This window comes from Nelumbo lutea, chromosome 3 (assembly GCF_056320005.1).
Source record: "Nelumbo lutea isolate HS-2025 chromosome 3, American lotus-T2T, whole genome shotgun sequence".
NCBI classification, from domain to species: domain Eukaryota; kingdom Viridiplantae; phylum Streptophyta; class Magnoliopsida; order Proteales; family Nelumbonaceae; genus Nelumbo; species Nelumbo lutea.
The window spans coordinates 108634072-108706160 of record NC_142686.1 but is presented as its reverse complement, the minus strand read 5'-3'; the positions used below and the strand labels follow the sequence as shown (position 1 = coordinate 108706160).

Here is a 72089-nt window from a genome sequence, read left to right as displayed (position 1 = left end):
CGAGTTCGCTGCGTCCAACAATGAAGCAGAATATGAAGCGTTGATAGTCGGGCTCGCCTTAGTAAACGAAGTACGAGCTAAACACCTCATCATCTACAACGACTCCCAGCTCATGGTCAACCAGGTCACCGACGATTATGAAGCCCGAGAGCTGACCATGGTCGTCTATCTAACCAAAGTCAGAGAAGCTCTACGTGATTTCCAGTCCTACTTCATCAGGCATATCCCGAGGTCCGACAATGCTGAGGCCAATGCCCTATCCCGATTAGCCAGCACAAGCGACAACGCCATGAGAACCGTGTATATAGAGAACTTGCCTCGGCCTAGACTTCGAGCCAAATCCACCCATCATGTCGTGAACTCCCCACACCAGGTCAGGACCCCTGACTTGGGGAGTGGGGGGCAATTGATGGATGGTGATTTGACCCGACCTCATAATAAGGGGACACATGGACATGACTCGACATAGGTGCCAACTCGGCATGGATAGCTCGCTACAAAGTAATACTCCACTACCCCGAACTAAGGGTTCGAGCTAAAATCGTCCCAAGTTAAGGGCACTTTGGTACCAGGTTTTGGCACCAGTACATAATTCAGTTCGAGGTATACAAGCCTTAGCTCGAGAACATCAATTTGAGGTAGAAACCAGCTCGGGTATACCGATCTGCCTTCAATATAACCCCGAAAGTCACTCCAACGGTTCACCATATTCTGCGGGATCACGCCTCGTAACAACTAAGCATTATCTCCCCGTCCGATTCGGGCAGAAGTGATTAACCTTATCAATTGATAACGTTATCTCCAAATAACATGGAAACGGATTCTATCATGGCGTTGATCTCGGAACTACTCTATGAAGCCTGCGGGGACTCCATTATATTAAGGCCCCCTCCCAGGGCCCAAGGTATGTGCAATTACTACTTACTTGCTCTTTTGCTCTTTAATTACTCTCAGCTCACACATACTGACTTAAGCATCGGAGCGACCTCACCGGGTAAGCACCCCCGGGTTCTCTGATTCTTTCTATGCAGATTCTCCATGTCCGCCGTCTACTGGAAGCCAAATCACCCCTACCTAGGAACAACCAGATTGCACAGCATCATCAACCATGGGAAAATTTGGTTTTGGGCAAAAGTGGATCTCTTGGGTCATGAACTCTGTGACAACAGTATCCTATCAGATCCTGGTGATTGGTTCCCCATAAAAAAAATTGTACCCTTAGAGGGGCCTAAGTCAAGGGGATCCCCTCTCACCTTATCTTTTCCTTCTATGCTCTGATGTTTTATCTGCTCTTTTAAACCAGAAAGGGGATAGGAATTTGTTATGCTTTGAAAAAGAAAATTTAAGTTCCTTTCTTGTTCTCTCCAAAATTCACAGGTGAATGGCAAAGAGATATCATCACTGACAGCAGAAATTGGAAAGCTTTTCCAATCCGATGGTGAAAGTTGGTGAGCTATCAAGCCCCCAGAACAAGGTTTTCTTAAAACGAACTGTGATGCAGGTTTTGTTTCAGAAAATAAAGCTTCCTATGGTATCTTTTTGCGTGATTACTGTGGAGTGTTCTGGGGTGCTGGTTTTGGGTCTCTGAAAGATTCATCACCTTTAGTAGCTGAAGCCAAAATTGTGGGAAGGAATCTCTTTTGCAGATCAGTTGGGTTTATCAAATACAACCTTCTAATCAGATTGTGCAAACCTAATCAGTTTTTTTTTTTTTTTTTGTGTGTGTGACAGTGATGCTGATGTATGTCCAGATACATTGTTCTGCTGCTGTGATATCAAAGAGGTAGCAGTTAGAAGGAACTACAGCTTCCAATGGTGCCCAATAAGCTCGAATAGTACTGCTAATGCCGCAGCTAAGATTGGCTTTTCGTCGTCTTTTAAGTCCTGTTGGGCCTTGCCCCGTTGTTTATCAGACTGTATTCTTAGAGATGTTTTGCTCCTTTAGGTTTTTATGTTTTTCTTTTTTTTTTCTTTAGTTTGTTCTTCTGTCTTCTTAGGTTGGTTTCTTCTCTGTTTCTGTAGCTTTTTTTGTTTCCTGTTTTTCTTCTTTAATGAAATCTCTCTTTACCAAAAAAAAGAAAAATGTCCAAGACAATGGTGGTCAGAACTATAGCAATAGTGAAAGAGAGAGGACATAGCTGAGAGTTGAGACTTGATAGAGGGAAAAAAATAATAGTGATCAGTCGTTGAATTAAAGAGAGATATTGGCATTATATACTGAATAATTGAACATGTCAGAAAAGTTTCAACATGCAAGCAACCATTCATCGAACTCGAACGGTGTTTGTTTAAACATTATGACTACACGTTTGTGCATCTGAACTCGTTAGGCCCATAAGTCCATAACAAGCCACATGTCAACATGTGAATGTGATTTCACTTATGTCAATTAATACAAACTTACAACTTGGCTTCTGCTTTCGTATTTTTGTTTTGATTATTATGTCCTTTTCAATTTTATTTTCAAAGAAGAAGACGCACCGCCCGGAAAGGCTTAAATAAGAAGTCAATTATTTGGTGACAGATACTCAGATGCTATGTTTGGTTTGAAAGAAAAGGTCGGAAAAGGAAAGGAAAATAATCAAACATGGCCATAAGGATTGTACTGGCAAGTCGAAGCAATATGTTTTTAATTCATACATACATTATAAATTTATATAAAAATACAATTATTAAACTTATAAATTATAAACTTTATATATTATATTTAATATCTATATGTACATAATTATGTATAGATTGATTTTAATCAGCCTTCTCTGATTGTTGGTCCAGAGTCCATTGACAACCGTAAAAATATAATAGTACCCAAATCAGCATCTTAGAAAAAATTTGTGCTCTCAAAAAAGACGAAAAAATAAAAACGTAAAACACAGATATAATTAATTTAGGTGGTATATGACACAATTCAATGAAAATTCTTAAACCCTAAATAGTGCACATCTATATATGTGAGAATTTTTAGTTAATAACACTGGAGGCTTAACATGGACTGAAAAAATCAATTTGGATATAACTAGATGCAAATTTGATTTATTAATATTTGAATTTGAATATAATGTTATTCAGATATGAATCCACTTAAGATTGCAATGGATATGAAAGAATTAAAAAAAAAATCGAAATATCATATACTATATTAATAAAATAAACTAAAGATGAATTGATATTGAATATTATGAATAAAATGAGTTGAAAAAAAATTGTATGAAACTTGATCCAATGACTCTTAAGTAAAAAACCAATATTCCAACCAAATTTTCCAATCTTGCAATATAAACTTTAACCATATAGAAGCATTCACAATCTATGATGCTGAAAATGTATGATACAGGAAGGGTTTTGATCAATCAAATCCCCTTCCTAAATGAATTTTTTGTTCATGATACCGGTTCATTAGTTATAAGTCAATATCATAATCAATCTCGAATTAACTGAATGCCATAGTTATATAGCACTGTGGAATTAATAATAATGCTTCCCGCCAGTTTTAATATATATATTAAAGGAAGGCTTTCAGTCCAAAGCCCCCTCCCAGTTAGACATGTGTCATCCCATTTTTACAGGAATTAGAATTTCAATTCAACTACCCACTTTTTCATTTTTATAGAAAATAGAATTCAAATTCTACTACCCACATTTTCTGGAAATAGTAGTTCAATTCATTCATGGGTAAGCACACGTTGCTTTCTTTGTGAATCAATAATTACCTTAATTCAATTTATTTAACTGAATCAATTAATTCATTTACATGAGTAACAAATTGTTAAGAGAAATACAAAATTATTCAATTATAAATAAAAGTGATTAAATGATTCAAAACATTTATTTAGACAAAACATTATTATATAATTAATAAATTGAGAAAAGTACTATAATATGATTAAAAAAATTATAATTGATTATTCACTTTAGAATGGATAGTTAAATAATAAAATGATTAAGTAATTTACTAATTAAGAATTAAATTAACAAGGAAAATATTGAATATTTTATTTATTCAAATAAAAAATTGATCAAGCAATTAATATTGACCAATTCAATAAGGAAATAATTTATCAATTAATAAAATGTTTAAAAATAAAAAATTGATGAAAGGAAAATGATTAAATAATTGAATATGATTAATTAAAAAAATGATTAAATAACAAAAGTCAAATCCAACACTCCATGCATCCCATGTGTAATACATTCTTTAAATGTTAGCAATATTAATTAACAGTATTTAATATAGCAGTTTATACTTTAAAACTTTACCTCATAAATAGTATTTATTATTGGTATCTATTAAAAGTATAAATGGACACATGTTTGTAATTTTTATTTCCAGTGTTTCAAAAATGTTATAATAATCAATAGTAATTACCAATAACAGTAATATTTATTGAGAAAAATTATCAAAATTGTATTAATTAACATTATTTATTATGAACTTAATAGTACTAAATATATGATATTAATTTTTCCGTACTTACTACGGGGTCATTCACCCACATCCATTCAATCTCTTAGCTACTATACTACATTGATGGGGTATTATTATCATTGATTCCACTACAGAGCCACCACGTTCAGCTAAAAAGCCCATTACCTAGTGCAGCCTATTATGCAATCAAAAAAAGCAGGAAATTTAAGATGGAGGATATAATAATAGCTGGAAACAGAAACCGTCCAAGATCAGAAACCATACCTTTCCCACGATCTTATGCATCTCGCCCAGAACCGAAGCCAGCAAAGAAGACTTCCCCGATCCAACGGTCCCAACGATGGCGCAAAGCTCTCCTTTCTTGATCTCGAAATTCAAATCTTTCAGAACAGCTACCTTGCTCTCATCATCCCATCCAAACACACCTCCCTTCACCTCCACTGCCGTCCGGCCATCGCAACCCTCGGCTCTCTCCACCATTCCCTCCTCCAATTCCCTACTCAACATATACGCGTCAAGCCTCCCGAGCGACACCATGGCCTGCGATATCGAAATCATCGACTGAGGGAAGTTCCTGATCGGCTCCTGTAGGATCTTGATTATCGTCGTCACTGTGAACACCTTTGCCGCGTCCAGAGGGATCCGCAGAAGAAGCGCGGTTGCGAATGTAAGCGTCGACACCATCACCGGCGTGCTCCACATGACAACAATGTTGCCGGAGAGTGAGTACATGAACTTAGCCAACGAGCCATACTCTGCCTCACGGAATGACAGGATCCTCTTCATGAAGTGATTCTCCCACGCCTGGAATTTGATCACTCGCATGTAGCTGAGCATCTCGTTGGTTGCTTTCAGCCTCAGATCGCGGTTCCTCATGACGTTGAATTGGAACCGGTTGTTCCGTCGAGTCCCCAAAACCACGAACACGAAAATACCGAGCAAGGCGAGAAACGCAGAGAGCGTAGAAACCCCAATGTAGCCGTAGAGGAGGGCGAAAGCGGCCGTAACTTGGAGGGGCATCAGCCATACAGAGTGAAGTTGAAGCATCATGTCGGAGAGCTGCTGAGCATCGACCGCCATGTAATTCACAATTTGCCCCACTCCGTGCGACTGCCGGGCCGAGCAGGTCATCCGGAGGCCTTTCTTGTACAGAGAGGTGATCAGGGTGGATCTAATAAGCATCCCGGTTTTCTGAGACTGGAAGTTGAATTGATGGTTGCTGAGGACTTCGATGGTTTTCGCCAAGAGGAGCGTCGCTATGAGGTAATAGCCTTCGTAGGGGGAGCTGTGCTTTCCGGCCGTGAAATCGACAAATCCTTGGATCAGAGTTGGTCCGACGTACATTACGCAAAGCTTTACAATCGCAAGGAAGGCAGTGAACGAGAGGTCCTTCCAGAAGCAACGGAGCAAGGTAGTTCGAACTGGGTGCTTCGATTTCTCTGTTGGCTTGGGCCAGTTCGATTGGAAGAGCTCCAACATCCGCTCCGCCCTATGCTCAGGCGAAAGTGTTGGGACTTTGTCCATCTTGAGAGGGGACATGTAGCCTTTGCGCAACAGGGGATTCATCCAAAGCCACACGGTCTTAGAGAACCATGAAGCAGTGGCGTAGCCTGACACGTTCGTCAAATTGCTCAAGAGAGGTTCCTTCAGTCTTGATTCAGATTCTCCGGTTACTATTATCCCAGTCGATCCTCTAATGGCTACAAGCAGAAGAATTGTGGATATGGGTAGAGTAATCAAGGAAAATATATCGTCCATTCTCAATTCGGGGTCCTGGGTTCCCATGAAAGAGCTAAGTCTTATGATGGCCGAAACAGAGAACAAGCAAACGACGACGAAGTTCACGAACCAGTAGATACGAAGGGTCATCGGATGAGTGACGGCTTGGAATCTCCTCTCGTGGGCAATTAAAATCGTAATCGCAATATAGGTAATGGCTTGCATTAACCGAAACAGAGCTTCGGTCATCTCCCATGTCGATTGGATGCCTCCAGTAAAGGATAAGATGCATAGGACTGTGTAGCAAATGCCCACAAGAGCTGTTAGAGTGAGAGAAAGGTTGAACCAGAAAGTTACTCTGAGATCAGTTCTGTCGTTTCTGATGAGTGGTTTGGCAATGGAAGCGTCGGCATGGTCCTGAGAACTAAACCTTGAACAAAGTTTCTGGACGGCGAAGGCGAAGAGGAGGAGCAAGAAGAGGAGATCGACAGAGGAGAGCAAAGCTCGTTGAGGACATGGAGAGAAAAATATGAATCCCAACCACTGAAATATGACTGGGATGGTGGAGGAATCAGGTGGGGATTGAACAACCGAGCTCGAACATGAGAGAGATGTGATCCAAGAACCAGAGGACATGTTTGCCAGCAAGCTTTCACTCAGATTGAAGAAAAACCCCCCTCTGCACTTTCTTCTCATTAACCTTGATTCTCCATTACGCTGTACAAAAAGAAAACAAGCACTTAGACACTTTTTCCAAAAAAAACACTGAACGACACTGATTTCCAATCTGACATTAATGCATCGGTTCCGGAGAAATTCAGAGATTTATTAGGCCACCGTTTTATCACCTTCATGAACCAGAATCAGTAGAAGATAAACTAAAGAAAGTAATAAGAGTGGAAAAAAAGTTCTTCACAGTATCATTTCAACAAATAATGACAAAAACGACAAAGTACAGAGAGAACTGATCACCACCAAATGTTACGTCAAGAAGTAATCTTTCTTTAACAGTGGAGCTCTGAAGCACAGGGAAAACGAGGTCTGAAAGTTGTTTCCTTAAAAGATTATTTTCCTTTTTTAGCTTGAAATTTGAATCAGTGAGATGAAGAAAAGAACTCCAAGGATGGGAAAAGTGAAAAGGAGAACAGCAAATGGTAGCTACTCTAAACCAATACACTGACGATGAATTGTTGATGCTTTCGGGCATCAAATGACCTTCATCAACTACAGAAAAAGGCAATGAATTTGTGTTATAAACGTCGGAATGCAGCTCGGATTCTGAAAACGAAGGAGCAAGAGCATCCACAGAGCCAATGATTTCTGTAAGAAAACAGAAAAGAAACCAGTGGAACAAGAGAATCCACAAAGACATGATTTCAGTCAGAAAAGAGAAAAGAAATCAGTGTTCTGTTTAATATTTAATAAGAAATAATATTAGCAAAGAAATTTATAAAAAAAACAAGGGCACATGAGTAGTGCTCATAAACCAAGACAGTCAGACAAACTCGAGAGCAATTACATCATAGAATATCAGGTCGTCCTGGTAGAGTGAAGAAACAGAAACTCAGGTCTCAGCAGATCCTGTTTTTGTCAAGATTAAAGGGAAAAAAAAATGAGAGAAAAATAAGCACGTGAATTAAACAAAATATTAAAGACAAACGAGGAGAGAGAGCCAAAACAATCCGAAATTTCTGGATTAAGAACGAAATTTTATAAGAGATTATGTAAGGTCTTTCTGCATCTGAGCTGAAACAAAATTTAGTGAAGAACAAAAATTAGGCAATTTCCAGGGTAAAACAGTAGAAAGATACAGAAGAAACAGAAAAAAAAAAAACTTGCAAATACAAATGAAACAGAGTAAAAGGCACTTAACAAAGCTGAAAAATCGATCTAAACCAGAAATCTATCAGTTCAGGACAACATTCGTTTTACCTCGATTGAGCGCGCGAACAAAAAAAATAAAATAAAAGTTAATGTATAAAGTAATAAAACCGAAATCAGAGCTTGATTGCAGAGCAGGAAAAAATATGAAACTCTGCAATGCTTTTGAAGTTTTTATACCTTGAATAAACTTGGCTGAAAACCAACGAGCTTTAACTAGTTGAAGACGTGGAGAAAGGGTAGCCGCCATTAAATGCAGATACAGAGGAGAGAGAGAGAGAGAGCAACAAGCATTAAAGTTTCTCCCGATTGACCAAGTATGAATAAATAGATAAATGACAATAAAAAATAAATGGTTTCAACATAAATAAATGAATGAGCAGAAATAGCTTGTCCTGGTGCACATGAATGGGCGGTTTCCAGACCTACAACTATCCCCGCCTTCCCAATTTACCGTTCGAAAAAAAAAAAAAAAAAAAAAAAGAAAAATTCCAACTATTTTCAGCCAAAAAAATTCCACACTGGTTCGGTGATTCCATACATCTCATCTCCACTCGGCCACGCGTGGGTCATATTAATGACCACCGTTCCAAACTTTAGATCGATATTGTTTGGTTCTTGTCGAGTCGTATCTGGTCCCAATACTTCCAACGACCATTGCAGCCGTCCGTTTCACTTACCCAACGCCGTTGGGTAAGTCCGGATCTCCATGTTCCAGCATCCTTTCAACATGATCTGATACCCCATATTTCATATATATGGACGGTCTCACATGGATTCTAATCTCATGGTGAAATACTGAGATGTGCAGTGTCAGATTCTGTTAAAAAGGTTTGGGATTGGTAGGAGATGTTTTCAATGAAGACTGCAACGGTTGTTGGGTCAGGTCATTGGGATCCGGTGTTGGACCAATCTGAATTCCCAATACAGGACCTTCAATCTTCATGATGGAGCTTGGATCTCCTACCCACAGGATACTACAGCTGTAATGTCTTTGGGTAGGTGTGGGTAGGTATGGGTACGTGATCCGGATTGGATGGATGTTCCTAGTGGAATGGGATCTGCTACTCACACTTGGAGCCTCAGATGCACATCCACCGTGCATTGGGAATATTTCTCGTCAATAAAAACTTTTAAGTATGGGAGATGTTCTTAATGCATGGTAGAATGTGCGTGTGAGGCGCCCTGAGTGAGGAGTAGATCCAGTTTCGTTCCTAGTGAGAGATTGTGATGGCTGTTTGTTGGGACCTTATGTGTGGGAACAAAACTCTCCCCTAGTATATTTTTGGCATCAATGCTGCACATACAACAAGAAAGCGGTGTTGTATGTGTGGGTTGAATAAGAAAATGGTGTCTTTTTTCTGTTTGGAAACGTTAATGCTAGGTAGGACGTTTAATGGGACAACAACAACACCTTCTGTTTGGTACTTAATGAAGGGTGATTTGGCCCGACCTAACAAAAAGGGGACTCGTGGACACGAACTGACTAAGAGATGACAACTCAGCCTGACATGCCTAATTCGCAACAATTGAGATCGGGTATTCAATCACCTCAGCACAGTTTTACCTCGGCTCAGGGTTACCCCGGCGCATAGTCACCTCGGCACTCAATCCAATTCGAAACTAAAACACTGAAGTGTAGACCGTCACGTAACAATCCCGAAAGTCTCTCCAACAAACTTCGAACCTCACGGGATCATGCTGCGTAACGGCAAGCTTATCTTATCCCCGCCCGGATTTGGCGGAATTGATAATCTTTATTAATTGATAACGTTACTCCCCAATTAAAGCGGAAACAGATCCCATCAGGACAAAGATCCCAGAACCGATCCGCAAAACCCACGAGGGCTCAACTATATAAAGGTGCCAATCCCAATGACACAAAGTACACGTGATTTTTCTACTCTCTAGCTCTCTAGCTCTCAAAGCTTTTCGACTCGCATCATAGTTACTGACTTACGCATCGGAGTGACCTCGCCGGGTTAGCCACCCTGTGTTCTCTGATTCGTTGTCTTGCAGATTCACCTATCTCGCCGCCCGACTGGAAGCCAGATCATCCTCCAATAGGGACTAGTCAGATCGTGCCTCATCACTCTATATATGTTTTCATCACTAGTACCCATTATAGGGGGTTCATGTCAGTGCCACATCATGTCCTCATTGGTAGCAATGAGCTCTAAATTGCAAAAACGTCAAATTCGGTGTTTCGTAAAGCATGCCTTTTTGATTTCTAAGGCATGATTTGGAACACCATTTTCTATGAAAAAACAATTACAAACATATTACTGCGAGCACCGATTTTTTCAACGTGGCGCTGATGTGTCATAGTTTTCTGGAACAATGGCATGGATACGAAACACCGCCCTACTGTTAAAAGGATCTAATTCAAGAGTATTATTATGTCTTAAGTTCTGTCTCCCATCTCCTACTTAACGGGACCCAATCTAGTAGGCACAATCAATGTAAAATTCCATTGTTGTCAGTATATTCACCGAAAATTAGTGGAAAGTTTTTACCTTTCTCTGTCCAACGGTTACTCGCGTCTCCGGCGGTTACATCGATAAGACCCGTTCTCTTCCTCGTTCGCTTCATCTCCCCTCCTCTTCTTAGACCAGCCAAAATCTGCGGCCAGAGTCATAGACAACAGAGGATCCACTATTCCTCTCAGTCAAGTGAAGAAGCAGAGAAGAGTTGGTCACCATCCCTACCAGGGTTGGCCCTCTGAAATGGGTGGTTTGAAACATTCGAACGGTTTTGACCATTTATTATTATTTTTATTTCTTGTCAGAGACGAGCGTTCATTTTGAACAATTGGACCGTTCGACCCAGTAACCAGACCCCTAATTGGTTTAGTCATTAGGTCGGTTTTAAAACCATGATAATGATAATGATAATACTTGGTAAAGCTGAACTCTATGCATAAGAGATCTAAAAGGTTTTGATGCGGCTTTAGATTTTAAATAGCCAAAGCTTGTTTTTTGTTATAAATGTAGTTGAACTGTACAAATATTTGAATGCAATAACTAGGGGTGGCCACGAGCCAAGCTTTTCATGAGCTACTCGAGCTCGACTTGGCTCAATTTCTACCGAACTTCAAGCCGAGCTCGAATATATATATATATATATATATATATATATATAGTAAAATTATTGAAAATAAAATATATAATAAAAATATTGCAATTCTTAAATTTTCAAATATCAAATAAAAAATATTTTTATAAAACATTTTTTCTAAAATTAAGCTCGAACTACGCCAATCCAAGCTCGAGGTTATGAAATTTTGACTCGAGTCGAGCTTGAACTCAAGGTTCTAGCTCGAACAGAGCTCGAGCCTTGTACTATTCGGCTCGGCTCAGCTCGAATCCACCCCTAGCAATAACATCTAAAAAGAATGTTTTCCATATTTCTCCTACAAATTTATTAGTTTTCTATTTTATAGATGAAGAGAAAAAAGAAGGAAAGAAAATGGTGTTGTGTGGGAGAAGAGGTAAGGTTTTAAGGGGGCATTCCCATTTTGGATATTGAGAGAGGGGAAAGTTGGTCAATGGGATTTTGGTTCCCATTGATCAAGAAACACATGTTCTTTTTTCAAATTTATGTGGGGACTAGGAAAAGTTTATTTTCCTTGGTACCACTTACCCGAGTAAGTGATACCCATCTCTTAGGTGGGTAAATAACTTTCCCACCTAGGGGAAAAGTTGCCAATACTTGAATGGGGAAAAAATATCCATTTTAATAATGGTTTTTTTATGGCTAAAATGGTTATTGCCTTATTTACATGAGAAATAAAAGAATATGGGTAAATACACTTACACGAATAAGTGCTTCCTAGGAAAAACATACCCCAATAATTATATTTACCCGAATAAGTAACTTACTGAAAAGCGAATTTCCTTCCTAATGATTTCTATTGGTCATTGGACCATCTTACCTATCTCAATCTATTGTATTAAAGGGGGAGAGTAACAAGGGCAAGGGTGAAAGCCAGGCCAAGGGAGGGTCTATATCTTCTAGAATAACTTCCTTACAACTCCCAATTAAAGGGGATACTTCAATGCTGGAAGTAGAAAACAGATCACCAATTGTTTTGAATTTTAACAAAGAGTTTGCTTAAATTAGGGAGGGGTCAAAAGTATTTATGGTAGCAAAAGTGATCAAAAAGAAATAAAATCTTGATTTCAAAACTTTTTTTTTTGAAGAATTTTCACTTTGTTTTATCTCATAATTTTTTATTTGTTTTCTAGTTTTATGTTCTAAAACCCTAAGATACAGTACCCTCTTGCATTCTAATAAATCCCTTCATTTGTCAGTATCATTGTTCTCTTATTTACCAAAAAAAGCATCTTTGTTCTCAACTAGTGCGTTTTCTCCTATGAAACATATTTTTTACTAATGATGGACTGCCCTCTTTAAAAAATGGGATGTTTCAATAGATAAGATATTTTATTTATTTTGGTTTTGTTTAAAGTGGGGAAAAAATTAATTGCTATCCTCACCCTTATTTCTTTTAGGAAAAATTTCCGATTAGTACATTGTACTTTGGCCCTAGTGCCATTTTAGTCCCCAAACTTTAAAATATGACAATTCAGTACTCGAACTTTCAAAACGTAACAATCTAGTACCTATCATTAACTAAATGTTAATTAGCCGTTAAATGGCATTTGAAAAAGACACAAATGTCCTTCAAGTGTCATCTAATTTTCTTTATCAATCATCCAAACATTGACATAAAATTAACAACCTCAAATCCTTGCCTCTTCTATTTAAGAAAGTTGGGGTCACCAGAATGCCCACTCAAAGGTGACCCAACTTTCTTGAATGGAAGAGGCAAGGATTTGAGATTATTAATTTTTTGTCTATGTTTGGATGGTTGATAAAGAAAATTAGATGACACTCGAAAGGATATTTGTGTCTTTTTTAAATATCAATTAACGACTGGTTAACAGCTAGTTAATGATATACTTGATTGTCACGTTTAAATTTGAGTACATTTTAAAGTTTAAGAGCAAAGTAGCACTAGGCCCAAAATACAAAGTACTAATGAGGAATATTCCCTTTCTTTTACTTCCTAAAAGGGATATCAATATATATTGTACACACTGGCTATCCACATCGACAGCTGTGCAGGCTTCTTAATCCTTAATACATTAATGGGGAGAACCTTGTAGGAGAAGTAAGGTTCAAAGTATCAATACTCTATTTTTTTTTTTTCAAATGGGGAGAACCTTGTATTGCATCAGCACTTAGAAATGGACGAAACTCAATTTTTTTTTCAAATTTTGTTTTTTTGTGAAGATTTTAATATGCTTTTTATTATTAAAAAAAATTAAGGGTCCGAAACACCTGGAAACCGTATCGTTTTCAAAATATATGATATGATACACCTGTATCGATACTTTGAACCATGAGAACCACCCATCGTTCCATCCCCAGGAATAGAGCGGGCCGGGGTATCAGACTGTCAGTAGGTGCAGCAGGAGGAAACATATTAATAGACATGTCATAAGCAATATATTTCCTATATAATACTGATAAAATCCGAATTGATAAGCATGGTTTTTAAAACAGGACTAACAGGGAATCGTTCTGGGGATTGATTTTTGGGTTGAATGGTTTAATTGTCTGGTTTGAATATACAATTTGTTCTGATTTCAAAAATAAAAAATAAAAAATAGCCAAAACTATTATTTGGGTCAACGAATCACTAATCAAATAAATAGTTTTTGGAAAAAAAACAATTTTAAGATAAAACGGAATCGATCACCTAACCAATTCTCAAGTTTTTCAGTCCGGTATTGAAAACCATGATAAGAAACTCGTTACTTTGACTTATTTTCTTTTCAATTATATCTCAGCCTGCACTCAAATTTCCATACTATGCCTGATTAAGATGACACGGGAGGCTCTATCATATGAAGAAAATAGTGAAGCTGTGATGGTCCCGTTCAACGAATCTCATCACTAATTCATTGAATTAAACCTCCTTATTGGAGCCATGATAAGGTTAATGTATATATTGCATAGGAGTTGTTATCAGAGGTCATATATAGTTAATTGGTTATTTTGTTGTGGGAAGAGTAAATTCTATACATCCAAGTCATTGAGAGCCTGGATTACAGAGCATTCTTCACATCAATCTCACAGCATGATTCAGTCGAAGATCAAGAATATTTCCCGTTCATGCATGTTGTTTTATCATAGGGAGGCATTCCTAATACATAATTGAAAGTGTTGTTAAAGTTGGTGTGAAGAGCAAATCCTGATTCCTCCATCGGCAATAAAATCAAATGCTTGGGTGTTAGGAGAAGGAGAGGATCCTATCTGCTGGTAACAAATGATGTTAGGCACACCATAGGTTTGTGTCACATTTCATCACATGGTTTTAAAATATAACTCGGAAAAGGAATCATTCTAGCCATCAGTTTCTGGGTTGATGATTTGACTGTTGTGTTTGAACGGATGATTCGTTTTAATAAAAAAAATTAAAACAATTAAAAATAAAAAACAACGGATTGATGGTTCAACCACCTAAATCAACGGATCATTAAGTGATTTAACGATTTTTTATTAGAGACCAGATTTAAGGTAAAACTGAATCGATTGTCTAAACAGTTCCCGGGCCGAATGGTCCTACCATCCAAATCAAGGATTGTTGAAAAACCATGTTCCATCACATTTAAGAGCTTGTAAAAGTAAATATAAAAAGAATAGGGATTTAGGACGGTGTGAGGACTAAATCCGGATTATTCACGTAAATAAATGCATCTGGCTCCGCTCCAGTGTGGAACAAACCTACGATGGGCTTAGCATTGTTTTCCTATTGGCAGATCCAGACTTCTTCAGATAGTGAAGGGCCTGAAGGCGATGCTAAATGTATTGTGAAGCCGGCATGGGTGAAAGAGTTTAAACCACCTTGCCAATTTGCAGATGCTAATCCGATCGCAAATAGCCCATGCAATGTTTTACTTCAATCTCGATTAATGGTGTGGTCCAATATGGCATTACATTACTAGTTTATTTGCAAAATTTGGGGTTGTCAGAGGGTCAGGTTAGGTGGTAAACCCGCACTGACCCAAACCTATTGGGTTAGGGTCTTATCTATTTCAATCGGGTTTGGATTGGATTCAGAGTGGGGTGAATCCGCCCTGAACCCGATCCATTGACATTCCAACTTTAAAATATTAGTTTATATAATATCAATTGAGTATAGTTGTATTATATATATGCGGTTTTGTTTTTGGTATATAAGGACAAATGAAGCAACACAGAAAACAAGAGAAAGACAGGGTGGGGTGGGTTTGGTCTGGTCGGTTTAGCATCCATATACCTCATTTGGATTGGGGAGGGATGAAGCTTTGGTTGAACTGATTTGGTGAAAGAGCTTCAACATGCAAAGGCCATCTTTTTTGGCTAATTTTTTTACCAAACATTGCTTATAGGATGTTCAAGTGGGGCCCACCTGCAAAATCTGAAGTTGCGGGAAATCCCTCCAAACAGGTTCACTTAATTTGATCCGCTCTCAATCTCTCACTAAATCTTATCACTTATGTTTACAGTTTCAGTTAACTTTGGGTTCTCTCTCATTGAATCTTATACTTGGAGTATTTTGGCCACTAATAAATTCTACTAATAGGATCTATATCCAATATTTTTAACAATATAAAACTCATGTCTTTTAAAAATGACCAAAAACAAAATTGTTCTTATGTCCAAGTGGAGAGTAAGCAATTCAACTATCTAGGTCTAAATGGATCATTCCATGATGTCTTAGACTCTTAGTTAAATAGTAAAGTTTTTAAATAGAAATAAATGCAAAAAAAAAGTAGAAAAGTGGATACATATTTGATATTTGATATTAATCATATTAAAAAAATAAGACCAATAATTATTTTTGTTGGTGTTGGAAATGAAACACAACTGACCAAAAAATGAAATTGTTTTCCTTATATGGTGATAGGAAAATAATTAAAATTTCAGGTCAAATATGTCAACATTTGATGTCATAAATGAATAATAAAAATTAAAATTTAAAAGCATAAGAAAAGAAAAGATACATAAATTTTGCAAAAAAAAAAAGGGCAATATCTCTAATATTGTATATTTATCATATCAAACAAAAATAAATGTGATAAATATTTTTTTATACATTGAAATATAAAAAATTGTAGAAAAACTAAATACATCTACACTATACTACTATTAAAAGTATGAATGAGCTCACAAAAAGTTTGACTGAAATACCCATATTTTTTAAATTAGTCCCTCTAATTATGAGGGTAATAATGTAATTTAAATTATTACTTCTCACCTCTTTCAGTTCTCTCTCATTAAGTCTTATATTTAAGGTACTAACTCCCTTTCTCTCTAATTAAACTCTTATTTAAGGTATTTTTGTAACCAACAAATTCTAATGATTATATCTATATCCAATACTTATAACAACATAAAATATGTATTCTTAAACAGGCTTAAAAGTGAAATTATTCTTCTGTCCAAGCGGGTAAGCAATGCATCTAACATGGTCAAATTAAGTCACCCCAACATGTCATAATTAAAGTAAAACTTAAAAAAGATAAAATGCGAAAAAAATAAAAAATACATAAAATTTATAAATAACATTTGAATACATCTATAATATCATATATTTATCATATTGAATAAAAATAATTGTGATAAATAAGATTTATATTTATACATAAAAATATAAAAAAAAAGTGTAAAAAAATGTGGACACATGCTCCTATATACCATCATCCTCACTGTCTAAAATTGTCAACTATAAAACACATACACATTTACTAGTAGTATAAAAAATAAAAACCTTGATGTCATTGAACCCGCACTTTACCTTAACTTGACACTGATTTATGGGTATTCGGTTTTTTTTTTCGAATGAAAGTTTGCGGTTGTATTTGTATTTGATATAATTCCTAACACAACAACATCCATGGTATCAAAATCAACAAAATGGTCAGATTTAATTAACACAATATTTTTATATGTTTCCAACCACCAAACATAGTTTGTTGCATGGTTTTCAAAGTCGGACTGGACCGGGTGGTCGGATCGGAAAAATCGGGAACTGGTCAAATGATCGGTTCTGTTTTACCCTAAAATTGTTATTTCGCCAGAAGCTGTTAATAAATCATCTCAACCGTTCGAACTGTCCAACGGTTTTAGACTTTTTTATTTATTTTTAATTTTTAATTTTTTTGTTAGAACGGATTGTCCATTTGATTCAAACAGTCGGATCATTCGACCTAAGAACCAGACCCCTAACCAGTTCAGTTTTAAAAACTTTAGTTTAGTGATGTAATTAGGAATGACAATGGAGCGGGTTTGGGGCGGGGCACCCCTCCCTGTCTCTGCCCTGAAGTCACGATACCTTGTCCCGTACCCACCCCGTCCCCAGTGGCGGGGCGGGTTCGGGGTGGGGCATCCATTCCCCATTAGGGACAGGGAATCCCCAATTTTTTTCCGCTCCAAGGCAATTACTTAAAAATTATCTATTTTATAGACAATTAATACATAGGATATAGGAATTTGGGGGTATTTTAGAATTGAATTATAATACTTTAGGGGTAATTCAAAAATAAAAATATGGGATCCTAGAATTTTAAAAATTTAGGGAAAACTTAGAGATATTTTAAATATCAATATTAAACCTAGAGATATTTTACTAATTTACCTTCGGGTTCGAGGCAGGTTCGGAGAATTATAAACAAAATCCATCCCCGCCCTATACTCGGTTCAAGGAAAAATTATTTTCCCCATCCCCGCCCTATCCTTGTTTAGGGTTGAGGAAAACCCACCATATTCAAGATAGGGCAGGGCAGGGCCCGATTTCTTCGTGTCAAATTAGTAGTTGTATGTAAGGTTCAAAGTATCAATATATATCAATATATATCAACCAATACGTACTATGCTGGTGACTTTCTAATACGCCCCTACAGGGGGGTGTATAGGAGTTCTGACCGGTTTAGGGGCTGGAGGAGACTTAAACTGATCCCCTAAACCGGTTTTGAAAAAAAAAATGATAACATTATTGATATCGCCCGATACAAATGCCCCAACAAAGACATGCATGGGGGAGTGAAGCTCATTAATTGCACAATGCCTTATATTCCTTCTTTTATACATAGAAAAAAGCAAAGTAGGAAATGAACCAGCTTTACAAGCTTTTTTGAGAATCAATCTAAAATATGTCAGAAAAATGCCATTTAATGATACGTCATGATATAGTATAATTATATAGATAATTATATATATATATATATATATATATATATATATGCCTTGTAAATAATTTATTTATATATGTATTGTTATAACATCTGGACATATAAATTTTGCCTCAAATTGGAACTGATAAGATTGTCTATAAAGATTTATAAAAATTAATTGTGCTAAATTGGTATTCGAGAAAATAGGTTGGAGAAAACTTTGGCTGTCCAAAACAGCTAAAAAAACCTTTACAATGACCAAGTTGTGGAGATGGTCACTTGACACATACAAGGTGGGGATCAAATCTGCAAAACTGCAGGCTCTCCGTAGTATGGTTGGTGGGTCTTATGTCCACATGCTCTGCCCTATGTAATACCCTCACCCCTTCTAAAAAAAGAAAAAAGAAAAAAAAAATAGAAGAGAAAAATAAAATCGACAATCCAGTCTAAGGTCCGATTATGATGTGAAAAGACTTGATACTGGAAAAAACATGATTTTCAAAATCAGACTAGACCGGATGGTTGGATCAGAAAAATCGGGATGATCAGTTTCGTATTGCCCTAGAACCGTTATTTCCCCAAAAATCATTGATTTGGTTAGTAAACCATTAGTTTGGGCGGTCAAACTGTTCGAATTGTTCAACGGTTTGACCAGTTTTTATTTTTTTTTATTTTTAATTTTTTGTCAAAACAGGCTGTCTGTCCAGTTCGAACAGTCGAACAGTTCAACTCAGGAACCGGACCCCTGACCGGTTCGATTTAAAAAGCTTGAGAAAAACTTAAGCCTAATTTGGTTTACGGGAACAAGAATAGTGGTCTAGAATCGGAATTGAAATGGGTTATTTCAACTCCAACTGTTTTGTTGGGGGAATTAGAATCTCATTCTCATTCCTGATGGAATGGTCATTCCCTCCCCCTCCCTTGAGAATGAAATCCCATTCCCATTCCTTTCTGAACCAAACAAACTATTACAATAGAATATTCCGATTCCAATTTTGAAGAATTCCATTCCAATAAATTCCTCCAAGGCAAGAGAAAACTCGAAGGATTGCTTAAACTCGAAAGATTGCTTTCAGTCTTTCACTAGGGAGTCTGGATCTGCTCCTCACACTGTCCTCACAATACATCCTGGCCTCACATCGGGAACATCTCCCGTATTTGAATATATTATTCATGGAAAAATATTCTCAATATAGGATAAAATGTGACAGTGAGGTCATTGTAAGGCACACTCTGTGAGGAGCAGATCCCAATTTTCACCTGGGCACTAATTAAGGTAGACACTGGTACCAACCACTATACATGTGGCCCAAAAAAATACATGTGGTAGCTACGTGGATAAGTATGGTTGTGTTTGGTACTATTGATATTTATATCGCGAACATTTTGGGTTGATCAATAGAAATTGATGAAAAATATTTATTATCACATTACAAATGAGTAGGGGTGTTCAAATTCGGTTGTTAAATTGAAAACCAAATCGAATAAGCCAATTCGATTTGGTTAGTTTAGTTTGAGAAAAAAATCCAATTGAATTGAACCGAAAACCAAACTAACCAAAATAAATATATTATATATATTTATATTTTAATTATAAATATTAATATTAATATTAACATTATTATTTGTATTAATAATATATAATATGTAGTATTATTATAAATGTAGATATATTTTAATAATAATTACTAATATAAGTATAAAATACATTTACATTTTAACTAACCAAATCAAAACCGAATCAAATCGATTTAAATTTGGTTTGATTTCAAGTTTAATTTGATTTGGTTCGGTTCATGAGAAAGACCTAACTGAAATATTGGTTCGGTTCTAATTCCAAACTGAATGAACACCCCTACATATGAGAGTCACTTCAATTAGGAAAAAAAAAATCGGCATTTTAGGTTGAAACAACAGCATTTTGTATTGATCAACCTAAAACGCTTTCAGTAGAAACAGCAATGATATCGAACACAACCTATAATTGATGATGTTTTTGGATGCTACTTTTTTCCATATATTAATTTTTCCTAAGATATGTTTGGTTTGAAGGAAAAGGAAGGAAAAGCTAGGGAAACAATACAATGTTTGTAAAGATTTTCCTTCCTTTCCTTCCTTTCCTTACATTTTCCTTCAAACCAAACGCATTATAAAAGAACCTGTTATGTGATGTACGACAAGAAAACTTTAGCTATCCAAGTTCAACAGCCTATGCTGTCTACTACTTTCGAGACCAGGCTTAGTCCAAACCAAATAACCATGAGCTATGCGTTCAACATTGTTATTGTTACATGGACTTAATATGTAAGATTTTGGTATTTAAAATCAGAAGGGTAAATTGCTGAAACCTCCCATAGAGTTAGGTTATTGCGATCATCTGCCCTGGACTTTATGACAGTTGCAACTACACCCCCTTTTGTTAGAATGCTATAAAAAGAGGCATGAAATTGTCTAGAATACCCATGCAGACTATGCAGTGACTATTGAGGCTGGTTTCTATTAAAACAAAAAAAAAAAAGAAAATTGCAGCTTTAACTTTGAATGATTGACATGAAGAAAACATTGGAAAATAAATCAATTTCATAAAGGAGATTAGAATGGTTTGGGGTAGTCATTCATATCATCATATGTACAGAAAACTTGGAAAATAAACACTTTGGTCAAAGTATCTGCATGGGTATTTTTCCGACATTCTATGCCTATTTTTAGATGATTCTAACAGAGGGGGTCTACTTGCAAATATGTCTGAAAGTTCAGGGGAGGCTATTGCAATTATCAAACTTAAGGGGAGGCTTCAGCAACAACTAGAAACTCAGGAGAGGTTTCAGCAATTTACCCAAAATGCGGATGTTGTTATTGTTTAAACAACTAAGGGGGTGTTTGACAAAACCAACCATGTTTTGAATCTGATTAATCCAGAAATTCTTGTATACAAAGTTGTTTTGATTAAATAATTAGATGTATGATTTAATTTAATTATCAAAGATTTAGCCAGATGTTGATCTAGGTGATGAAATAGGAGGAAGAAAGATTAGATATTATGGAATTACGAATATATATTGACATGATATGAAGACAACTAGATATTAGGCGGGAAGTACAACCTGTTACAGTAGTAAGGAAGGAGGTCCAGGATAAAGAAATGGAGGTTGAAGCAAGGTTCAAAATTTTGATATGATATGCCTGATATGTATCGCATTGTATCGATATACCTGGTTCAGGGGGTAGAACAGACTTAAACCAACTCCTCTGAAACAGATAATAGGGAAAGAGGATACCTTGTAGATCAAGGTTTTATAGCAGTTCTAAGGAAAGAAAAGAGTCCTAAATCCAAATAGGAACAAGAATCAACTAAACCTCTAGCACCACTGTATAAACCGTCCAGGCCAAATAAAGGCTAGCTTCCATTATATTCTACTTGAAATTATATGTATTTTATGTCTCCTCTAGCTTTTCATTAATAATTTTCTCCTTTCTTGCATAACTAAGTAAATAAATAACCAGATGTCTATTAATTTTTTTCCTTACCAATGAAAAAATCTATTGAAATCAGCTTTCTCTGAGCCACTCCTGTTGCTATTATTTTTAATTCTAAAGTCTCTTATTGGGTTTGCCTTAGGTTCTCATTTGAAGCAATTGGTTAAAATGTATGATAGTTTGCTAATAAATCAATCTTTTGCCTGAAGAAGAATGGATATAGGCATATAGCATAAGCAAAATCAATAAGTAGAAGAAGAAGAAGGCATTTTATTTTTCTTTTTTCATACCTGATAAAAATCAAGATTGTTGGTGAGTGAGGTTGAAACCTTGTATGTCTTGGCGCTGGTTGTTCCAAATTCTCTGGTCTCAGCCGCAGCAGGTCCTTCTTGGATTTATTCTGGGATCTGAACTGGCGCTGGTGGCATCTTGTTGCCTTACCAGTTGATTGGGAAAGGGAAGAAGGCATCGACAAGTTTGAAAAAGAGAAAAGAAAAAAAAAAAAAAAGGAAGAAACGGTTAAAGTTGTACTTGTCTTTGATCATATTTGATTGAATCGGGGGTTTATTTGAATCCAATCAGATAAATAATCTAACACTATATTAAAATTTGAATTAGATTATTTAACGACGATTAGACATTTGAATATGATATCAACGGATCCGATTTGAACCTCTTTTTATGGTTTTGTAATATTAGCAAATGTGTACGAGTATTGTACGTGAAAATTTTAGATTAGAATAATCAGTAAATATGCATGCTTTTTGCATATAGCAATTTTTTTTTATGAAAGTCAGTGGCGGAGTTAGGATTTTTTTTTGGAGGGGGAGGGGGAGTTAAACAAGAAAATGAGATAAAAAGTAGTAGGTTTGGGGAAAAATGGACCGAGTAGGTATGAATCTATTACATATCATTTAAAGAAAAAATAAATAATTTTTTTTTCTTTTTTTATTTTGAGAGTTACAGGAGCATTATAGACAGTGACAAGTTACATTTCAGTTCAAGATTGGGGTGTGGGGGCCAGGAGAATTAGACCGGTTAACCATTTGGTTTACAATCCAATTCGAACTTATAAGCTTTTGACTCTAATTGAATTCAATCTTAAGTCACTAGTTCGAACTCAAACCCGAACCTCATGATTTATTACTAGCCGAACTTAAATAACTAAATATTCGACTCAGTTATGCTCGAATCCACCCGTACGTATAATATAAATAATACAAATCAACACAAAGTGTTAGATTTTACACTACGTATTTGTATTTATACTCCTTCCAAACTGAGCCTGAACACTATCATAATCTACGTGTGAGGTTGGAAAATTACTAATGACAGCACAGTCAATCAAATGTTAAAGGCCAAAATTTTCTCCGGAGCTAGTGCCTAGCAAAAATCATGAAACTCCAATCAATCCAGAATCTTACACATATGCCAAAAAGGAACCAAGTTGTACTCTCATTTTCAAACGAGGAATTTTAGGTGAAAATACCTAATCAAGTAACTTTTAAATTAAAAATTTAAGATAGAATAGCTGATGTTATATTTAACGGAGAAGTAGGGACAAACCTAATGCAGATTTTTTATTTTCACTACAGAGTTGTAAACATTTAAAAGCTCAAAACCCACACTCTATACATTCACACCCGCCGTGAATTAGCATTAATCAAGATTCAAAAAATCGATACAACATGTGCCGTATTGAGCGTATTATATCATATCTTTTGGTCTCGATACACCTATTTACAAGTGTTTCGGGATCCTGGTTTATTTCAATAAAAAACCATTAAAAACACCTTTAAAAATCATATTTTGAAAAAAAAAACCATTAAAAACGTCTTTAAAGGTCCAACGATAATTGGGTTCTATAAGTATATGTTTGATTTGAAGGAAAAAGGTAGGTAAACCTTTACAAGGTTTGTATTAACTGTAAATGTTTTCTTACTTTTCTCTACTTTTTCTTTCAAACCAAACATACCACATAGAAAACCTCGCACCTTCCCATTCCCTACTCACCTTGAATAATAATCCATAGATAAAATAGTAGGCTATATTATAAAGAGAAAAAAAAGGGGAGGTGAGGATCCTCTCACCAAAGGCCTCATAGGTAGACCTCTCCATTCTCATTTTTCAATTATCACATGAGTGGGATTCCCATTTGAAAGTGCAAAAATGACCCCTTCTTCCATAAGGTTGCATCGGATCTCTTGCCCATAAGAACTCTGTCCACGTCTACCCACAACACACTATCCTCGTGTATTTGGAATATCTCTCGATGCATAATACTATGTAGAAGGATGAGATGTTCCCCATGTGTGGTTGTGATATTGTGTGGGTAGATGTGGGCAAAGTTCTTGTGGGCAGGAGATATAGACTTGCAGTCTCCTATGACTTCAATGGGCATCAACCAATGTCTTTGAAGCATCCTCATGCAGGTAAAAATCCCTTACCCCCTATCATTTCCTTAGGCTATGTTTGTTTAAGCTATACCATGTAGCTTATAGCCTAGCTTTAGCCTGCTACAACCTATAGCGTGTGGCATATACATCATTGCTCAGTGGCTCTTTCCTTCACACTTCTCTTCACAGTTCGCTCTACTACATCCATTTATGGTATAAATATACACTCTATCCAAATGCTTGCAAAATCGAACCGGGATGTAAAATTTACCCTAATTCAATTTTACACCTCAAACAAACGCAGCCTTAAGTTTTTATTTTTAAAAAAGGTTAGGATTGTAACGATACTTATCTACGTTTCTATTATTTATGAAAATAGTTGGATTTCTGGAACTTGGTCTAACATGACTGTCTTATTAAGTATTGTTTACTTGATTAAGGATTACTTCACATTCATGAAAATAGTGCACTTGCTATTTTCTAATTGCTACCACCTAGTTAAAGGTGACATCCCATTGGTTGTTTTATGCAATATTAATTCCTTTGTAGTTCAAGTGATTTCTCATTCTTCCCAAGAACAACATGGTGGTAGTTGCACATTGAATTTTTTTTTCCAAGTAAGCTATCTCCTTTTATTTATTTATTTTGATCAGTTATTCCCTTATATCTTTAGCCATAACAAGCTTTTCTTTGGTATATATTGACACATGTTTGTAACCAGCTATTCACTTTAATGAGGTTATTACTTACACCCATAGAAAACGAGCAATAGAGAAGCTTTTCAATTAAACTTCATTACTGATTTTTTCAGATACATCAAGTGAACAAGCTTTTCAATTCTCAAGTGATTACTAATTGCTTTCTTCCATATTTATTGATCCTCTTATTGCCTAAGCTTATATTTGGTCTGCTAATGTAGATATCTCAATACTGATTTTCACAAATTCTTTTGCACTTTCGGTGATTTTTCATTGGTCATATTAAATTAGAAATTTCTCTTTGCTTCAACTCAGTTAATGGTGATTTCTAATTGGTCTATTAATTTGTAACCTCCATCTCAGCTTTCAATTATATTCATCTCTGCTAGTCATATATATATATATACCGATTATAATACTGTTATCTATTTATTTTAACCCGGTTTTAATAATTACTGATTATTACAGTAATTTAAAAAATATATAATTAGTGATTATAATTAATAATTTATGGTATTATAAATATTGCTAATAAATACATATTTACTTTAATTTTACTTTAAATTAAAATTATAAATACTGTTATTAATAAATTTAGTAATTATTGTTATATTAAAAATAAGTAAAAATTTTATTAAAAGTATTGTGGTTGATTATTTAATAAAATATTATAATCACTGACTATTACTGATAAATACTGTTACTTTAATTTAATTTTTATAATTATTAATTTAATGAATATTGTTAATAAATCCTATTCATAAATTTAATTATTATTGTTATTTTAGAAATAAATAAATAATATTATTAAAACTATCATTACTGATTATTTAATAAAATATTATAATTACTTACTATTATTGATAAATGTTGTTAAAAAATAAATATTTAATAAATAATGTTAACAAAAATCAGCAAAAATAATGTTTGTCTTTTTGCTTATTGAATTTCTTTGGTTTAAATTTTTGGGTTTTGTGCTTTAAAGGTTGTTACATAATCTTAGTTAAAAATGCTATTTGCATTTAGCTTAATGAATTACTTCAAGGTTCTAAATATCAACACAGGTTGGTACGCCCTGCATCGGTGTTTTTTTATGTTTTACGTATTTTTTTTGAATCAATTCAGAGGGGCCGATTTAAGTTCGGGCTACCCTCCTGAACCAGTGGCTAACCCGATGCAACCCCTATAGGGGCGTATCAGGAAGCCATCGACACAATACATTAAAACCGATACAAGTTGATATGTGTCGATACTTTGAACCTTGAATTGCTTTGGTTTACATTTATAGCTTTTGTGCTTTAAAGATTGTTACATATTGTAAGTTAAAAATATTGCTATTTGATTTTTTTTTTTTTTGAAATTTGATAACTGTTATACCTAAAATTGTCAAATAATGTAACAATAACAATTGTCAAATAATTATAAAAATTATCAAATGTAAATTAAAAGAAATTACCATTAGTAGAAATAAATTATCAATATTTATAAAAAATTACTAAAAATAAATCAAAAGAAATTATCACAAATTAATAGACTTTAGGATGATAATTACTTGAAATTATCAAATAATATAATCCTAAATACATTAAAATAATTTGCCAAAAAGTATCATATATTAGTAGAAATGTCTAAAAATAGCCACTAAGTTCCATAAAATCGATAAATTACTATAATTTACCAATAAACTATCATATAATAAACATAATATATTAGTATATATTTACCAAAAAATTAGTATATAATAGAAATTACCCAAAATTAGTAGAAATTATATAATAGAACTAATTTCCACTAATTGACCAATAAACTATCATATAATAAGTATAAAAAAATAAGTATATGTTGACCAAGAATTCTCATAAATTATTATAATAGAAATTACCAGAAATTAGTAGAACTTGGCCAAAAATAACCACTAATTTCCATAAAATAGTAAATTTACCAAGAATTATCATAAATTATTATATAAAAGAAATTACCAGAAATTAGTAGAACTTAGGGCAAAAGAACCACTAATTTCCATAAAATATGATAAAATAGATGAAATTAGTATAACTTTGTAAAAATAACCATTAAATTCCAAAAATTAGTAGAACTTAGGATGATAATTACTTCAAATTATCAAATAATATGAACCTAAATAAATTACAATAATTTGTCAAAAATTGCATTTCGTTTTCCTGTGCATCACATGGTTCCCGCTAGTATTATCTTATAAGGGAAGAGTTTCATTCAATCAGTTTTATTTATTTATTTATTTATCACCCCAAACTTTAAGTCAAAGTGACCTTCAAATTTTATTAACCATTATCAAAATGAAAAAATAAGATTACAGCAGAGAACTTAGTCCGCCTTGCACATTTCCCAAAATACATCTTCTCCCTTACATAAAACTATAAAATGGGCCCACCAAGGAGACCATTTCATTAGCCAACACCAGGAGGAGGAATACGCAATTGATCCTCCTTTAACAGATATAAGAGTCTAGTAGGAAATTGATTTCTTCCATTATAAACCTTTCTTACTCCACACCTAACTTTGCAAAAGTAAAAAAAAAAAAAAAAAAATCCAGCACACATATTTCCTTCTGTCAGGGTATGTAAAATCTTAGTTTGCATATAGCCAATAATAATCCAATTTTTTGCATGATAAACATTATACACCAAGGCTGCTGTGAAGGGCTCAACATGAATATGGAACTCTCTGCATCAATTTTTGGGAATCCCTAATTATGATATAGATGTAAGCATTTAATACATCAATTAAAGCAATAAATTCAGCTTGGATAGAAGAAACAATACCATAATAATTAATGAACGCAATAACAGCAATACCATTGGAGTCTCTTAGAATGCCCCACCCCAACCACTTGGGTTGGATTCAATCAATATCTAGTCGTAGGAATGGCAATGAGATAGGGATTATATTCTCCGCCCCAATTTAGAGATAACTCCCTGTCCCTAACCTAAAAAATGCCTTCCATCCCTGGTCCCCGGAAGAGAAGGGTTTTTCATGGAAACCCAAATCCCTGAAACTTTTTAATTTATAGAATTTTTGGAATAAAATTACCCTATATTTTATTGTTTGAGATAGGGTATAAAAGTTATTTTATTATAGCTTTAATGCCAGCTTTTGTGGTTACTAAAATGCTAATATTTGTCTATTTATTCTATATCTAATTATAAGCGTTGAAAATGTAACTTCAAGTATTACTTTCCACATTATTTAATAACCATAGCCTCATGTTGAAGCTTTCAAGTGTCATGAATGTCCTTATTCTTGTTCTTGTGCTTTTAGCCCCCTTTCTTTTGATTTCCATTTTAACCCTTACAATTAATCTTTAGTTTCATTTTATAGATTTTTTTCTCTTTTAAATTTACTTGAAAACATTTAAACACAAGAAAAGCGACAAATAGATTTTCAGAAAAGAAAAAAAAGTTGATTTTATATAAGAATCTTTTTATACACAAAGGAAATTACATTTTATACACCAATCTAAAACCACATTCAGGCATGCGGACAAAAAGAAAAGAAAATCACGTTCAGGTATGAAATGGGAAAATTTTCCAAATTAAACGATACTTAAGGTACCAAACAACGATTTTTTTTTTTTTGTTTTAATGCTTAATACCAAAAAAGGTTTGTTTGTATACAAGAAAAGATTGCCTAACCAAAGTAGGATCCTCAAAACTTCTAGTGTCCTTCCCATTTAATCTTTTTTCCCAATTTCTCAAACCTGTTCCATTTCAAATTCATCATCACATAAGTGAAATGTAATGTCCCTTCTATGCAAAAAGGGAAAATCTATGATGCGGGAAAGATATGGTATGGAAAGAGTTTTGATCAATTAAAATCCACCCATGAATTTTGATAAATAACACCTAATTTACTATCACGTTTATGATTCCAGTTGATTGGTCAATGTTTTTCAGATATTATATCTTTTCCATGTCATAGACAAACCCATGCAAAAATGGTGTGTGGTAGGTTAGTGGTGAAGATGCCTATAATGAGACACAAGGGGAAGGACTTGAATAATCCTATCTTAACCCTTTTCACTATATATATTATTTCTTATAAAATATATAAGATATATTTATTAGGGTTTGATTCTTTTTAAAAAAAAAAAAAGAGTGTTTGATTATGATAGAAGAAAAACATATAATCAATCAATTGGTATCATAAAAGTGGTAACAAGTTAAATGCTTTTTATTAAAACTTACAGGGTTTTCTTCTGATAAAATTCACAGAAAAAGTGGGTTTGATTGATCAAAGATCTTGTGCCCTAGGCTGCATTTGGAAACGATGCAAATACATAGTGTAAAATGGTTCATATAAATTGCAAAATTGGGTTACTTTTGCATTGACAAATTTACTTTCTTACCAAACAGATTTTTAGCTGTAATGGATGCATACATGAATTCTAATAAAGTATATGCTTTTTTTTAATCAAAGCTCACTTAAATGCAAATTTACTGCTTTTTTATTCATGTACTTTTACATCTTATTATCAATATAAATATGCATTAGTCTGTCATTTGTCAATCTATAAATATAATGTTACCAAGCACAGGCAAAAGTGAACCAGAGTACAAATTTACCCTTAACCGGGATTTATACTCCATTTGCATCGTTTTCAAATGCAGTCCTAAGGACAAAACCTAAATCCGTCCTTATTGGATTTTGATAAATGATATTAGAGGATCAGAATCCGCCACATATTCAAAAATTCTCACAGAATTGTCATCTCCGATGAAAACCACAAATAATGTTGCAAATTAACTCCAATTAGTTCGGACAAAATGTGGCCGACGAGATCGAAGGATTAGGCATTTCCATCCTAAGAAGTAAGAAGTGGTGGTGATAACAAATATTTGATTTGGCCATACAAATCACTTTCTTTCTCACAGAGTCGTATACTCAGCTCATTACCCGTCCACCAAAGTTGACAACACTACAAAATGTTGACTGATTTTTTCCTTTTGTTGGGAAATGACGCTAAGAATTAATCTCTTGATATTTCTTGAGCACGTTAGATTCAGTAAAAAACAATGTTGAATGTTGACAATTCAAGCATGTGGTAAAAATACGATATCGGAGAAATTTAGTTCTGTGGTCAAGTCTTTGGAATTGTTCATCTGTTTGGTTTCAAGTTTCAACATTAATAGAGAGAGAGAAGTTCTCTTTGGGTTTCAAGTTTTAAAATTGGACAGGTTTAGAAAAATAAAATAAAAAATAAGAGAGAGAAGAAGAAGGAAGAGGATGCAGCCAAGAGTTTTCCATGAAAAGCCTCTTAATTTTATTAAAATAAATACGGATGGTGCATGGAAGTTCTCTTTGGGTTGCTGCTGAACAAGTTCAAAATATTGTTACGTATCGGAGCCTTCCCGATATGCCCTTACAAAGGGTGTTTTGGGTTGGCGAGTGGTTCAGGGGATGGATTGGCCTTAGACCGGTTCCTCTGAATCAGATTCAAAAATAAAAATAAAAAACAAAAAAAAAACAGTACCGGTACAGGCTGATATGCCCTACCGGCATATCACCCTGTATCAATTTTTTTAACTTGCTACTGAAATTGTGATGCAGAGTTATGAAGGGAATTTTATTGTGGGAAGAGCTTTGTTAGTCAAATGTTTTTCTACGGAAGGAGCAAAATTCTCGGTGATGTTGGAAGGTTTGAAGTTTGCAAAGACCCCGTCTTTGGACTATTTTTTATCATGGAGTGTGATGCCTTGATAGTCTTCCAGCTTTTTTTTCTTTTAAGAAAATAAAAATTCATTATTCCCTGGAGCAAGGCTTTATATACAAACAAAACAAAGGTGTCGTTTGACAAGTCTTTTTAGGTAGATTTTCTAACAGCCCAGATGACCTAAAGATATAATAAACTTTTGAGTTTTATTTTTAAAGTTTTAGACTGTTTGTAAGTATCCTACTCTACCATGGTCTATCAATTTGTTAAATGAAAGATTTTAGGCACAGGAAGACGGGAAACTCTGTTTGAAGCTTCCAGATTTTTGGCCATTTTAGACTTTTATGAACTTTTTAGGGCATAGATATTTCCAATTTTCTATCTTTTATTGCCAAACGATGAAAGAACAAACTTTAATTTTCCAAACTTTGAAAAGTATGAATGACCACACTAAAAGACTTGCAAAATACCCCCATAGTTTGGGTAAAAAAAAAAAAAGAAAATATCGTTGGCATGTCTTCTTGACTTTTATGGATAACAAATAACTTATGTCAGAATTCTTATCCTATACCATCTTCCATTTTAGTTGATCATGTAATAGTTTAATCCACGGGGTAGCTCAATTGGCTCTATGACAAATTCATTTTGTGACTTGGTATAATCGGGGAGGGTTTTGTAAATTTTAGACTCTATCTGATTCTTTAAATTTTTCAACCTGTAGAGGTGTAAAACGAGCTGTGCTGTATTGGCATGGTAGGGCTCGTGCAAAGTGCGGGCTGTCCTAGGCCGTGCCTCCCTCCCTTAAGATATTTTGGGGGGTCGGCCCGGTACAGTCCATCGCTCGAGCCCATGTGGGCCTATGTCAGGCTGGGCCATAGATCAGACCAAAGTTATTTATTTAAAATTTTGAAAAAAAATTAAAATTTTAATTTTATATGAATTTTGATGCATATAATTGTTTATATGTACAATAATTAAATAAAATTATATAATAAAATTGAAAAAAAATATTTTGTTAATATATTTATGTTATTATATAATTATAATTATATAATATATTATATATTATATATAAATATATATATATATAATATGGGCTGTGTCGGGCCGGGCTGGGTCGTGCCAGCCCACGGGCCATGGGCGGCCAACACAACAGTGCGGGTCGTGTCAGCCTGGCCTGCTGACCTGAAACCCCAAGCTCGCCATGGCCCATTGGCTCATACAATCGTGTCAGGCCACAGCACAACCCATGGACCATTGGGTCAGGCGGGCTCAAAATCGTGCTAGGTCTTGGATGGTATTGCTCAATTTACACGTCTACCAACCTGTACCCATCCCAAGACCCGTAGCAGGTTGGATTTTGAGAATTCAAACCCTCCCTACACATGAAAATGCAAAACCTGCCCCACATTCAAGAGTAAGAGTGGATTGGGTTTATAACCCACATCTTGTTTCCTATTATTTATTGTTATATATAAGCAATAAATAAGTAAAATAACACAAGCAAGTAAAAAAATTCCCAATTATTTGAATAAGTCACAAAAACACAGACTATCAATTATCATTAGCATAAAATTTATAATATTATTAAATTCAACACTTTATACATAAAATTTATATGCTTTCCAACAATATGTAGGTCAAGGAGGGTCGGGTTTAGCCTAATACCCTACCCTACCCATACCCATATGAGTTATAGAATCCCAAAGCCCATCCTTCAAGAAAAACAAACACCCCATTAGAAGGTGGGTACCCACCAGGTAGGGTAGAAATTGCCATCCCTATGTACCCTCCTAAATCAGGTTTTTATTCCTATATGAGTTGAATTGTTAAATTGATTTCGCCTCGGGCTTAAAAAATGTCCAATCTCATTTCTTATTTCTCATTTACCATTTCCAATGTTCAAATTATCGATACACCTTATTGTTTTGGTACTAAAAACAGTGCATTTTTATATTTTTTTAGTTTTTTTCAAAAACCGGTTTTAGATAGTTTTTTATTTTTTATTTTTAAACAGAAGATCCCCCAAAACACCTGTGTTCATGATCCAAAAGATACGACACGATAAACTATACGTGGTGTATCATATTGAAATTTTGATCATTGCCCATTTCTCATACATGTGGTTATTTATTTTTTATTAAATGATTAAACTATAAAAAATCACAATAAAGATCCTCTTAGGTTTTAATTTCTTTAGAAAATAACATTTTCCTTCATTAAATCCCTTATTTCCTCTTAAATCACTCTTAACCCCTTTTATTCTAATAAAATACCGATAGAAATTAGATAGTTGAGTTGAGTGAAGGGCCACAACCCAAAACATACCCTAAATATGGATAGGGGTGTCAATAAAAAACTGAACCAAACCGAGAAAACCAAACTGCAAAATGTGGTTAATCAAACCAGTCGGTTTGGTTTTGGTTCAGGATTTTTGAAAAATCAAAGGACCAGTTCAGTTTTCGGTTAATCTACAAAAAAACCGACGATTAACCGAACCGACCAGTATATATATTTTTATATATATTTTTAATATATGTCACATATTTTCTATGTATTATATATAAATATATACTAATATTATATTTATAATGATGTATATATAAATATATTATATATTTTCAAATATTTATAATATATTATATATTATTTATTATTTATTATATATATAATATATATTATAAATATAAAAAACTGAAGAACCGAATTGATATTATTAACTTATTATTTATTATATATTTTTATAATATATATTATAAATATAAAAAACTGGTGGTACCGATTCGGTTTCAGTTTGAAGAATTGAAAAAACCGATACCATCAATTCAATTTACAAAAAAGTGCAACGGTTCGGTTAACCGAACCGTCAAAACCCCTAAAACCTAACCAGATTTCCATTCAATCACAAATAAACACCAAATAAAAGGCTGTGAATTAATATCTATCTGGGGTAAATCACAAGTGAAGGTGGACAGTTTTGGACATTCAGCAAAACCAAAACTGTCTAAAGAATGAGATGCGATTGTTTTAATTACACGCTTTGAAAAGTTTGATTGTAGACGTATGCCAAAGCTCCCAAGCAGGTCGCATCTAAGAATTAGAATTCGATGATAACTCTCTCTTTTTACGTCTCGGACTCATTGACAAAGAAACCTTTAACGCGTCTACTTGTCTCGTTCACTCTTCTTCAAAAGATTCCGATAGGATTTTTCCTTGTCTCCAAGCTCACGGTGCTATTCTTATTTTCTTGGTGCCTTTCTATTTCTCACATCGACTGTGCTATTAGTCAAATCCTTTGGAAAAAGATATAGAAGATCTGAGAATATCTGTACATATGAGACCACTCCCCGTTCATGATTTATGCTCAGGGAATTCTAATGTATTCACTTAGCACATATTCTTTTGATCATAAATATTAGCAAGGTAATTAAACAATTGAATATATCATTTTTACCCATAAATTTTATTATTGAAAGTGACAATTTTGTCTAATAATAATGCTTTAGTAATTTTGTCCTCTAAGTGAAAAAGTTATTTATCTATTTGGGAGATAATTATTATTTACTCAAATAAAGAACATCTTTGAAAAAATAAATTTACCATAAGACCCACAGTAAGGCGTAGATGAAGATCAAATAATTGGAGAAAGAATGAAATTCAATCTCAAAAATATGGGTGTATTAGCTTAGTTTGAATAGAGAGGAATAATGCAAAGAATATGATTGCTTTAACAACCAGTCAGAATATAGCGCGAGAAAGCTAAACTGTTTGGTCAACTTAATCATCAAAAAGAACAGGGACCTTACAGAGAAACATGCCTATTAAAAAAGAAAAAATAGGACTCTGGATCTCCTGCCCACAAGAACTCTGCCCATGTCTATCCACAACACCCTACCCCCGTGTATTGGGAATATCTCCCCATGCATAACATTATGTAGGAGGATGAGATGTTCTCCATGTGTGGCTGTGATGTTATGTGGGTAGACGTGTGCCTTTAAGGCAAAAATTAGTGCAATAGGAAGGTTAGAAAGATGACCCACCTGTTTCTGACTCCCGGTCTCCTTCCCACAAAAACTCTGCCCACGTCTACCCACAACACACTACCTCCATGCATTGGGAACATCTTCCTGTGCATAATATTATGTAGAAGGATGAGATATTCCCCATGTGTGGCCGCAATATTATATCTAGAGTCCCTATTTCTGCTATGTATAACATCTGGTCGCTGTTCCCAACCATCCACTTCCAGTTGATCACTCCGCCATTTATTCATTCTTGGTCCATCTGAACCCGAGAAAAGCTTTATCAAATAAGAAGAATTAATGGCACCAACTGAAGGTGGTTCAGTTGATAAGTTCTCTAGATTGTTGTTGTCGAGACTTGGGATGAAGTCCTGCTGCCACTAGGATTGGGGGGAATGGGTACAGGGAACTCGTTCACATCTGCACCCTGAAAAGGTTTGCCCCACAACGACCCACAGCATATTCCAACCATGTATTGGGAACATTTTCCGATGATAAGTATAGAAGTTGATGAGACATCATTGGGAGATATTCCCAATGCACGGTTGGGATGTGCTGTGGGGCATTGTACAGTGCCCCCTTGTGGGGTGCTGATGTGGTTCTACCCCCGTTATGTAGCCCGATGAAGCAAAAGATGAATAAATAAATAATAAGAATCAATGGCCAGTGGTAAATACAACCACTTAACCATGGAATCACTTTAAATTTTAACATTCTTTCAAATGAGGGCAAAGTGGCTTTGTTTTGTTTTGGGTTTTTATTTCAACAGGAAAGTCAATAGTAGGGTAGAGCAAGGTAGGGATGCAATCAAACCAAGCTCTAATCGAATATTTTGGGCTCAAGTTCAGTTTTAATTGAGTTTAAATCTTGAGGTAAGCTTGGTTAGTTATTCAAATTCCAACTTGACCAATAAAAAGTTTGGCTAAAAGATCGGAAGTCTGGTTCAATTAACATAAAATTATATTTCCTATATCTATATCTATAATATAATATAAGAATATACTTTATATTTTTAAAAATTTATATTCAGGGGCGGAGCTATGTATTTTGGTGGGGGTCCTTGGCCCTCCAAACTTTTTGTTAGATCAATATTTATATATAGTTACTAAGTAGAGAAAACTCCTGGCTCCACCACTGAATATATCATATATAATTAGAAATATATCCATTTCCAAGCTCTCAAGCCAAATTGGAGGTCATCGAATATTTAATCAAACCAAAAAAGAGTTTGGAATGAACTCAAACTCAAGCATAATAGTTAGTCGAACCTAGCCAAGACATGCAGAAGTTCAACTCAACTCGACTCGATTGTACCCCTAGAGCAAGATGCTCATAAGGCCAATTGGCCATGTACGGAGAAGGGTGAGTGTATGGTTTCACAGGTTTGACTCCACACCTTAAATTTTTAGAGGGATGTCAAGTGACCATCTCAACTACTGGATCATGTGCAACAAAGATGGCTTTGTTGGTTTGCTATGTGGGCCATATGGGTACGAGAGGTAAATCAATATTTATTTAATACACGGAAGGACCTAGGGCTGTAATCGGATCAGACTCGGTCTGCATTCGATCCGAAATCCGATCAGATTTAAAGACTCGATCTGGTTCAAATTCGAATCCTAATGGGCTCGGATTGCATTCGGATTTAATCCAATTTCACTACAAATTCTCTAAAATATCAGAAATATTGAAGTTTTTATTTATTTTTTAACCTTTGTATATAATAAATTAATATAAATATAACACACTAAATTTATTATATATATAAATTCACATATAATATAATGTGTAGAATATATTTTTATAATTTTAAATATAATTATATGAAACTTATATATTAAAATTAACAAATGTTATATTATAATTAAATTCAGATTTTAATCAAATTAGTAAATCAAATCCAATTATTAATCAAAATATAAATTGTAACATCCGAATCCGATTCAATTAGATATATACATTATCCAAATCAGATATAATAAGATCGGATGTCAGATCGAATCTCAAATTTTCGGGTACCATTGACAGTCCTAGAAGGACCCATGAGAGAGGAATATGTGGTGGTTCCCTACTAACTTGTACCATATGAAAAGTGATTATGCACCCACATGAAAAGTTTAGAGTCAAATTTAACCATGTTCGTGCTCTGCGTGGGATCATCAAATTGGTCCTCTGGAAAACATCGGTACACCGTACACATGTGCAAGTCAGAGTGAACTGACTCGATCAGTTTGGTTCACAATCGAATCAGAATTGAAATTTATAGGAATCGGAATTGGAATAGTTTAATTCCATAATTTATTTGATTCAGATAGAAATTAGAATGGGAATTGAAATCAGCTGAAATAGGATTTCAATCCCAAGTAGAATTATAAATCGGGCCATGCCGGACCCAAACCTTCATTTGTGCCGTATCATAGCATGGCCTGGGGGTATGGGCCATGCCGGGCTTGGGTTTTCAGGCCTGCAGACTGGCATATGGCACAAACCAACATATATATTATTATACTATTAATTATTTCATTCATATAATTTATTTTATTTTATTTTATTATTGCATATATAAGACAAGTATATACATCAAAATTCATATAAAATACAATTTTAAGATTTTTTTCAAATTGTTATCTATTTTGTTAATTATTTTAAATTCTTTATTTTTTAAAAAATGTCTCTCATGGTCTAGCTCGACTCAGCCTGGCCCGGGCCTGCATGGGCTTGTGCCATGAGCCATGTCGGGCCAGACCTATGAAGTATCTCAAAGAAGACAAGCATGGCCCAGCACAACCTGCCAAAGCACGAAGAATTCACAAAGTCGTGTCATATTGTCCCGACGGTTAGAAAGGGTCATTCCTTCAAATTTGGGAATTGCATTCCATCTAAAATGAGAATAAAATTTCAATTCCACCCAATCAAACAGTTAGAATTGGAGCTAAATGCTAACTCAGTGTGTTTTTAATAAGCGCAACCAAATTGTAACAGAAATTGTTTTTAATCTTTTTCCAATAAGCTAGGGGTAAAGGGATAGGTGTTAAATGCTTACTCGGTGTGTTCACCGTGTGTACTACCTGATCGGACTGTCCTCTGAGTTCTCTCACGGCAAGCTAGACTGACTGGGCCAGATTGCTTTTGGGGTCATTTTGTTTCTTTTCTGCTTTTATTCTGGTGGATACGGATACTGGATTCTCGAACTTTAAGGGTATATATTGGAAGGATCATTAGTGGTAGTGGTTTGAATATTTTGAGAGGTGAAGCAATACAAGATAAAAAGAAATTCTGGATGGTCACAAGATAAACAAGAAATTCTTGATTGACATCCGTGATCCTGTTATCTGTTCATGTTATATGTGGTCGAAAGAGAGACATAACAAATAGGACAATCCCTTTTGACGTCCAATCCTTTGTCTCATATCCCTTGTCATATTTGTTTGGAAGATTTTGTGTGCTCAAGTTCAAGTTCAACTTCACTGCAATTAAATTTTGTCCTTCTTTATGCACCTTTCATCTTCTTCCGTGCATGTAGAATGCTTGGTGCCAGTTTGGAAGAATCCTTTCATGCTGTTGCTTCTAGTGTTACATGAGCTGAAAAACTGACAAAACACTTTAAGTCATGTTTGGTAAAAATTTGAAAAGCTGAAAATAAGTTTATATGAGCAAAAAATAATAATTTTTTGGTAAAGTTACTTTACATAGCTTCTCAAAGGTGGCTAAGCGTCTGTTTGGCATCATTGCCGTTGCTCCAAAAAACGGCATCACATCAGTGCCACGTCGGAAAAAATGGTTCTCTAGAAAACAAGTGTTTGTTTGGAAATCGGGAAGGCATGGCTTGGAGCAATGCCAAATTTGGCATTTCCTAGAACTGCAGCTCGTTGCTTCCAACATGGACGTGAGGTGGCAGTGACGTGGCACTGGATAATGGGTACCAGTGCTGAAAATGTTTCCTGGAGCATTGGTACCAAACAAAAAACATTACTGTTGCTCCAGGAAACGTCATACCTGGCAGCAATGTTTCCAAACAAGAAAAAATGCACTGTTTTCTCAGAAAACGGTGCTTCCAACCCACACATCAGCAGCACCATTTTCTTATATGCAGCATCGATGCCGAACATTTACTAAAAGTAAACCAATTCAACCAATGCAAAGCCCTCCCAAATGGGACCTTGCTGATAGAAATGTAACCAAGTCTGACCTCCTATCCTAAAAAGAAGTGTGTTTGGGTCATAATTGGGTGGTATGATTTTGATGATTGAGTGGCCTGTTCTACCTGAGTTCCGATTATGGTTTTTGAACCACCGCTGATCCAGAGGGTTGGATTATTCAGCCAGGGAACCATTCAAGCAATCAGTTCTGTTTTACTCCAAATCTGATCCCTGGCCAAAAACCGTTAATCGGTCAACGATTTGTTGATCCAAGCAGTTGAACCGTCAATTCATTCGACAGTTTTTTACCATTTTTATTTATTTTAATTTTTTTTTATTTTTAAATTCTTTTTTGTCAAAACGAGCCACCCATTCAAATCAGATGATCAAACCATCAACCCAAAAAACGGTGGCCAGAACAGTTCTAATTCCGAGTCATTTTTTAAAACATTGGTTTCGATTTTCACTTCACAAAATCCTCCTTATATTCACATCATAGCATGTTGCAGCTGTACATCAGGCTTAGTTTGGAAAGATAATAAATACAAATATATAGTATAAAACCTAATATTTTGCATTATCTTGTATGCAAGTTGTACTCTTTCTAAACTGTTTTCATTTATTAGAGGATGCACGGCTGCAAGTGATATGAGGTGGGTGTGCAGAGGATTCTGTGAAGAGAAAATCCAGTTTTGTTTAACCCCGCAGACTATGGTCTCATGTATTCTGCCAAAAAATGAAAAAAAAAAAAAAAAAACTACTGTAGTCTCATGTATGTAATTGAATGATTTCTATACCACTTGCTGAGGGTTGGGTTCAGGGTCCTTGAATATTTTGTTTTTTTTTTTCCTCTCACTATGTAGTAATAGAGATCAGCCGGGATTAAACAACATGGAGCAAGGTTTAAAAAACCAATCCGGAAACGAAATCATTGTGGCCACTGGTTTCTGAGTCAGTAATTCAACCATCCGGTTGAACAATTCAGACAGGTTGATTATTAAGGCAAATATTATTACCTATTCTTAGATTTTTAGTCTTGTATGAGAAAAGAGAAGCTGGTTATCGGCTGAGCAAAAAGATTAAAAAAAAAAAAAGAAAGGAAGAAATGAGAAGAAGAGAAAGGGAAAAAATGGAAAGGGGAGAAATGAAAGAAAATAAGGAGGATTTGATGTTCACCGGTGACGGTGATGGCGAGGTGGTGGGAACAGAAACACAGATCAGATCTCAAATCTGAGATCTGAGATCTAAGATCTAATTTCTCTCTCTGTCATATCTGGGATCTAGCAATCTCAGATTTGATATCGTTCTTGTCTCAGCTTCTCCTTTCTCTGGTCTCCTTGCAACTTTATTAAACCGCGAACCACTGTCCGAGACAATGGTTCGACCGCCTAAGTCAGCGGTTCTCCAACCAAGTCAATGGTTTTTTGTCCAAAAATGGGTTAAGGGTAAAACATAACCAATTACTTGGACAATTTCTAGGCCAAACCGTCTGACCATTCGGGTCAACGACGGTTCAAAAACACTAATATGGAGAAGGATGTAGTTAATATAAATTGTTAAAAAATGATGTGTTTGACCACTTTGTTCTTCCTCTCTTTTTGCTTCATCTTTTTGATCATCATCTAGAAGTCATTACTTGATTTAATGATAAAATCTTGAGCTGACAAATGTGATAATTAACATGGGTTTGAGTGGGAGGAAGCTACTTTAGGCCAAAAATTAGGGCTAGTCTACCTTCACAAGAACCAGGATATATGGGGCCAAAATTGGGTAATGGCATTTATATTGTTGATCATCTAGAAGTCATTACTTGGTATAATGGTAAAATCTCGAGCTGACAATGTGATAACATGGGTTTGAGTGGGAGGATGCTACTTTTTGCCAAAAATTAGGACCATGCCTAGCCTACCTTCACAAGACCCAGGAAATATGGGACCAGCATTGGGTACTGACCTTTTTATCTTGTTGATTATCTCCCTCGCTATTAGTACAATATATCTTGTAGATGAGACTTGGGATTAAATCAAAACAGAATATGTAGGGGTATTCAATTTCGGTTATCAAATGGAAAAACAAACCAAATAAGCTAATTCGGTTTAGTTACTTTAGTTTCGGTTTGGTTTGATTTGAGAAAAAATTAATATACTTATAAAATATATATAAATATTAGTACATTTTAACAATAAAAATAAAAATAAATATAACAAACATTTATATTTTAATTAACCCCATTAAGCAATTTAAAACTTAATTGAACCAATTTAAATTTTATTCAGTTTAATTCTCAAGTTTAATTCATAAAAATGATCCAACCAAAATATTTGATTAGGTTCTACTTATAAATCAACTGAATGAACACCCCTAATTAAAACCAATATTTGGTAATAATGTTATCCATTAATACTAATTGAATCACATCGAACAGGCAACAACCCCCCCCTCCCTATCAGAGATGACGATTTTTTAGCAATTTGTGATGTTGATGTGTCACCTCACTCACTTCTTGCCGTGGTATACAACTAACCACACAAATTCTCATGTTCTACCAAAAAATAATTGTTTATGAATTAAAATAAAATGACTTGAGGGTGTTTCCATTAATTTTATATGGGCAATGGTCAATGCTGTTTTTCTGATCCCCATTTATTAAAAATACGCCCATACATTGATAATGCATAGATGTATAGACTTTTATACAAAAGAAATTATTAAAAATACGATTGAGTTATTCTTATTAGAGAAAATATTATGTGAAGTATTAAAATATCAATATAATATTGTATCTTATCGAAAGTTTGATGGATACATCAATATAGAATTATTTTAAAACTTATAAAACATTTATACGTCTATCTTAAGGAATTCGGATTAGCTAAATGCTTTAGCTGTTTAGCGAGCTATGAACCAAGGATAAGATTTTATGTCAGTATTAAATTCATGAGCCCCACTGTAAAAGATGCGGTTAATGGATCAAGTTTGGGTTGGAATCAATCTAAATTAAAACAAATTTAAATAAATTGGGCGGTCCAAGCGTTAAATTTGACTGATCCAAAATATTCATTAGATTATATTAGACCTGATGCATTAGTAACAGATTCACATTGGACTGGATCGATTTGGACCAAACCCAGTCCAATTGCACCCCTAGGTATATATTTGGAGTTAGTATATTCTAATTGCATCAATTTGTCAACATTTAATGTCTATTCAGCACATATCTCAAGATTTTACATTAAAAGAAATTAGCAGAAATGTTGCAAAATAGAAGTATGGCATTTACTAATTGAAAAACACCACAATACTAATGGCCAATTAGCCGTATTGAACTGCTAGGGAAGGGAATGATTGATTCATTGAATAAGTCTGAAAATTTGTAATGGCATTGAAGAGGGTCTGAGGGTGATTGCAATTACTAAACTTCAAGAAAGGTTTCAGCAATTTACCCTTATTTTTGTTCATTAACTTGATGTAGAATTGGGTTGACATAATACCACCTTCATTGTGCCAATAGAACACCAAAACGATATGTTACTATGTTGGGTTGACATATTTTTCATATTTTAACAGTTATCATTATTTTATTTTAATTTGTTTCATTGTTCACTGAGAAAGCATGCTAATTGAACAAAGTTTAGCCAAGTGCAATGCCTCATCTCGCAAGTCACGGGTTGTCTGGGAAAGGTATCCGTGTGTGTTCTATGTGCCTACTGCCTAGGACCAAGTTGAATGCATGGAAAGTTCAACAGCAAAAGCATCAGACCTGCTTGAAGGTCCTTGTGTCCCAAGACCTAATAGTTCTATCAGATGAGCAAGAATGGAAAAGATGCGGAGTTGATGGGCCTGAAAATGAGATCTGGTGGATGGTATTAGAATGTCCCTTACACTCTCCAAGATACTGGCCTGTCCCCGGGGAGTAAAGTTTAACAGTGTTTGTTGATAAAGACACCGCCAAAGATGAATTCCCCTGGCTTGCATTCAGAGTGATGAAATCAAAAGAACAGGGCTTATGTAATCCAGTAATCAATAAAATTACTATAATGCGAGATATGCAATTCAAGCAATTGGTAAAAACATTGGAACAAAGAAATGAGCATTCTTGAAGGATCCAAACAGAGAACAGATGGAAGACAAACTAAACAGGCAAAAATAAATATAAGAAACTAAACAGAAACAGCAAAAAACCTTTAATTGTTTACTTATTTTTGATAAATAAATAAAGAACCCTTGTTCCCTCGAAAGTCGATTAGTGTGAAATGACAACAGAAAAAAAAAAAAAAAAAAAACCTTGGAGCTCATGTCTTGCTTATGAACAGTCTCACCGTCATTATCCCGTTCCAAGTGAATTCACAAACGAGAGTGACCGTAAACCAATTTTCAACAATGCGATGAGTTTGTTCCTTTACCAGAAAATGAAGAATGAGCTGCTTACTAAATTAGTTGAAATTCTTTCTCGCTTCCTCGAAATAGGGAAAAATCAATTCCGTAACTAAGAAGAAAATGAATAAAAGAACTGTCTGGGAAACCAGAACCAGAGAGAGACAGTTTATTTACCTCGAAACGATTTGAAATACGTAATCGTCGCCGAAGCTTGTCTGAATCGAGTTTTTCATGCTCAGACGCTTAAATGAGTTCGAATTATTAGGAGCAGGAGGCTCTTCGATATCCATTTCCATCTCGTATCTCAGACAAAGGCTCAGAATGCGCCACTGAGCAACTACGAACCAGTGTACAAGCACACTGTCTTATAGCTGCGTTCTTTATTTATGGCTGCAAATGGCCATATCATCAAGAAAATAAATAAAAATAAAAAATAAATCAATTACAAAAAAAAAAATCTTATAACCCATCTATACTACTTTAAAAATTACTAATGTATTCAAGAATATTTCTAGAATTTTCTAAGGATAATACTTATCTTCTATATTTAAATTTAATGATAAAAAAATAAGGGCAAATAGGATAATTGGTTCTTCATATTAAATGAATTGAAAAGAGGTAATTTAAAGATATTCAATGTATTCAATTATCTCTTATTAAATCCAACATTTAAGTTATTAACTTCCATTCATATTCATTGAATCATATATTTAAGTCATTTTTATTTCTTCTCATCATTGATTTCTATTAATTAAATTCATACTTAATAAATTAATAATTCCATTAACATAAAATCTTATACTTTTAAAATCTACCTACCAAAAATAGTGTTTTCATCTAAGTGGTTGTAATAAATTAAATCATTTTGGGTCAAATGGGTTAATTCATATTGCCATGATTAAATAATAAAATTAAAAAATAGATAAAATTAAAAATAAAAAAGGAAACATTTTTAACATATATATTAAACAACAATAAGTGTGTTAAATAAGAAATGTTTTTATTAATGATGAAAATGGAATGTAAAATTTAAAATCAACTGGAAATAAAAATATTTTTCTATTCTCTCTCATTAAATCCTATATTTAAAATATATTTTTCTCATCATTAAATTCTTGTAATTAAATCCACAATATTAATTTTAATAGTATAAAAATAAATATTCTGAAAAGTAATTTGAAAACAAAATCATTTTCTTCCCTCTTGGTAGTGGGCAAACAATTTGACCATTTGGGGTCAAATGGATTAATAAATAATGTCATAATTAAATAATAAAAAATTAAAATAAATAACTATGAAATGCAAGAAGTATTTTTATTAATGATGAAAATGGAAAGCCAATTTCAAAATATACCTATAAATTAAATGATGTCATAGTCAAATAATAAAATTTTTAATAATAGAAAATACAAAGAATCACAAAAACAAAAAAATAAGAGAAAACTTTGGGTACATAACTAATGTTATATATTTATAAAAAATAAAATAGTGGGTACATTTCTAATATTGTACATTCATTATATTGAACAAAAATAAGTTTTATACATAAGAAATAATTTTATCAATGATGAAAATGTAATACAAAATTTAATATCAACCTAGAAATCAAACAATTTTTATTTTTAGATGGTGGGTTAGTGGTTTGAGTAAAACGATACCATAAACAAACAAAAATTAAATGTGATAAGTAAAAAATATTTTATATAATGTAAATGAAATATATAATTTAAAGAAAAAATTATAGTCAAAGTTGGTTGTACATTTAAAATTATGTTGCAGGTTGGTTTATAAACGAACCAAACTCTAAAAACTGGCTTTACATTTCAAATTATAAAAACCCCCACTATGTCATCAGAGGCTTATGTGGTTGTTATCACCATGGGATTCTTATTCCATGTTGGACACAGCAGAAAACCTATATTGAAAATAGGTTTTTAGTTTCTCTCCCACTCCCTCTGTCTCTCGATCTCCTTCCCTTCTCTCTCACTCTCATAGTCATCTCTCGATTTCCCGTTCCCTCTTTCTCTCCCACTCTCTCTGATTCGATTTAGTTAAATCAAAACCTCTCTCTCTCTCTCTCTTGTTTTCCCTCAATCTTTCTCATTCTTCTCCCTTACTCTCCCTCAATTTTAGTTTTTTTTTTCACATCTTATTAGTATTTTAGATAGAGAAAGAGAGATAGGGGGTTGGGAAAGAGGTCTTCCAATTAGGTTATTTACTGTGAGAGAGGTTAGGAGATGTTTTAGGAGGAAGTTTTAGGTGGGGGAGATAATTTAGGAGAACTTTTAAGAGAGGAGATGATTTAGTTGATTGGGGAATGTGTGTGTGTGTGTGTGAGAGAGAGAGATTTTAGGAATAAGATAAGGGGATTATTGCCTATGTTGTGTCCTTGTTGGTTTAATGGGCAATTATGCGGAATTAAAAAAAAAATAGAAAGAGGGGTTTGGATAGAATAGAATAGACCACTAAATCGCATCAAAATTGGCTGTTTATCTAGCCTTAAAAACGGTTTGGTTTGATATGAGGATTTCTTATACAGTATTTTTCTGATTTGGCATAGTTTTTTAAATATAAAAAATAAACCAAATCGTAAATCAAATTAAACCAAATAATACTATGCTCAAACATAAATATATATGATTTAACATTTTATACCAAGGTTTTCAACCCGTTGTTGACCCACTCGGTTGAACTATTCAAACCGTCACCCGATCAAAAAAGTGAGCCCGTTTATTCTAAACCCGATATTTGAGAGAAAACCGTTGACTTTGGTAAAAAACTATTGACCCAAGTGGTTAAACCGGTAAACAGCTTAAACCATTCGCAGGTCGTGGTCCGTTCAACCTAAAATGTAATGCCTAAAACCCTAGTCTCTTTTTATTTTTCCCCTTCTTTCCCTCCCATTCTTCTTTTCACACCAACCCGTTGCTTCTTTTACAGAAACCATCATTTTTTATCTCATTTCTATTCATAATAGTCTAATAACTACATTTGCCCACCATTGTAGATTTGTTGTCACTACCATTGCCTTAACGCTGAATATCTGATACGCATTGCCGCGGCTGATATGCAACTATCATAGATCAGTTGCCTCTGTTATACAACCGCTAGATAGTACGAGAGGTGTTGTCGGCATGAGCTGGGCAGAAATGTCTCTGAGCATGAAGATACCCAGCTGCTACTACTTCTCTCTACTCTTACTCCCTGAAGATACGATGTGTTGTCGTGGTACTATTGTAACCATTGAAGAGCCACTATCAGCTTCTGGCTATGGCTAATGAGCCTTTCTCCTCCCTCTGTTAATCTCTTTCTCCCTTCGATCTCCCTTATCTGCCCCTAATATTTTCTTATATATTCAGCAAACCTAGATCCAAAGGATGATATTCAATGTTCCTAATCTAACGATTAAAACATTATTATATGTTGAACTGTTGACCTAGATGGTTGGACCGTCGACTCATGACCCGGAGGAAAAGACAGTTCCATTTCCGGGTCTGGTTTTAAAACATTTTTTTATACATTATTGTTTGCTTTAATTTTTAGGGAAACTTTCCTATTAGTACCATGTACTTTGGGCCTAGTGCCAATTTGGTCCCTAAATATTAAAACGCGATAATTCAAAACTCAAACTTTCAAAATGTGTTAATCTAGTGTCTATCATTAACTACTTGTTAAGTGGCATGTGAAAAGACACAAATGCCCTTCAAGTGTCATCTAATTTTCTTTATCAACCATCAAAATGTCTTTATCAAAACTAAAACAAGATGAAACAAAGGTATAAATTTTGCGTACAGTTTTGCAAGGGAATGGTAATGACCCGACTCCCACAAAAGAATACCAGTCAAAAGAAAACAAAATGGCAGTAAAGTTTTACCATAACTTAAGCTCAATCATTTCTTTGGTGTTGTTCACCATTGCTTTGGTTAAATCTTAATTCCTGAGGAAGAAGATGATGAATAATATTTTGAAGGTAGTTTTGATATTTTCTTAAAAAATTAAATAGCACATGTCATCACATGATACATATAAGTATATAATTGACAGTTGGTTAACGATAGGTACTAAATTGGCACGTTTTGAAAGTTCAAGTATTGAATTGTCGCGTTTTAAAGTTCAATGACCAAAGTGACACTAGGCCCAAAGTACATGGTATACTAATATGGAATTTTTCTTAATTTTTAACTTGTAATTTGATGTTTAAAGAACTGCTTATATTTGGGAAAGTGATAATGTAATTTATATAAGGGTAAATTGTATATTAGTACCTTGTACTTTGGGCCCAATCTCACTTTGGTACCCAAATTTCAAAATGTGTCAATCTAGTATTTGAACTTCCAAAAAGTCCCAATTTAGTCTTGATCATTAATTGTCCATCAATTATCTATATCACATGATGACACATGCAGCCTAAAACTTTTGAAAATGTCAAAACTACCCTTCAAAATAAGACATTGTTCATCATTTTTTTCCTCAAAAATCAAGATTGAACCAAAGCAATGGTGAACAACCGAAAGATATTTGGATTTAGGTATTTGAGTGTTTGATAAAGAAAATTAGATGACACCCAAAGGTAATTTGCATCCTTTCACATGCCACTTAATTTGGTCAACAATTTTGGACTAAACTGGAATGCTTTGGAGGTTCACATACTAGATTGGCACATTTTGAAATTCGAGTACCAAAGTGAGACTAGGCTCAAAGTATGGGGTAATAATTTGCAAATTAAATTATAAGTTTAAAATTAATTTGATTTACGATTTGGGTGTAGGGCTAATTATTAAATTTCAATTTAATACTTGAATTATATATGTTATCTAGATATGCATATTATTTGGTTTTTCTAGATAGGTTAAACAGTTAAACCTAATAGTATTAAAATGGACTGTGATTTGATCTAATTTGCCTTGAAATCGTCTCAAAACCGAACACTCAATCAATGTAACCCATTGAAAGCCGCGGCCCTCTCAAACAAACTCTATATGCGGATATTTGCCTTGGTATCACATAAAAGCTGAATTCAATCTATAAAAACTTTTACTCACATCATGTTTCTTCCCATCTCTATCCTCTCCCGCGCATTGAAGGTGCCAACTAGCCTGATTTCTAACTGGTGGTGGCAGAAACTTGGGGGGTGGGGGTGGGGGTGGGGGGGATCAAGTCCATCAAGTCCACTCATGATGGGCGCAGGGGTTTGGGAGAGGACTACCCCTGTTGTGTAGTCGTCCGTGTGCATTTACATATGCCAGCATTCATGGATAAAATAGTGAACCTTTTTTGTGCTAAAAATGTGACTTAGACAAATTTCTAAGCTCCTTGTCTCCTTGATAAGTCCCACCGTGATATGATACCTGAAAAAATTGACAAGCAATCAACTTGCATCATAGTGGTAACCGATCAACTTTTCATCAAAATTCACAAAGGTATTCAGATCGCAACGGGATATATATATTATCCGATTGATTTGGGATCAAATTCGGATCACCCTTAATGTGATTCAAATTCGAATTTGGACAATCAGATAATGTTTGCAGACCTAAGGGGAGGGAGTTGATGACTTGATTGGTATCACATCAGGCCAGCATCATAGTAATTGCCTAATAACAAAGATATGATTCCACCAAATTGATTAATAACATTCAATAAAGGCTAATAACATATTTAATATTGAAGATGAGAGAGAGAGAGAGAAAGGGGGGGTGAGAGATTGCAAAACAAACTGGAATAAAATTCTAAAACAAGCTAAATGCCAAATCTCGGTTATAAACCTCTAACCTATAATTTTCAGAATACATCTCATGCCGGAAACAAATAAAAAACCAGAATGGCCCCAAGCCAGCATCCAGTAGGGACTACACATCTAAACAAACACCAGGCAGAATAGTGCTCCGCCATGTCAGAGATGCAAACATTTGGCAATCCCCACAGTGACCAACTCGCCACCCCCCAGATTATGCCAACCCAATAGCTGCAGTGCGTTGAAATCTTGGTCCAGACCATCTTCATGTGTTTGAAGCAGGTTCTGCCTTCTCGGATAGAGCTGGAGCTTCTTTAGTCTTTTCATCTTGTTGTGTGGGCTTCACCGCTTCTTTCGTCTTTTCCTCTTCTTGTGCAGACTTTTCCGTTTCTCGATCTACAGAGCAAGGGAAACAGATATCAATCATCATGGGAAGAGGATGGCATGAAACGTTGCATTTAAAGTTTTCATAGGTCAATCCTCGGCCACATACAATGTATCCATCGACTGATTTGCAGCCTAACATAATTTCCTAGGTAGGAGCCAGCAACTTGCTGCCTCCACTTGCTTGAGCGCTGACGCACGATGCTTGTTGCTTTCGAGCGCACAGAGCAAGCAACGGCGCCGCTTGATCTAGCGCGCTAGCGCGTGCAGTAGTTTTTCAGCTTGGTTGACTTTGTAATGTAAACTAACTAATAGGCGGCGTTTATTCAAACAAAGGGAACCGAAGGTTTCCTTGGTACTTTAGTAGTACGCCAATTGTTGTACTATCTAAGTAGCTGTACAACAGAATGCCGTTCGCCTTTACTTTAGTATTGAGTAGTACTTAAGTAGCTAAGTTTCCAAAGGTGAACAGCCCCGTCCTTTATAGTCGTAAAGGGCTTCTCAGAAAAGTAAGGAAGGAGGCATTCGAAAGGCCGACCACTAACTAATAGGCATTCTGGGGAATGCCGACTACAAGACTACGACTACAGAGGCATTCTGGTGGGAAGGCCGACGACTACACGGAGAGATCTCTATACCAAGTCATAAGCGATATAAAACAACATTACATAGATCAGCATGTTATATATTACTGGTCTTATAGCAGTAATTATCCCTCAAATCCCTAAAGGACACATGTAGGCCTCTGGGAGCAGATTGGCGCCATCCAGGCCGAGATTAAACAGGTCAAGGAAGTCAAAGGCAACATCTCCACCAGCCTCCACGGATACTTCGACGCCTTGATGTGCAGGGCATTCCAAGCCACTTTCAAGGGGGTCACCCAAAGATGGTTCTCAAGCCTCCCCCCCACGGTCCATTAGTTCCTAGGACCAGTTTGCAGAACTTTTTATAGCACATTTCGTGAGCAGTCGGTGATGCCAAAAGACAAATTTCCTCCCTTATGTCCATAAAGCAAATAAGGGTGTCAATGGACCGGTGTTGGATTGGACCCCATCCAATCCAAAATCAATTTGGATGGATTGGACAATCAAACAAAGCATATTGGATTGGACCAATTCAGTCCAAAAAGTTTATTAGATTGGATTGGACCTGATCCGTTTGTAATAAATTTATATTGTATTGGGTTGGATTAAGCCAATATTTGGTCCATTGATATAAGATAAGGATATATGTGTCAATGGACCGGGTTTGCGTTGAAACCAATCTAAATCAAAACGAATTTGAACAGATTGGACGATCCAAACATTGAATTGGATCGGTCCAAAATGGTTCAAAATATTCATTGGATTGGATTGGACCAGATCCATCTATAATCGACTCACATTGGACTAGATCGGATTGGACCAAATCCAATCCAATTGACACCCCTATACAAGCAAAAACCCAAGGAGTCTTTCGAGCCTACATGAAACGATTCAACCAAGAAGAGTTTGAAGCCAAAGACCTCGACCCCTTAGTATCCATGGCTGCTGCCATCAACGGCCTCCGCCTAGGTCCTCTCAGCTGGTCTATCTCTAAGACTCCACCTCACAATAAGGTCGAGTTCCTTAAGAGAATACAAAAGTACATTGACGCTAAAGAGACCGAAGCCAACAAATGTCTACACAACTTTGAGGCTGGTCCAAATAAAAAGAAAAGAAAAGACAAAGACGAGCCAGCCGACATCCCCAACAACAGGAACAATGACAAGAAGTCACCCACACTGTCATTCAAAAAGCACACTCCATTGAATGCCTCTCGGACGCACATCCCTACCAAGTTGAAGAGGAACCCCAAGAGGGATAATCCAAAAAAGTATTGCAAGTACCATTGTGGCACCGACTACAACACTGAAGGCTGCTATGAGCTTAAGAATAAGATCGAGACCCTCATTCAACAGAGGGACATTTGAAAGATTTTGTCAACGGTGAAATCCCAGGGGGGTCAGCCTCAACCTTAGCTGACCCCAAAGTCAGGCCGACCCCTGGCAAGGGTAATCAACATCATTTCAAGAGGATCGACATCGGGAGGTGAAAGCACCTCTGCCTGGAAGACCTATGCTTGACAACTACAAATCGAAAATAGGTAGACAAACAAAAGTCAAAAGATGTCATCACCTTCTCGGATGACGACCTAAGGGGGTCTCCATACCCTATGACAATGCATTGGTGGTCTCTCTGACGATCGCCAACTACGAGGTCGAAAGGATCCTCGTAGACAACGGTTCCTCAGCAGACATCCTTTTATACGAGGCCTTTTAGAAGATACAGCGAACCCCTGATCAACTTCAATCTACATCCCTTGGTTGGTTTCTCCGGGGCAACCATAAAACTAGAGGGCAAGAACAACCTACCTCTTACGGTGGGAACAGAGCTTCGACACGTCACTTGAACGATCAAGTTCCTAGTTGTCAACATCAAGTCACCATATAACGCCATCCTTGGTCAACTGACCCTTCAAGCCCAAAAAGCAGTGGTATCTTCATTCCACCTTTGATGTAGGACCAGCTCAGTTCTAGTCCCTAGAGAGTGTTGAATGGTCTTATTTGTCAAAGTCTTATGGCTATCGATGGTTGTAATGGCTTCTTGAAGGAATAAGAGAGAAAATAGGGAAAAAAAGAAGAGAGAAAATACCTGGAATCACTCATATGGTGCCTACAATCACTCTAGAGAATGAGAATCACTCATCATAGCTAACATAAGCTGAAGAAAACTCAATATGATTCATTGCCTTTGTGTAAAACCATACATATTTATAGACTCTAAACTCGTAATAATCCTAGGAGTCAAACCGTCATATCCTATTTCAATTCAAAGAAGACTTAATAACTCCAATCCTACTTATGCAATGACTCTGAAATTTTAAATATAAACAAACTATACTAGACAATTTAAACCCTATAATTGGATTTCACAAAAATTTGCAAAAAGGACAAAAATACCCCTATAATTCCAATTTTGCATCTTCAGCTCCTGCATCAACCTTGTTGTGAAGTTCCCCACGGAACAAGGGGTCGAAGTGGTCCGAGGCAATCAGTAGTCTGCCAAACAATGCTTCATCGCAGCGTTAAAAGGCAAAAACAAGGAAACCCTGTTGGTAGAGGGGCTTGACCTTAGGGATGAACTCGCCAGGCAAGGTCAACCACTGGAAGACCTTATCACTATTCCTCTATACAAGGCCAAGCCCAGAAAAACTATACAAGTCGGGTCTCTCCTCCTTCAAGACAACCTTTTCAAACTGATAAGCTTCCTCAAAGCCAATGCCAGCGTCTTTGCTTGGTCTGTTGCTGATATGCCAAGAATTGACCCTTCAATCATTAGTCACAAGTTAAGTGTGGACCCGAGTTTTAAGCCGATTTGGGAAAAATAGAGGAACTTTGCATCGGAGCGTTTGAAAACGATTGGAGAGGAAGTGGATAAATTACTCAATGCCAACTTCATTAGAGAGAGACGCTATCTTGAATGGCTATCTAACATGGTCATGGTTAGGAAGGCTAACAGGAAATGGCGTATATGCATTGATTCCACATATCTCAATAAAATCTACCCCAAAGACAACTTTCCCTTGCCAAGAATAGATCACCTAATCAATGTCATCTCGAGATACGAGCTCCTAAACTTCATGAACACCTTCTCTAGGTACAACCAAATCAGGATATACCCTAGCGATGAAGAGAAGACATCCTTCAACACCGAGTACGACACTGCTATAAGGTGATGCCATTTCGACTAAAGAATGCCAGGGCCACATACCAGAGACTGGTGAACAAGATCTTCAAGGTGCAGATCTGCCAAAATGTTGAGGCCTACATTGATGATATGGTGGTGGAGAGTCTCATAGCTAACCAGCACATCACTGACCTTAACGAGGTCTTTAGTGTACTGAAGAAGCACAGCATGAAGTTGAACTCCACCAAATGTGCTTACAGAAATACCTCGGGTAAACTCTTCAACTTCGTAGTCACTTAGTGAGGCATTGAGGCAAATCCCGACAGGTGCATACCCTTAGTAGATTTTATGTCTTGATCAACAGCTTAGTGTCTGTTGTTGTTTTGAGGAGTTATAAAGCTAAAAGACTTCCAATTGATAGATGAGTGCCAGAAGGCTTTCGAAGAGATGAAGAGGTATTTGGCCTCCCCACCATTGTTTAGTAAGTCAAGTTCAGGAGAAGAGTTGTACCTACACTTGTTAGTCAGTGATGAAGCGGTAAGCTCCATTCTGGTCCGGGAAGATGTAGGGGGTAGAAGCTAGTGTATTATGCCAACAAGGTCTTTCATGACACCAACACAAGGTATACCTGCATGGAGGCATGCCATTAAAGCTCAAGCACTTTTTTGTTTTTTATCAACAACAGATTCATTAGAAATATTTAAAAGATTACAAGATAGGGAGAGGTAAACTTTCTTAACTATCCACACAAAAAAAAAAAAAAACTGTTACAGATGAGCCCAAAGTAGTTGGTTCCTCCCCACCCCTTATTTTGCTAAGACATCAGCAAAACCATTTGCTACCCTTTTAACCCAACTAAACTACACTTTCATAATTCGAGCCATCCACTTGAATCTCTTTTTTCATTATTGAAAATCCAAAAACCTTTATCTCCCTTTTGAAACCACTCCAATACCAGCTTTGAATCACCTTCTACAATCAGCAGATGACACATGGCACGCCTCGAAGGGCATTCTCATCATCTCGCAAGACACCTAAAGTACCATCACCTTTACCTTCGATCTAAGCCATAATGTACCACCACCTTTCGCTTGAGGGGTGGTGCCTCAGAGAGTACAAACACCTAAATAAGTTTAGTGTAAATGGGGCACCCCACAGATAGGAAATAGAAAGAACTCAAATTATAATCCTAATGACACTGAGTACTAATTGGTTGATGATGATGTTGTAATAGTTCAAGATTTCGGGGATCAATGGGTGCAAAGGTAAACGAAGGTCGGCCTGCAACTATTGCTCATGGATACAAATCTTGCCCTCTCTAGTCATCCATGGCCTCTCATCGACCTTAGGGACCATAGTCACAAATCGATCTAGAATGTAGTATTGTTGACGTAATTTCACATCGGCAGGCCTAAAGACACTCCAACTCGAACCTTGCATCCTTTCAAATAGAAGACATAGCTATCGCAAGAGCGACTCTCTATACCCTAACTACCTAGGCCTCTTCCTCAGAAGCCTAGCCAGAAGTCTCACCAGGTCCATCCCTCGACTTCCTACGCATCTCCCCTCCTCAATTGTCAATCTAGAAGCCCCATTACACTCAACCTAGACCATCCTAAACCTACTTCTTAAGATTTCTACTTTCAGAGGCCGAGTCAATTCTCAGTATTTGAACAACACTTATAAGAAGTGGAAAAGGGCACACTAGGGGTGGACCATTATGGGAGTTCATAAGCCTCCCAGTCTGAGTTAGAAGACATAGGGACCGTTTGGCAAGTCTTTTTGAGAAGATCTTTTGGTAGCTCTTACAATCAAAAGCCACATTGAGCTTTTGCATGAAGATCTGAGTAGCCCAAGCTAGTTTGGCTACCGCATGTCTTTCTGTGTCTTTCCGTGCGAGAATAAAGCGAGAAAGACACGAAAAGCTCCATTTGGAGCTTCTCGAAATCAACCCAAAATGGGCTTTTCGTGTCTTTTCGGTGCATCAACTTTTGGCGACTAGATTTGTTACGAACCAAACGGAAAAAGACCGTGGTGCAGTTTGCCAGGCTTATAAACAGCCGAAAGATGACGCAAAAAGATGCACCAAATAGGGCCATAATGAAGAAGACGTAGGCTTGCCAAAGTTTGAAGGGGACAAGCTTTGGAGAACAGACGCTGAAAACAAGCCAAGGTGAATTGGAAGCACTCAAGTAGTGCACGATAGCAAACGGCAATACTTTCGGCCCCTCTACCTTAGTACCTCTCCTTTTATAGAAAATTCAACGACCAAATCAATTTCATCCAAAGGTCCAGATCGCGTCCTTCCACCTTCTTGTGTAGAGGGGTTTCATGTGGTGCATGCTCGAGAGCCAAAACGATGCCTCTCCATTTATCATGGTTCTTGAGCTAACGCTCCATTCCTCAACGATCCTGAACCATTGCTTTCACCGATCCCAAACTGCCACCTTCACTAATGGACAAAACACATTGGACTTCACACCAGAGCAATGGGGACCACTCAGGTGAACTTCAATTACTCCCTTCGTATGAGGCCGTTAACTTCAACCTTGGCCTTGGAAGTGTGGGGCATGTGATTCGACGACAAATACTCCTCAAATCCCTAATAAACATGTGCCACCACTAGGGTCAACCTCATCCTTTCACAGGCCTCAAAGGGCATCCTTGGTATTTCACAAATCACAACTAGCCTTAATGGTGGGTTACTCTTGGGGCATTACGACCTCAGCCACAATCCCTCTTTGGGTCATCAATGCTGGAGTAAGCTCAGCCATGTGGTCAGCACTTTAATGGCCCTAGCCTTCATTGTACCCTGACGTGCAAAACTGTTATAAATGACATAATGCAGCCAGTAATGAGACCTCACTTATAAATAGGGGCTAGGAACCACACCCTTGACCTAATCACTTCAAAAATTCCCAAATCACCCTTGCTACAATCTTTGGTAGTATCAACTTCCTATTGATGGCATGTCTAAAAACAAACCAGATCAAACAAAGTGGTTTAAATAAAAACTAGTTCTACCATGTCCACGAGGATAATGAAATGGAGTAGACTGAGAGCAAGAAAAAACCAAACAAACCATCAATCCAGATAGTCCATCCATAAAAACCAAACAAACCATCATGTTTGGTTAAGTTTCATCTAAAAATAATTTTTATTCTTCATTTATGCCTAATTTTTGGAGTTGTATCATCAGTTCTAAATGGTTGTTAGAAGATTGATCAGGTCAAAAAAGGTTTACCAACTAAACCATAATCATATTGCAGTTCAGAAGTCTGTTTCCCCGTTATTTTTTGGTCAGAAATGAGATGGAAGCCCAAAATGGGTAGACATGCTCAGCATATCTCTCCACTGTTTATTAAAAAGGGATGACTGCTTCAATACATACAAGGGTATGGGGCTGAGACATTGGAGAGATCCATAGAATTCACCATTTGTCATTAAGGGTTAGCTTCAAGGCCAGCAACAACATTTATACATGCCTCTCACCCGAGGTTCTAAATATCAAAATGTATCGAGGCATATTGGTGACACCCCAATACATCCCTACAGGGGGTGTATCGGCTTGTATCAATATTTAGAACCTTGTTTTCACCTTTATTCAGAAGACATTCAGACAAGACCCTCTAATCGTAATAATGCATATCCTTTAAGATACATGGAATTATGCCTACCTTCATCATCACTGTCTTCAAAATCATCACCCATTCCCTCCATACCGCCAAATTTCTATACATGACAGAAATAAACATGACAATTAGCACAAATTCCAATAAAAAACTTCAGAAATAAAACCAATCTGATAAAAGTTATCCATACCGAGAAGTCCATCCCTCCCAAATCCAGGTCAGCTGGGCCAAATCAAAAAGTAAAACTTAGTAACTTCCTACAATAAACACATATGCATACACAAACATACATGATCAATATGAGAAAACAAAAATACAGCTAACAAAATCCCCACCATTGTCATCATCTTCATCTACCCATTTGTCCCAATCAACTTTCACGTAGTGTGGGGTCTTTTCATCTGCCTGCAATAGCTTCTTCCACCAACCCTTCTCAGCTTTCTCAATGACACAGAATATATTCCGAACACCTATATTAATTTTACTTTCCTGGTAGCAAAACAGAGAAGTCTAATTAGTAAAAAAACCGTTATTGCAGTGTGAGGTCATAGATATAACTAGCAGCATATACATTTTACAACTACCACATATGCCCAGTTCGGAGAACCCTGGAACCAAAAAATCAATAAATCCAATGACCTCTGGTTCATCTCTGAGGGTTTTTTCTGATACCTTGTTCTTCTTCTAACCAATAACAAAGTTTATTTTTCTTCTGGACCATTTCATGTGCCTTCCAAGATTATTGAAAAGAAAATAGTAGATCCACTGGTTAGGATCATCAAGTCAGAATTACATTTGGGAAATAAATTCTTTGGGTGAGACCAATAAGAAGCTTGCACCAAACTCTCAGCTTAGGATTCATTGATAAGCATTAATGAACTTCTAAAATCAGCCAATTTTACCAGTCAATTGAAAGAGGTAAGATAAAAGAAAGAAGGGGGGATTCTCCATACTCTTACCTCTACATTCACCTTATCATGAAGATTTATCTTGAGTTCATAGAGAAGGTTTTCTGGTCCAGTAGTAGCAGAGAATGTAAACACTCCATCTGGTTCAAGATTCACCTTTGAATTCTTTGCATCTGGCAACAATACAGTGAGATATACCTTATCCACCCTCTCAGCCCACTTCACCTCAGGATGGCGACTGCATAGTCCAAATTATCTATTAGAAGTCATGTATAAAAAAAAGGAAAATTGCTTAAACCTTCCCCAGGTTATCTGACAATCACTTAAACCTCCCATGGGTTTTGATCCTAGCAAAAACCTCCCTTCATTTTTCAAAGAAATATGCAAAGATCTCACTTCCGTTGGAAAACAATGACACAATGCTTAAAAATAGGATTCAATAAAGTATTACGTCTGTCAGGAAAATGAATGGAAGTGAGATCTTTGCATATTTCTTTGACAAATGAACGGAGATTTTTGCTAGGGTCAACCCATGGGAAGGGGAGCTTTAAAACAGGATGGGGAGAAATTGATTCTTTCAAAGACTTTCAATAAGCAAAGGAAAGTGACAAGTATGAAATGAAACTAAGGCAATCCAATTTCAGTCAATATAGAGGACTAATGTATTGCTAGACTATAGCAGATCCCATCCTCATTAATGCAAAGATGGCCATGTATCTATAATCATAAAATCCTATGTTTTAGGCATTAGAGTTTAGAATCGATAGTTTCACTAGATTTCTAACACAGTTGTCAAGGCAATGCCTAGTCACTTTATGCCTCACCTTGGTCACTTTCATTTTAGGTGTAGTGCAGTGGTGTATAGATAAAAAAAAAAGGTGTAAAAAGACACCATAACAAATCTATTTTCAATTTAGAGATCCACAAAATGGGTACATAATATATTAATTTTCATTTCTAGTTTCCATGAGTTTGTTTTTTTTTATCAGTGTTTCCATGAGTTTGTTTCCTCCCCCTAGAAGAAGACTGATTCTTGAAGGTTTACATTCAATTTTTTTTTTTTTATGAATCTTACATTGGGGTGTTATTCCTGAAGAAATCAATAATAAGTTGGAAAATCCTTTCACAGAAACAGAGATTTGGAAGGTAATTATGGGCATGAGCAAAGACAAAGCCCCAAGACCTAGTGGCCTTTATTTAAGAATGTTCGGGTGCAATTAAAGGAGACTTATTGAGAGTGCTTAATAAATTCTGCCAAAAAGAAAAATTTTGATAAGAGAATGAATGCAACTTTTATACAGTATGGAAGACTCCTTTTCTAGAGATGGAGCTTCTTGGCAAAATTCTATTCTCATTGGGATGAGCCTGGTCCAAGGAGATCTTTGTAAATAAATCAATGTAAAAGGGGAGACAGTATGGTCAGCTTCAAAATTTATGCTTTCTGTATGATAATTTATTGTACAGTTTGGGGCTTGCCCTTTTTTTAATAAAATTAGGTCACTGTAAATTACCAAATACAAGGCTTGCAGCAAACCACAAAAAGGAAATGGAAAGCAGTGTACTTGTTGTGGTAAGGCTTTAACCAGTAGTTTCATCATGGCATTCATAACAACAAACTTTTTCTTCTACTTCCCTCTCTTTTTTTTTTTATCAGTAACAAAAAACTTTATTAATGATGTGAATATTTATGAAGCTTTAGATACACAATAGGGGAGGTAAAAAGTGTAAACTCCCCATCAACAGAATACAATGACAGAAAGTTAAAAATTGGCCCAAAAGATAGCCTCCCTATTCACCCCCTGCTTGGCCAGCCCATCTGCAAATGAGATAGCAGTCCTCTTCCCTCTCAATTTTTACAAGCAAAAAAGAGCATCATCTCTCTATGGAAAATCAGGTCAAGGACTCTTTTCCTTTTTCTCCCATTTCTATAATAGCCACTCCCCTTTGTCTTTCCAACCGGGACAACCCCCTTCATTGTTTTTTTCTCTGTAATTAATAATTTGAATACATTACTCTTTTGAGTATGTTTGCTGAATTCAACATGATGAGGGTTTATCCCTTTCTTTCTTTCAATTCTTACACACACTCAAAGGCATAGATACACTATTTATATCTCCTTGACTAACGGAATAAGGCTTCCATCCTCTAGGTTTTACTCTTCAAAAATTTATATCACACATTTTTTGTCCATTGTAGATCACTTTTAATGTTTTCTACTTGCTACTTCGACTAGGGAAACAAACTACTTGTAAAAAATGCTAGAGGTTTTTGGAGTTCAGTTGTGCCTCCCAAGGAATGTATTGGATCTATTACAGGACAGGGGTCTGAGGGGTCTGTCAAGGAGAGGTAATATTGTTTGGAAGGGTTGCCAGCGGTTGCAGTGTGGTCAATCTGGTCAGAAAGAAATGTGAGACTCTTTGAAAATCAGGTGAGGTCAGAGGAGGAAGTCTTAAAGAGCATTTGGGGAAGGTTATACTCCTGGGTGGCGACTCATAAACTGTTCAAAAATTGTCCTTACAGTTATTTTTTGGAGCATAGTAATCTTTTTGTATGATGTTCATATAATGGTTTTGTGAGATGTACAGTGTTATTGTCTTGCTCAATGCCTCAGTGGGCAAGGCTGTATCACTTCAGTTTGTTTTTAATGAAATACTTTACCTTTTCTCTCAACAAAAATATGCTACAAAAACAAGTTGCGGTAACTTGGTTTTCATATAAAAAAGCATAATCCAAGCATCACCTACTGACAAGGTGCCTCTTACCTAGCATGGAATTAATGCTTTTATAACTATGATTTCTACCGGAAATATACCATGATTCAAATGGTGAGGTATTGAATAGAATTTCAATGAACCACTTGACAGACATAAATAGATGCGAGAGTTGGGGATTGGGGTCCTACAGATACACTTGAAGTGCATTTCTACCAACCAGAACCAGTATCCAACACAAAGGTGATTGAAATCTCCATGACTTAGCCGATGATAAAAATTTCCTCACATGGTTGCCTCAACTTAGTAAAGCAAATGGATATTTAATATCAAAGAAGTCCAAACATGTTAATGCTGTCCTAGTTAGTAGCTAATTTGTTTAAATGGCTTCAACCGACTCGACGTGCGAGTTTTAGTCTGCTTCAGCCTACGCGACAAATGAGGAGGCATATACACTTATACAGTTAATCTCATTAATCTGTTGAGAGTGGCTTCACTTCAAAACATTCATCAAACAGAAATAAATGAAAAAAAAAAGAATTATACAATTCCACAAAGACGAATGCGTTCCCTTTTACAAGCTTATACTATCTAAAATGTACAAAGAACACCACGAAAACACATCACTGGATAACTATTTGCCAGAAACTGAAGCATATAAAGCCCGACTGATACATTTGACAGCAACAGGCCATTAAAGACAGAAGGGGGAAAATATTGCCAATTTGGAGTCTAACACACATGAGTGAACAAAAACCGAAAAATCAAAATCTCGTTGGCAAGAAACCGAGTGTCCAATTGAACCGGAAACAATTAGAGAAACGGAAAAAATAATAATGAAAGATCGAAATCGAAGAGTCTCACCTCATCGCGTCACGATACAGAAAACCCTAGAAAAGGAATAAAAAGGTAAATGAAGGTAGTTCGAGCTAGCCAGAGTAATACGTGGAGTGTATATATATGAGCCTGTGAAGTAGAAAAAAGAATGCCAGTCGTTCGGCTTCACAGCAATACCACAATGCTTATTTCAGCCAGGTGGAGAAATGATGTTGGCAATTTATATAAGCTACTGGTCGGGACCCGTGCCATGCACGGGCCTTTTTAAGCCAAATTATTACAAATGAACCTATGGCATTTTCAAGTTTCAACAAAGCCAAGCAAATCCAAGTCCGACTTTCACCAGTCAAGTTGCACTCTTATGTTATGTTTGGTTTGAAGGAAAAAGTAGAGAAAGGAAAAGAGAGTTAGGGAAAACTTTACAATTTTGTATAATTTTTTCTAATTTTTCTTTCTTTTCCCTATCTTTTCCTTCAAACCAAACATAGCCTTAATGACAGTGGTTAAATTTGTTATTATTTTTATTATTATTAGTAACCTAAGTTGTTACTAATTTTTATTATTTTTAATTTGATGTTAAAGTAATTATTCTTTATGATTACTTTTAAGTGAAATTTGAATATTTGAATGGATTTTAATCTAGTGTTTTGAATTTGCCATTGAATGTTCGAATTGTTCAAACCATCACCCAACCATGACTTTAGGATTCAGTTTTCCTAAAATCTAGTTTTTGGTAAAAATTTGTTCGGCCTAGGCAATTAAGCCATTGACCCATTCAACATAGTCATCTGGTTGCACACTAATTGTATTTGCAAACTTATTGGGTGATCTTTATATCGATTTGGGTAATCTTTCAAGACCTATGCATCCCAAGGGATGAAGGTGCCTTGCCCTCTTTTGGCATCAAATCCCAATTTTTTCCGTCTTTGCAAAGAAAATTTAAAATCCATACATAGTATTTAACATGGCACACTTACAATTTTTCAAGGTAGCTGACAATAGGGAGACTCAAATCCGGGACTACCCAACTAATGTACCAATCAAGCCACCACTTAATTGGCTACATACATACATACATGCTAAGGTGTTATGGTCTGACCAGTTTGACCCAAAGGGTTGAACCAGTGACCCAATACTTGAAAGCAAAAACATTATTTCAAACCAATGAAAATTAAATTTTTTTTTATTTTTTTTTTAAATATAATATTTATTAGTAATAATAATAATTAATAATGATTAATTAATTATAGGTGATAGTGCGCAATCCAGTCACTCCTAACTAGCACTTGCGTAGCTCCTGAAAGGTACCTGAGATGGAGAAGATGAAGAATCCCCGGGGGCTTACCTGGCGGGAACACTCTGACGCTTAAGTTAGAGTTCTGTGAAAAGAGAGGAAGAAAGCTAAGAGTGCATATAGCGCAAATATCAGGAAGTTACCTCTATCCTTTGGGATTGGGCTACTTATAACAGAACTCTGTCGAATCAAGCCCACTTGCCTCTGACAGGGTAGGTATAACCGCCATTGTCGTCCTGCTGCAGCCGTTACAGCCATGGCTGAGGTGGCACGTGCGGGGCCGTCCTTGTAGGGTACGTACCTATCAGGTGTAAGACACCTTCTAAAGGTGGCGGGCACGATACTATCTGACGAGAGATGTGGTTGCAGTCTCCAGGTTTGTCGGGTACAGAGGTCGAGCAGGAAGCCTTGCTGTGATGTGCCGAACTGCTCTTCTGCGAGCTACCCTGCAAGTGGCGAGCTGCCTGTGGCAAGCTACATCAAGCTGTTTGGCCCGAGGTGTCTCTACCTCGGGGGTATCTAAAGGCGGATCGTGGTGTTCCTGTTTGGGAGTGGCCTAAAATCCACTGGGAGGAGCTCGGGCATTAGGAAAGGTCAGGGGGCCCCGAGCTCGGAGGTAGCTCGGAGTGCCTCAGCCTTGGGAAGGAGGTGCAAGCCAAGCGGCTCTCGACGAGTAGCATAACCCGCCGAGTTGCCAAACTAAACTCGGTGAGCCCTTCCCACCGAGTTGCGGTTGTGCTTGTTGTGCTGTCACATTGAGTTATCGCTTGAGCAAAGTCATGCCACGTATACCCGTGCTACGAGGTTGGGCCAAATCACCCTCCATCAATAAGATTATTAATTATTTGTAAATGCTAAATTATTTTTACAAAATTAATAAATCAATCATGATTGTCACGCCGTTTTATTTTCAGTTTTCTTTGCCCGGTGATAAATAGGCTCAAGGGTTATATCTTTTTGTGGATAGGTTAGGTATTTTAAGGGACAAGTGCAATAAAAATTACTTCACCCTACTTGATTCGGGCCGGACAGGGTTGGGGTTTGCTAAGAGCCTAAGAGTGGCTTGTGTTGTGGTTAGGTAGATTTAGATTATAGGTCGATGGAAAAGTATGCATATGTAATAGGTAATAATTAAGCATGGGAAGGAGAAACTTCATAATTGTTAACTTACTTGGAATTACCTAGAATTAAAAAAATAAAAATAAAATGAAAAAATGAGAAAAAAGATAGTTGTCACATCGGATCATTCCATTTTAGTATATATACTAGCGGAGGGGGCTGTGCTAAGCATGGGCGAGAAGACTATAGATTGTTAAATTATTTGTTGTCAAGGTTACAAGAGCTTGACCAAGTTTTTTGATGACAAAAAAACACTATATTATATTTGCAATTTTGATGAATAAATTATATGTATAATCCTCAATATGCCCCTTAAAAAACCGGAAGACATAAGGAAAAAATTATTCGTAGTCCGATAATAAGTGTATGTTATAAATAATTAAATCTTAAAAGGCAACAAAAATAACAAAATATGTCAGAAACAAAGTACATGAAAATATTAACAAATGATGAACAAGAAATTAACAAATGGTTGAAAAAAACTAAAAAATTGCCTCAAAAAAATCATCAATTGTTTATGACATATTTGTAGTGTAGACTAAAAAATTAATTAAATATTTTAGGAAGTCTCTCAGAATATCATTGATCATGTGCATTTGATGACATGATCAATTCATCCCATCCACCTTACAGCAGTCATCTATATTCCAACTTAATATATACACCTATTATGAGATAGAGACCACAGTTTGAAAAACCATGCACAATTCCCGTACATCTCAAATACCTTTCCCACTTACCCATCGTGTTTACTATGCTCCCGCTGCAACGCCAACTAAGACAACCAATGAACAATGAGAAGGAGATCCCACAAAAGCAGAACCAACAATGGCAATGCCTCTTAACAAAGAGTTGATCCATTTAACCAATGCTTTAGATTTTTTTTTTTTTTACATCAAAATGGAAGAAATAATTCTCAATTTTGATTCCATCTTTATTCAGGTTTTTAGTGTTCCTCTACTGATTTTAGCTTCTAATTCTAAAAAATCAACCGTAATAACTAAGGGTGTTAATAGACCGGTTTTGGATTGTATCCTGTCCAGTCCAAAATCAATTTAAACGGATTGGATGGACCAACAAGGCATAGTGGATTGGACCAATCCGGTCCAAAATATTTATTAGATTGGATTGGACCTAGTCCATTCATAACAAATTTATATTGTATTGGGTTGGACTAAGCCAATATCTGGTCCATTGATATAAGATAAGAATATATGTGTCAATGGACCGGGTTTGGGTTAAAACCAATCTAAATCAAAATGAATTTGAACAGATTGTATGGTCCAAACATTGAATTGGACCAGTCCAAATTGGTCCAAGACATTCATTGGATTGGATTATAATGGACTTACATTGGACTGGATTAGATTGGACCTGGTCCATTTATAATGGACTCACACTATATCATATTTGCAATTTTGATCAATAAATTATATCTGCAATCCTCAATATGCCCCCTAAACAAACCAGAAGACATAAGGGAAAAACTATTCTTAGGTAGTGTTTGAGAACACTTAAAAGTACTTATTTAAATAAATACTTTTTTTAAGACATGAGACCACACATTAAGTGGTTTTTAAGTACTTATGGGTGTTTGGTGAAAAAGAGGGTAAGAAGTACTTATTATTAAAAAATAACTTCTTAAAAAAGTGACATGGATGTGGCTTTTTTTTTTGCACTTTTTGAATAAGTGCATCTTCATTCAAATGGGACAACCATGTCCCTGTTTTTTTCTTTAATGACAAAACTACCCCACTCGAGTTTATCATATTCTTCTTCCATTCGAAACCCTATAACAACAGGCAGCAGCGGCGCTTGGTTGTAGGTCCACCGGCGAATTTGGGTGTTAAAAGTCGGGTTGGTATAAACCAGCTTGATCCTGCAAATTTTGGGAGAGAACCCAGCCAGCACGACTAGCCAAGAAGGCTGAGCCTGCCTGAGCTCATCAATGGTCGACCAATCCAAATTGAAAAAGGCACGGCAACCAAATCTGAATGCTAACAATATAGCCTTTCAACATCTTCATTTGTTCCAACAGATGATTTGAAACCTCACCGTCTTCACTAATCCCACTGCGGAAGTTGATTGACTGGTACAAAAAGTCTTGATTATGCTTTCGAATTCTGACCTCTTAACCAGCTCCAAGTGAAGAAAGGTTTTGTGATTTGTTTTCGTATTCTGAAAAATACGAGTGCCTAGTTCGTTAGTTGTGAAGGTTCTTCTAACCCTGAAGATGCTGAACGACTCCATTCTCAAATCATCAAGAATGGGTTTGTCGGTAATTTATTCCTATATAATACAATCATTAATCTATATGTTCGAACGAGTAATGTGGCATCGGCCCACCGGTTGTTTGGGGAAATGTCGGAGAAAAATGCAGTTACATGGACTTGCTTGATATTTGGCTATGCCCATCAGCACATGCCTAATGAAGCATGTTCTCTCTTGCGCTCGATGAGGCGGAAATGGGAATCCGAGAATTTTGTGAAGGTTGTTAATCAGAGGAGTCTTTATGTTGTCCAATCTACAGTTCCAACGGTTCCAACAGTTCGGGTGAAGAAAATGTGGGGGAGAGGGAGAGATCTGAGTAATCTACAATGGAGGGTAAAATTGTTATGTGTCAGTATAAGCATTTATGGGAAAGTAGCTTACCAAACATCCCGACCCCAATAAATGCTTAAAAACATAATAAGTTATTTGAAAAGTGGGTTACCAAACAGCCTTAACTGGTTGTTAAAATAAATGCTTTTGTAATAAATACATCTTTTAACAAGTACTTAATCATCAAACAGGGCCTTAATCCGATAATAAGTGCATGCTATAAATAATTAAATCTCAAAAGGCAACAAAAATAACAAAATATCTCAAAACAAAGAAACAAACTACATGAAAATATTAACAAATGATGAACAAGAAATTAGCAAATGGTTAGGAAAACTAAGAAATTGCCTAAAAAAGAACATCAATGGTTTATGACATATTTGTAGTGTAGACTAAAAAATTAATTACATATTTTAGGAGGTCTCTCAGAATTCTGAATGGTTGGGAAAACTAAGAAATTGACTTAAAAAAAAAAGGAACATCATCCATCATGTGCATTTGATGGCATGTTCAATTCATGCCATCCACCTTACAGCAGTCCTCTATACTTCAACTTAATATATACACCTAGACTACAGTCTGAAAAACCCTGCACAATAGCAATGCCTGTTAACAAAAAGTTGATCCATTAATCAAATTGTGGCATATTCTATGAAAAAAAGTATGAAATTATAAATAGAATTTTCAAAGATAAAAAATTTGTATAGATGGTCATAATTTTGCATACATGGTCAATGTCTTGACTCTTGATAATAACAAAGTAACATCTTAAGTAATACATGCTAGTGCAGCAAGCTTCATATTTGCAACAATGTATTCTCACCTGAAGAAATAAAAATCAAGAGTAAATTAGGAACACCAAATGTATCAAATGCCTAATAGCTAGAAAAGCTGTAAACGTGATAAAAAGAGTTAAATGCCAAACACATCTATCAAAATTTTGTTTTCTTATCTTTGGTTTTCAAAACCAAGAGTGAAAGTGAGAAAATGATGTTGAAAAAAGGTTTCTTAATTGGTGAAGTAGGGGGCTACCCTATGATTCTATGACATGGAGGGGATGTTGATCAAGATCATCCATCAGATAAAGAGAACTTAAAAAAAATGACAAAGAGAATATAACAAGAATTTTATTTTGCCTTTAAAGGGATGGAATGAACAAAATCTCACAGACCATCATCTTTTGCACAATTCTTCTTCTTCTTTTTTTTTTTCTTTTTTGATAATTCCCTTTCGAGAAATTTGTAATATTGCAGCTTATAACAAAAACCACAAGCATGGATGCCATAATTGAGGAATCTTGTCTGCTACACGTCCAAACTGCAATGAGTGTTTCAATGCTAACAGATGCAAATAGGGGTGTCAATTGGGACTGGATTTGGTTCAATCCAATCTAGTCCAATGTGAGTCTATTATAAATGGACCAGGTCCGATCCAATCCAGTGAATATTTTGGATCAATTTGGACTGGTCCGATTCAATGTTTGGACCGTCCAATCTATTTAAATTCATTTTGATTTAGATTAGTTTCAACCCAAACCCGGTCCATTATTGACACATATATTCTTATCTTATATCAATGGACCAGATATTGGCTTAATCCAATTCAATCCAATATAAATTTATTAGGGATGGATCAGGTCTAATCCAATCTAATAAATATTTTGGTCCAATCCAATATGTCTTGTTGGTCTGTCCAATCCATCCAAATTGATTTTAGACTGGACAGGATCCAATCCAAAATCGGTCCATTGACACCCTTAGATGCAAAGCATGTCCAAGATTTTGCTTTCTTTTGTGAATTACTTGATAGTTAGAAATTATTTCAGCAACATATTAGGTCAAGGAAATTCCATTTGCAACCTAAGGAAACGGAAAGTAAAATTTTGGTCCAACACCATCCCTTCAAACATTTTGTTAGGACATATGACACATTATTTGTCTATAGGTTATGAACAAAAAAGGGGAAATTTATATACGAAAGAAATGCTTCTAAAACCTATAAAATTGAAAAAATAAAGACAATTTTATTCATTCAAATGTGGAAATAAAACAAATCTACTTTGAAATTTGAATAAGCTAATGTATGGGAATATTTATTATACAAGTTTGAGTGCTCCGTCGAGGTCTTTGGGATAAGTCCTAATCCCCGGCAGAGTTGTCCTCCTTATCCATACGGGGCTCCTCTTCTTGGTCGTACTTATCCATCCTACGTGATGTCGACGTGGCTAAGGAGGTAAGACGGCCATGGAGGCTGCCACGTGGAATGTGGGCCAGCTAAACCATAACTCTCCTCCAATTCCGAAGTGAAGGAGTATAGTGTTTGACCGCAGTGTGGCATGGATTCGTGAAAGAGCTCTTCGGTTCTTGACTGAGGAACTTGAACTTTGGTTGAGTGCGCTCTTTGTGTTGAGTGGCTCAAGGTGAAGCCAGTTTGTTGGGTGAACCAGCCCGTTTGACGTCCATACCATTTTCGAGACGGGTCAGCATGGGCATCATTTCGTTTCCCCGAGGCCATGCGTGTGCGGAGGGCAAATGCATCATTTTGTCTTCCCGATCTGACAGAGGGCGGTGTAGAATCAATGTTGTTGATTTGCCTTGATCTAGACCGTTGGGGGTCCTATAAAAGGGGAGTGAAGAGCATTTTCACTTTATCCTTTGTGAAGAGTATCTTCTAGAGTTCAACGAGAAGTAGTCCTCGTCTGGTGCTTTGGCCCTCTGCGGTCTTAGTCTTAACTTCGGTAAGATGTCTTCTTCCTCGTCCTTTGACTCTTCCTACTCATCCTATTCTTTCAGTTCCAATAGCAATTTCGAGTCGGGGTCTCTTATTGAGGCCAATGCACTCATAGTTCATGAGGCCGATGGCTAGGGGGCCGAGGTCAACGAACTTGGGGTTGAGGTCGTAGAGCTGGAGGAGGCCGCAGTCTGGGAGACCGAGGCTGACAAAGCCGAGGTCATGGTAGTGTATGAGGAGGGACCCAACCTCCCTCCGTGGTCTGGCAGCTGGTTTGGGTCTACTCTGTGCCACCTAAATCTTGGGGGGGCTTTGTACTGTCTTCCTAAGGAATATGAGATGAGATGCCCGGGTGCTAGTGAGCGAGCCACCTCGGATCGACCAGGGCGAGCTCTGTGTCTATGAGCACAACTTGAAGGCCAGGTTGACGTTTCCTTTGAGTGAGGGTATCGCCGCGGTGCTACGATGGTTCCGTGTCCAACCTATCTAGTTAATGCCAAACTCCTTTAGGTACTTGGTAAGCCTTTTGTGTTACTACTCGGTCCACGGTCTAGAGGTCACCCTGCCGATGTTCGTTTATTTTTTGCAATTGAAAACTAGAAGGAAAGGTTCTTCTTCGTGCGCTTTCCTGGAGGCTGGTCGTTTCCTGCCGAGCTACTTAAGCTGAGGACCAAGTTGAAGGCGCCAACCGAGGCTGAGCTTACTAAGGAGGAATTAGCACCTATTAGGCAGATAGAGAGGATAGATGTGATGGAGTACACGTCGTTCTTGATGTTAATCCATGCTAGGCTGATGAGTGAGATAGTCGGTTGTTTTCCACCTTTCCCTTCTTCTTCTTTTAACTCCGTCTCCTCTCCAACTGGGGTGGTTAAAAGCATCTATTTTCACATCTTCCATTTATTTTAAACATTGTTTTTAAAACCGACCCGGTGACCGAATCAGTCAAGGGTTCAGTTATTGGGTTGAACGGTCCGACCATTCAAACCGAACGCTTGGGCCATTCTGACAAAAAAAATAAAAAAATTAAAAAAAAAGGAAAATGGTCAAAACCATTCGAACAGTTAACCGTTTGGTTCAGCGGTTTACTGACTAAAATCAACGGTTTTGGGGGGAAATCCGGTTTACTGATTCCCAATTTTTTTTGTCTGACCATCCGATCCAGTTCGGTTTTGTAAACCATGATTTTAAATATTAAAAATGAGATATTTAGCATTTAATAGAGCAAAGTGGTTGTTTAAATGGCTTGTATATGTCAACCGATTTTTGGACTTTTTCTTTTCTTTTTTTTTTCTTTTTTTGAGAAGAAGAAGAAGAAGAAGAAAAGGGAGGAGGAAGAGGGAGAAGAGAAAGAAAATAAAGAAAGAAAATGACATATTTTGAAAAATTAATGAATAGTCAGGAATACTTTTGTTTTTTTTTTACATTTTATTTGTCAAACTTAACCTTGGAAAGGTCAACCAGTTATATATAAGTTTTTATGTGTATATATAAGTAGTGTTTGAAGTATACAAGGTATATATAAGTAATTAACACCCCCCCCCCCCGAAAAAAAAATTAGGTGGTGTTTAGTTCGATTTCCATTTTTGTGTAGTTGCATCAAATTTCAAGAAAATGACAAAAAGGCATTGGCATATGTGATTAGCCAATATCCATTTTTTTTCAAAAAATGTAATGTAAAAAAAGTGCCATTTTCTCTAACAAAACAGCCAGTCTCATTGGTTTTTGGAACATATGCCTTTTTTTTTTCTTTTGAGAAATGACACCACATCCAAAAACTCTTTTTTCAAACCACATTTGATGTTCGATTACACCTTTTCGTGAGAGTGTTTTTCCAAGCCACATGTCTTGAAAATTGGGGAATCTATGGTATGAGAAAAAATGCCATTTTTTTGGTGTTTTTTGTTTTCCTATTGATGATAGCAACTATATGTTGACATGGCATTGAACAATGTGTTAGAAATGGTAACAAAAAATAATGTTTTATGAGAAAATGATAGAGCAATTAGCACCATTTTCTCAAACACACACACACACATATGGAAATAACATTGTTCCCACACATAACCCTCAAAAATGTTGTTTTTGATTTTTTTTTTTCCTTTTTTTTTTCAACTTGTTTTATGATATGGTAGTTGACATGGTTCCTACGTGGTGTCATTTCTCAAAAATGGTAGTGGAACCAAACAACACACCATGCATAAATGTTTTCTCAAAAACCTAAGAAAAAACACACAATAACATTTTTTTGAAAAAATGCAATGAAACCAAACACCTCCTTAATCCATTAAATTCATACTTTGATCTAATGAGTAGAAGCAATTGGATTTATTCATCACAAACAGCTGCCCACACAACCTTATGGTCCATTACAGTATTTGAGAACATCTCCTCATGAATGACAACATACAAGTACCAGAAATGTTATCAAAGCAGGAGAAAATGTGATATGTGGTTGGTGTTAGGAAGGTTCCATGAGGGGCAAATCTGGATCCCCCAAGGACATGGTTTTATGATGACAACAATCATATAACTCAGACTTGGTTTATCATTTGTTTTTGAACCCGTTGCATCAGAAAAAAATAAAAATAAAAACATGTTCTTGAACCCTGGTTTTATTTTAAAAGGTAAAAGCAAGTTGGTTTTGTTTAAAATAGTTTTAAAAATAAAAACAAATGGGTTCAACTATAATATCGGAAAGATATGATATCCGAAAAGCTTATGATCGATTAACTAGAATCATAAACATAGTAGCTAATCAGGTGTTATTTATCAAAAATCATGTGAGTTTTGATTGGGTCAAAACTCTTATGATACCATGTCTTACCCACATCATAGATTTTCTTAAAACAAATTTTTATAATTTAGAAATTATATAATTTATGGAACATGACTTTAAATAACAAGGTATATATGTTTCACTTATTTGTTGAAATACTTGATTTTGATTTTTTTTCAATTAAAAAAAGACAATATTTTACTTCATTTCCAATATTAAATTCATATATCTCAAATATTCATGGTCGGGATAATGATTGGTGGAATTTTTGTGATTGAAATAGCCAAAAGGGTCAAATATTTAAGGATTGTTCCTTCTACTATTCTGTGTGAAGTGTATTATCGAAAAGTTATCTAGACAAGTTGTATCTCATATATATATATATATATATTTTTTTGGGGGGGGGGGGTAGGAAACTGATAATCATTTCAAACAAGAAGAAAACACAACTACAAACTGAGAATGCATAAGGGAAAATAGAAAAAAAAAAGCAAATACAAACAAGAGTCACAAACAAAAAAACTACAAAAGATTACAAAAAACCAAGTCCAAATTTACTATATTAGAGAGACACAACGGGCTAGCAAGACTAGATTCAAAATCTCT

At 35.9% G+C, this 72089-nt stretch overlaps 2 protein-coding genes and 1 long non-coding RNA gene across 8 annotated transcripts in view; all 3 read right to left on the bottom strand.

The window, feature by feature from the left end:
* Nucleotides 1–8478, bottom strand: part of LOC148867510 (ABC transporter C family member 4-like) — a 24060-nt gene extending 15582 nt beyond the window's left edge. For 2 of the 6 annotated variants that reach the window (XR_016109747.1, XM_088977211.1), the window contains exons 1-4: nucleotides 8078–8148; nucleotides 7665–7726; nucleotides 7361–7465; nucleotides 4691–6862 (exon numbers count right to left, since the gene is read on the bottom strand). Coding sequence is in view for 5 of the 6 variants with exons in the window: in XM_088977211.1 (XP_088833337.1) it covers nucleotides 4691–6862; nucleotides 7361–7366 (2178 nt within the window). In the remaining variant the exon portion in view is untranslated. Of the gene's footprint in view, nucleotides 1–4690; nucleotides 6863–7360; nucleotides 7466–7664; nucleotides 7727–8077 lie in introns of all 6 variants that reach the window. The other 4 variants (XM_088977214.1, XM_088977215.1, XM_088977213.1 and 1 more) reach the window with 4 other exon arrangements.
* Nucleotides 8479–42728: 34250 nt separating this feature from the next.
* LOC148867509 (uncharacterized) lies at nucleotides 42729–43425 on the bottom strand. Its single transcript, XR_016110522.1, has 2 exons — nucleotides 43225–43425; nucleotides 42729–43070 (listed from the first exon to the last, which is right to left on the bottom strand). It is a non-coding gene; the product is annotated as an uncharacterized LOC148867509 (long non-coding RNA).
* Nucleotides 43426–48640: 5215 nt separating this feature from the next.
* LOC148867508 (uncharacterized protein OsI_027940-like) lies at nucleotides 48641–61297 on the bottom strand. Its single transcript, XM_088977210.1, has 6 exons — nucleotides 60991–61297; nucleotides 57467–57653; nucleotides 56843–56996; nucleotides 56698–56729; nucleotides 56553–56607; nucleotides 48641–49180 (listed from the first exon to the last, which is right to left on the bottom strand). The coding sequence occupies exons 1-6, from the start codon at nucleotides 60993–60995 to the stop codon at nucleotides 49050–49052; spliced, it is 564 nt and encodes a 187-aa protein (XP_088833336.1). The 5' UTR covers nucleotides 60996–61297; the 3' UTR covers nucleotides 48641–49049.
* Between the last annotated feature and the right edge of the window lie 10792 nt (nucleotides 61298–72089).

What these genes read in the sequence shown, in the direction of transcription:
- LOC148867508 (XM_088977210.1), bottom strand. An exon ending in ATGATAAGGTGAATGTAGAG is followed by an intron (nt 56,997 to 57,466) that starts GTAAGAGTATGG and finishes TTTTGCTACCAG; the next exon opens with GAAAGTAAAATTAATATAGG. An exon ending in TGGGAGGGATGGACTTCTCG is followed by an intron (nt 56,608 to 56,697) that starts GTATGGATAACT and finishes TGTCATGTATAG; the next exon opens with AAATTTGGCGGTATGGAGGG.